This window comes from Hyla sarda, chromosome 2 (assembly GCF_029499605.1).
Source record: "Hyla sarda isolate aHylSar1 chromosome 2, aHylSar1.hap1, whole genome shotgun sequence".
NCBI lineage: Eukaryota > Metazoa > Chordata > Amphibia > Anura > Hylidae > Hyla > Hyla sarda.
Window position 1 is genome coordinate 473,112,706 of NC_079190.1, and position 72,089 is coordinate 473,184,794.

The window sequence follows — 72,089 nt, forward strand, 5'->3', positions numbered from 1 at the left end:
CACCCCCCCACCGTGATGCTGGGCGGTATACCGGTATGGATTTTTGCCCATACCGCTATACCGGTCGGACCCCTCCCCCACCCTCCGAGTCAATAAAAAAATTAAACTTACCCGTAATGGGGGTGGTCCGGGCCATCCATCCTTCCTTCCTGTAGTGTCCGGGGGCGTTCCGGGTGAAGAGTGAACCAGCCCGGGCTGTCCTTCTTCTCCGGCGGTCATCTTCTCCACTCCGGGCATGCTCCGGCCTAGTACACTGCATAGACGCAGCTACGCCGTGACGTCAGGTTCGTCGCTGCACACGGGCGTCACTGCGCAGCGGCGTCTATGCAGCGTACTAGGCCGGAGCCTGCCCGGAGTGGAGAAGATGACCGCCGGAGAAGAAGGACAGCCCGGACCGGTTCACTCTTCACCCGGAACGCCCCCGGACACTACAGGAAGGAAGGATGGATGGCCCGGACCACCCTGACAGGTAGGGGGAGAGAAGCGGGTTGTGGTGGCGGCCTATGGCAGCGGCCCCGCAAAAGCCACTGCAGATCATTGATTTAAAGCGCCCGCTTTAAATCAATGATCTGCAGCGGTGTCGCAGGGGGTTAAATAGCCAATAACTTATACCGGAATATCGGTATAAGTTATCGGCTATCGGCCCTAACCTGCACCGATTATCGGTATCGGCCCTTAAAAAACAATATCGGTCGATCCCTAGATAATACACACAGTGATGTCACAGTACAGGGATAATACATACAGTGATGTCACAGTACAGGGATAATATACACAGTGATGTCACAGTACAGGGATAATACACAGTGATGTCACAGTACAGGGATAATACAAACAGTGATGTCACAGTACAGGGATAATACACAGTGATGTCACAGTACAGGGATAATACACAGTGATGTCACAGTACAGGGATAATACATGCAGTGATGTCACAGTACAGGGATAATACACAGTGATGTCACAGTACAGGGATAATACATACAGTGATGTCACAGTACAGGGATAATACATACAGTGATGTCACAGTACAGGGATAATATACACAGTGATGTCACAGTACAGGGATAATATACACAGTGATGTCACAGTACAGGGATAATACATACAGTGATGTCACAGTACAGGGATAATACACACAGTGATGTCACAGTACAGGGATAATACACACAGTGATGTCACAGTACAGGGATAATACACACAGTGATGTCACAGTACAGGGATAATACACACAGTGATGTCACAGTACAGGGATAATACACACAGTGATGTCACAGTACAGGGATAATACACAGTGATGTCACAGGACCGGGGATAATTGTTACGCCGAGCGCTCCGGGTCCCCGCTCCTCCCCGGAGCGCTCGCTTCACTCTCCCCGCGGCAGCGCTCCGGTCACGTCCTCTGACCCGGGGCGCTGCGATTCCGCTGCCAGCCGGGGTGCGATTCGCGATGCGGGTAGCGCCCGCTCGCGATGCGCACCCCGGCTCCCCTACCTGACTCGCTCTCCGTCTGTTCTGTCCCGGCGCGCGCGGCCCCGCTCCCTAGGGCGCGCGCGCGCCGGGTCTCTGCGATTTAAAGGGCCACTGCGCCGCTGATTGGCGCAGTGGTTCCAATTAGTGTTTACACCTGTGCACTTCCCTATATCACCTCACTTCCCCTTCACTCCCTCGCCGGATCTTGTTGCCTTAGTGCCAGTGAAAGCGTTCCTTGTGTGTTCCTTGCCTGTGTTTCCAGACCTTCTGCCGTTGCCCCTGACTACGATCCTTGCTGCCTGCCCCGACCTTCTGCTACGTCCGACCTTGCTTTTGCCTACTCCCTTGTACCGCGCCTATCTTCAGCAGCCAGAGAGGTGAGCCGTTGCTAGTGGATACGACCTGGTCACTACCGCCGCAGCAAGACCATCCCGCTTTGCGGCGGGCTCTGGTGAAAACCAGTAGTGGCTTAGAACCGGTCCACTAGCACGGTCCACGCCAATCCCTCTCTGGCACAGAGGATCCACTACCTGCCAGCCGGCATCGTGACAGTAGATCCGGCCATGGATCCCGCTGAAGTTCCTCTGCCAGTTGTCGCTGACCTCACCACGGTGGTCGCCCAGCAGTCACAACAGATAGCGCAACAAGGCCAACAGCTGTCTCAACTGACCGTTATGCTACAACAGTTACTACCACAGCTTCAGCAGTCATCTCCTCCGCCAGCTCCTGCACCTCCTCCGCAGCGAGTGGCCGCTCCTGGGATACGCTTATCCTTGCCGGATAAATTTGATGGGGACTCTAAGTTTTGCCGTGGCTTTCTTTCCCAATGTTCCCTGCATCTGGAGATGATGTCGGACCTGTTTCCCACTGAAAGGTCTAAGGTGGCTTTCGTAGTCAGCCTTCTGTCCGGAAAAGCCCTGTCATGGGCCACACCGCTCTGGGACCGCAATGACCCCGTCACTGCCTCTGTACACTCCTTCTTCTCGGAAATCCGAAGTGTCTTTGAGGAACCTGCCCGAGCCTCTTCTGCTGAGACTGCCCTGTTGAACCTGGTCCAGGGTAATTCTTCCGTTGGCGAGTATGCCGTACAATTCCGTACTCTTGCTTCAGAATTGTCCTGGAATAATGAGGCCCTCTGCGCGACCTTCAAAAAAGGCCTATCCAGCAACATTAAAGATGTTCTGGCCGCACGAGAAATTCCTGCTAATCTACATGAACTTATTCACCTAGCCACTCGCATTGACATGCGTTTTTCCGAAAGGCGTCAGGAACTCCGCCAAGATATGGACTCTGTTCGCACGAGGCGTTTCTTCTCCTCGGCTCCTCTCTCCTCTGGTCCCCTGCAATCTGTTCCTGTGCCTCCCGCCGTGGAGGCTATGCAGGTCGACCGGTCTCGCCTGACACCTCAAGAGAGGACACGACGCCGTATGGAGAACCTCTGCCTGTACTGTGCTAGTACCGAACACTTCCTGAGAGATTGTCCTATCCGTCCTCCCCGCCTGGAAAGACGTACGCTGACTCCGCACAAGGGTGAGACAGTCCTTGATGTCTACTCTGCTTCTCCACGTCTTACTGTGCCTGTGCGGATGTCTGCCTCTGCCTTCTCCTTCTCTACAGTGGCCTTCCTGGACTCTGGATCTGCAGGAAATTTTATTTTGGCCTCTCTCGTCAACAGGTTCAACATCCCGGTGACCAGTCTCGCCAGACCCCTCTACATCAATTGTGTAAATAATGAAAGATTGGACTGTACCATACGTTTCCGCACGGAGCCCCTTCTTATGAGCATCGGATCTCATCATGAGAGGATTGAACTTTTGGTCCTCCCCAATTGCACCTCGGAAATTCTCCTTGGACTTCCCTGGCTTCAACTTCATTCCCCTACCCTGGATTGGTCCACTGGGGAGATCAAGAGTTGGGGGTCCTCTTGTTCCAAGAACTGTCTAAAACCGGTTCCCAGTAACCCTTGCCGTAACTCTGTGGTTCCTCCAGTAACCGGTCTCCCTAAGGCCTATATGGACTTCGCGGATGTTTTCTGCAAAAAACAAGCTGAGACTCTACCTCCTCACAGGCCTTATGATTGCCCTATCGACCTCCTCCCGGGCACTACTCCACCCCGGGGCAGAATTTATCCTCTCTCTGCCCCAGAGACTCTTGCCATGTCCGAATACGTCCAGGAGAATCTAAAAAAGGGCTTTATCCGTAAATCCTCCTCTCCTGCCGGAGCCGGATTTTTCTTTGTGTCCAAAAAGGATGGCTCCCTACGTCCTTGCATTGACTACCGCGGTCTTAATAAAATCACGGTTAAGAACCGCTACCCCTTACCCCTCATCTCTGAACTCTTTGATCGCCTCCAAGGTGCCCACATCTTCACTAAATTGGACTTAAGAGGCGCCTATAACCTCATCCGCATCAGAGAGGGGGACGAGTGGAAAACGGCATTTAACACCAGAGATGGACACTTTGAGTATCTGGTCATGCCCTTTGGACTGTGCAACGCCCCTGCCGTCTTCCAAGACTTTGTCAATGAAATTTTTCGTGATCTGTTATACTCCTGTCTTGTTGTATATCTGGACGATATCCTAATTTTTTCTGCCAATCTAGAAGAACACCGCCAGCATGTCCGTATGGTTCTTCAGAGACTTCGTGACAACCAACTCTATGCCAAAATTGAGAAATGTCTGTTTGAATGCCAATCTCTTCCTTTTCTAGGATATTTGGTCTCTGGCCAGGGACTACAGATGGATCCAGACAAACTCTCTGCCGTCTTAGATTGGCCACGCCCCTCCGGACTCCGTGCTATCCAACGCTTTTTGGGGTTCGCCAATTATTACAGGCAATTTATTCCACATTTTTCTACCATTGTGGCTCCTATCGTGGCTTTAACCAAAAAAAATGCTGATCCCAAGTCCTGGCCTCCTCAAGCAGAAGACGCCTTTAAACGACTCAAGTCTGCCTTTTCTTCGGCTCCCGTCCTCTCCAGACCTGACCCTTCCAAACCCTTCCTATTGGAGGTTGATGCCTCCTCAGTGGGAGCTGGAGCTGTTCTTCTACAAAAAAATTCTTCTGGGCATGCTGTCACTTGTGGTTTTTTCTCTAGGACCTTCTCTCCAGCGGAGAGGAACTACTCCATCGGGGATCGAGAGCTTTTAGCCATTAAATTAGCACTTGAGGAATGGAGGCATCTGCTGGAGGGATCAAGTTCTCCTGTTATTATCTACACCGACCACAAGAACCTCTCCTACCTCCAGTCTGCCCAACGGCTGAATCCTCGCCAGGCCCGGTGGTCTCTGTTCTTTGCCCGATTTAATTTTGAGATTCACTTTCGTCCTGCCGATAAGAACATTAGGGCCGATGCTCTCTCTCGTTCCTCGGATGCCTCAGAAGTTGAACTCTCTCCGCAACACATCATTCCACCTGACTGCCTGATCTCCACTTCTCCTGCCTCCATCAGGCAGACTCCTCCAGGAAAGACCTTTGTTTCTCCTCGCCAATGCCTCGGAATCCTCAAATGGGGTCACTCCTCCCATCTCGCAGGTCATGCGGGTATCAAGAAATCTGTGCAACTCATCTCCCGCTTCTATTGGTGGCCGACTCTGGAGACGGATGTTGTGGACTTTGTGCGAGCCTGCACTATCTGTGCCCGGGATAAGACTCCTCGCCAGAAGCCCGCTGGTTTTCTTCATCCTCTGCCTGTCCCAGAACAGCCTTGGTCTCTGATTGGTATGGATTTTATTACTGATTTACCCCCTTCCCGTGGCAACACTGTTATTTGGGTGGTCGTTGATCGATTCTCCAAAATGGCACATTTCATCCCTCTTCCTGGTCTTCCTTCTGCGCCTCAGTTGGCTAAACAATTTTTTGTACACATTTTTCGTCTTCACGGATTGCCTACGCAGATTGTCTCGGATAGAGGCGTCCAATTCGTGTCTAAATTCTGGAGGGCTCTCTGTAAACAACTCAAGATTAAATTAAATTTTTCTTCTGCATATCATCCCCAGTCCAATGGACAAGTAGAAAGGATTAACCAGATCTTGGGTGATTATTTGCGACATTTTGTTTCCTCCCGCCAGGATGACTGGGCAGATCTCCTCCCATGGGCCGAATTCTCGTATAACTTCAGGGTCTCTGAGTCTTCCTCCAAATCCCCATTTTTCGTGGTGTACGGCCGTCACCCTCTTCCCCCCCTCCCTACTCCCTTGCCCTCTGGTCTGCCCGCTGTGGATGAAATTTCTCGTGACCTTTCCATCATATGGAGAGAGACCCAAAATTCTCTCTTACAGGCTTCATCACGCATGAAGAAGTTCGCGGATAAGAAAAGAAGAGCTCCCCCCGTTTTTTCCCCTGGAGACAAGGTATGGCTCTCCGCTAAATATGTCCGCTTCCGTGTCCCTAGCTACAAGTTGGGACCACGCTATCTTGGTCCTTTCAAAATTTTGTGTCAAATTAATCCTGTCTCTTATAAACTTCTTCTTCCTCCCTCTCTTCGTATCCCTAATGCCTTTCACGTCTCTCTTCTCAAACCACTCATCCTCAACCGTTTTTCTCCCAAATCTGTTCCTCCCACTCCTGTTTCCGGCTCCTCGGACATCTTCTCGGTCAAAGAAATTTTAGCTGCCAAAAAGGTCAGAGGGAAAAATTTTTTTTTAGTGGACTGGGAGGGTTGTGGTCCTGAAGAGAGATCCTGGGAACCTGAGGACAACATCCTAGACAAAAGTCTGCTCCTCAGGTTCTCAGGCTCTAAGAAGAGGGGGAGACCCAAGGGGGGGGGTACTGTTACGCCGAGCGCTCCGGGTCCCCGCTCCTCCCCGGAGCGCTCGCTTCACTCTCCCCGCGGCAGCGCTCCGGTCACGTCCTCTGACCCGGGGCGCTGCGATTCCGCTGCCAGCCGGGGTGCGATTCGCGATGCGGGTAGCGCCCGCTCGCGATGCGCACCCCGGCTCCCCTACCTGACTCGCTCTCCGTCTGTTCTGTCCCGGCGCGCGCGGCCCCGCTCCCTAGGGCGCGCGCGCGCCGGGTCTCTGCGATTTAAAGGGCCACTGCGCCGCTGATTGGCGCAGTGGTTCCAATTAGTGTTTACACCTGTGCACTTCCCTATATCACCTCACTTCCCCTTCACTCCCTCGCCGGATCTTGTTGCCTTAGTGCCAGTGAAAGCGTTCCTTGTGTGTTCCTTGCCTGTGTTTCCAGACCTTCTGCCGTTGCCCCTGACTACGATCCTTGCTGCCTGCCCCGACCTTCTGCTACGTCCGACCTTGCTTTTGCCTACTCCCTTGTACCGCGCCTATCTTCAGCAGCCAGAGAGGTGAGCCGTTGCTAGTGGATACGACCTGGTCACTACCGCCGCAGCAAGACCATCCCGCTTTGTGGCGGGCTCTGGTGAAAACCAGTAGTGGCTTAGAACCGGTCCACTAGCACGGTCCACGCCAATCCCTCTCTGGCACAGAGGATCCACTACCTGCCAGCCGGCATCGTGACAATAATATACACAGTGATGTCACAGTACAGGGATAATATACACAGTGATGTCACAGTACAGGGATAATACACAGTGATATCACAGTACAGGGATAATACATACAGTGATGTCACAGTACAGGGATAATACACACAGTGATGTCACAGTACAGGGATAATACACAGTGATGTCACAGTACAGGGATAATATACACAGTGATGTCACAGCACATGGATAATACACAGTGATGTCACAGTACAGGGATAATACACACTGTGATGTCACAGTACAGGGATAATACACACAGTGATGTCACAGTACAGGGATAATACACAGTGATGTCACAGTACAGGGATAATACACACAGTGATGTCACAGCACATGGATAATACACAGTGATGTCACAGTACAGGGATAATACACAGTGATGTCACAGTACAGGGATAATACACACTGTGATGTCACAGTACAGGGATAATACACACAGTGATGTCACAGTACAGGGATGATATACACAGTGATGTCACAGTACAGGGATAATACACACTGTGATGTGTACAGCTGGTATCTACCACTATAAGGCCAGTGTATGTGGGAGTATTGGTATTTGTAAAATGAATTTTATACAGTGTCAATTGGTGTTAGTCGGTCATTAGTCAGTCACAATGGTAGTCGTGGTCATGGTGTGGCAGTATCATTTGTTTCTTGCTAGTAACGCTCACAACTAACAGTAAGCACCTTTTGTCTGGAGGTGCTGACCATTTTTATTTTTTTGTACTGGTATTATCAGTAATATTGGTGTCAGTAACAGTATGACCATAATATGTATGATGACAATATTTCCTCCCTGTATGCTGGTATTATTGGTAATATTGGTCTCAGTATACAGGATTTGGTCAGTTACAGCATGATGGTAATATGTATGGTGATAATATTCCTCCTTGTATACTGATATTATTTGTAATATTAGTCTCAGTATACAGGTCATTGTTCGCACTAGCGTCTAGCTCACCGGTGCGTCATGAAGCCGCTTTGCCTGCACACCCTGGAATTAAGGGTACGTTCCCACACGGCGTATTTGCTGCTGCGTATTTTATTTTCCCTGTTGAAGTCAATGGGTAGGAAAATACGCAGCACCAAATACGCAGCAAATACGCAGCAAAATACACCACGTGGGAATGCACCCTTAAGCATGAAGTCTTGCAAAAGATTGGTGAGCTGCCTGTAATTTTTCTACATCATTGTGATTGGATGAACTGTCTTTACCTATATTACATGAGCACCACCATATTACAAGCCTGTGCTGTCTGATACTTTAGAGTCCGGATTATAGGACCAACGTATTTTTTGTGAACCACACAATACAGGTAGTGCCAGCACGCTTCTATCTACACATATATTACTTATGTTAATGTTTGACAGGGAACTGGCCAAAAAATAAGTGACATGTCACTTCTTCTCCACGTAGACACCTGCTGAAGCTGCCTTTAAAGTCAATGAGATCTTCATGGTCCCCCGATGCTGCCCTTGGCTTGGATATAATTTGCACGTGCAATGTATAAATGTGGTGTTGTTATAATTGCCCCCCCTACTTTTGTCCTGGCCCCCAGTGTGCCCCCCCCAAAATTTGAAAGCTGGAGACGCCACTGCCTGTGGTGTCCCGGTACCGCATCCTATACGGTACCTGTTTTTAGGTCCCCATAGCCAGAGTCCCTAGGACTCTGTGGACCTTCAGTCTTTATTCTTATGCACCTATCGTTACTGGGAAGGGCGGCGATAGGCCGGAGAGTCATCTCAACATACAAGCCCTCAGCCTGGCGTCACCAACTATAGGGTTAACATTAACCCCTGATATACCAAAGCAAATCTCTGACTGTACTACCCCTACCCCTGAGACTTACCACACACGCAACTATAACTTCCAGCATGACAAGTCAGCAGTTTGCTGTTCGTGCATGCTGGGAGTTGTAGTTTTGCAACATCTGGAGGGCCTCAGTTTAGAGATCATTGCACAGTGATCTCCAAAGTGTGGCCCTCCAGATGTTGCAAAACTACAAATCCCAGCATGCCCTGACAGCCAACAGCTGTCTGGGCATGCTGGGAGTTGTAGTTTAGCAACATAAGGAGGCTCACAGTTTACAGAAATCACTGCATGGTGACAATCAGATGTCCAAGACAGCTGATGTCCCCTAGACAGGAGCACTAGGATGGGTATGGGGGGGTTATAGGGGTCTGTTTGATGTTTTATTTCACACAGAGCTCACACAGCTCCAATCTCCTCACAGATCTCCCTACACTGAGGAGATCGGAGCTGTGAAAGGCAGTTTTTTTCAACTGCCTCTGCTGTGATTGGTCAATCTGGATTGATTGACCAATCACAACAATCAGGGGGCCAGGCCAGCCATGGGGAGACCCGCGGACGATGTCTGTGATGATCAGCTGTCTATGAAAGCTGAAGTCACTTCAATGTCACAGCATGTTTCCATGTTTACATGCTGTGACAGTTTAGCTTCAGGACGAGCCGGCTCATCTAACGCGGCAAGTACTCGCTGATTAGGACGATCAATTAATACTGATCGGTAATATCGACAATCTACTTCTCTGGTCTGACAACGTCACAAAATGTGGGCTCAAAATTGAGCAAAAAAGCCCCCAGAGTACGGATATTCATGGTGCGGCATAGTATGTTTTTAATACTTTTTTTTATTTCTGAGGACGGTGGATGGGACCAGAGCATTTTTTGCACATCTGACCACTGTCACTTTAAGCATTACTAACTCTGGAATGCTTTTACTTATGAAGTTGATTCCGAGATAGTTTTTTCGTGACATATTCTACTTTATCATAGTGGTAAGTTTTCGTCAATACTTGCATCATTTCTTGGTAAAAAATTCCAGAATTTGAAAATGTTGCTTTTTTTTTAACCTTGAAGCTCTCTGCTTGTGAGGAAAATAGACATACCAAATAAATTATATGTTGATTCACATATACAATCTCTTCATGTTTGCATCATAAAGTTGACATGTTTTTTTTTTTTACTTTTGGAAGACATCAGTGGGCTTCAAAGTTCAGCAGCAATTTTCAAATTTTTCTCAAAATTTTCAAAATCTGAATTTTTCAGGGACCAGTTCAGATTTGAAGTGGATTTGAGGGGTCTTCATATTAGAAATACCCCATAAATTACCCCATTATAAAAATTGCACCCATCAAAGTGTACAAAATTATATTCAGAATGTTTGTTAACCCTTTAGGTGTTTCACAGGAATAGCTGTAAGTTTAAGGAGAAAATTGAAGACCCAGTATTTACACCCCACTGGCGTTTGACAGATCTTTGGAACAGTAGGCTGTGCAAATGAAAAATTACAATTTTCATTTTCAAGGACCACTGTTCCAAAAATCTGTCAGACACCTGTGGGGCGTAAATGCTCACTGTACCCCTTATTACATTATGTGAGGGGTGTAATTTCCAAAATAGGGTCACATGTGGGGGCTTTGTAAACACACGTGGCCTTCAATTCCGGACAAAATTTATCTTTAAAAAGCCCAATGGTGCTCCTTCTCTTCTGAGCATTGTAGTTCACCCGCAGAGCACTTTACATCCACATATGGGGTATGTTCTTACTCAGAAGAAATGGGGTTACAAATTTTGGGGGGCTTTTTCATATTTTCCCTTGTGAAAATGAAAAATTTAGGTTAACACCAGCATATTATGTTTAGTTTTTTTTTTCTCATTTTCCCATCCAAATTTAATGAAAAATTTTCAAACACCTGTGGGGTGTTAAGGCTCACTGTACCCCTTGTTACGTTCCGTGAGGGGTGTAGTTTCCAAAATGAGCCGCTGTAAAATCAGCCACCCCTGTGCAAATCACCAAATTAGACCTCAAATGTACATAGTGCGCTCTCACTCCTGAGCCCTGCTGTGCGTCCGCAGAAAATTTTACGGCCACATATGGGGTATTTCCGTGCTCAGGAGAAATTGCGTTACAAATTTTGGGGGTCTTTTTTTCCTTTTACTGCTTGTGAAAATAAAAAGTAGGGGGCAACACCAGCAGGTTCGTGTAAACATTTTTTTTTTTTTTTTTACACTAACAGGCTAGTGTAACCCCCAACTTTTCCTATTCATAAGGGGTAAAAGGAGAAAAAGACCCCCACGCCAGTGATTCCAAACAGGGTGCCTCCAGCTGTTGCTAAACTCCCAACATGCCTGGACACTCAGTGGCTGTCCGGAAATGCTGGGAGTTGTTGTTTTGCAGCAGCTGGAGGCTCTGTTTTGGAAACACGGCCATACGATAAGTTTCTCATTTTTATTGGGGGGAGGGGGACAGTGTAAGGGGTGTATATGTAGTGTTTTACCCTTTATTATGTAGTGTAGTGTTTTTGGGGTACATTCGCACTGGCGGAGGTTTTCGTTGAGTTTCCCACTAGGAGTTTGGGCTGTGGCGAAAAATTTGCCGCAGCTCAAACTTGAAGCAGAAAATTCACTGTAAACTCGCCCATGTGAATGTACCCTGTACAATCACATGGGGAGGCAAACCTCCAGCTGTTTCAAAACTACAACTCCCAGCATGCACTGACAGACCATGCATGCTGGGAGATGTACTTTAGCAATAGCTGGAGGCACACTGGTTGGAAAATCTTCAGTTAGGTTCTGTGACCTGACTCAGTACTTTCCAAACAGTGTGCCTCCAGCTTTTGCAAAACTACGATTCCCAGCATGTACTGATCACCAAAGGGCATGCTGGGATTTGTAGTTTTGCAACAGCTGGAGGGTCACAGTTTAAGAGATCGCTGTACAGTGATCTCCAAACTGAGGCCCTCCAGATGTTGCAAAACTAGATATCCCAGCATGCCCAGACAGCAAACTGCTGTGTAGGCATGCTAGGAGTTGTAGTTTTGCAACATCTGGAGGGCTCCAGTTTAGAGACCACTGTATAGTGGTCTCAGACTGTAGACCTCCAGATGTTGCCAGGCAACTCACCAGCTTCCGTAGGATCCAAGGAGCCGCATCGTCGTTCTCCTCTTCTGCCGCCGATCACCCCCATCGATTGCCGCCTGCTACCGCCGCCCATGAGTAATTAAACTTCGGCGGCGGTCCCTGTCAGTTTCCCCATTCTGCCCAGCCTACTGTGGGTGGGCAGAACAGGGAAACCAAAAGTTAACCCCCCGCCCCCGATTTGCTATTGGTTGTCGCTTCTTGATGACCAATAGTAGGGATAGGAGGGGTGGCACCCCTGCCACCTCACTCCTATCCCTTCAGGGGGATCGTGGGTGTCTCGGACAACCGATATCCCCCTTATATTCCGGGTCACCATAGACCCGTATGACCCAGAATTGGCGACATGTTGCATGGGATGCCTGCTGAATGATTTCAGCAGGCATCCCGGTTCAGTCCCCAACCGGTGCGCGGCGGGGACTTGAATTCCCATGGGCGTATGTATACGCCCTGGGTACTTAACGATCAAAAACCCAGGGTGTATCCATACGCCCTGGGTCCTTAAAGAGTTAAGGGGTTAATAATAATAATAATAGTAATTAAAATAATGATATTGTTTCTACCATATCCACTTATCCAGAGATATTCTGCTAGAGTTATATTGTCATCCTCCATTCCTGGGAATCCACCTCTCCCCTTCTACAGATCTCTGATTCCTTAATCATCCAATAGGGGGGCTTGTTTTCCCACTTATGTGCAAAATCCATGTGGACAATATCTTCTGTCTCCATTACAAGCTGTATGTCCAATATGGGAAATGTGCCTTGAATTATGCAGCTCCTCGCTCACTTGTTAATGTATCAAGTGACCCAGAGCCCACCACGTGGAGGTGGCTGCATTTCGGGCTCCTCCCCACCCCCACCCCCAACCATATGCAGACCTTGTGTGACCCAATCAGCCGTCTTGTTAAATTGGTTCACATTGATCGTCAATGGCCTTTGCTGTAATACTTCTTAGCTTTGTATGTAGGAAGTAAAATGGCATCTTGAATGTGGTCATCATGCCGGTTACTGTCCGCTTGGCCATGGCCCATGCTCCAACCCAAACATTGGATACATAATTGGACCACTTCAGTTTGCTTTTAGCATATTGCCAAGTCCGCTGCAGCCAAGACACTTTGGGCTCCGAGGCATCTTCAGAGGTTGTTGGTAAATCCATCTGGTTATCCTCCATGGTGACTGTCACATGATCGCTGTGCCTGGATTCATGTGGGTCTGAATTGTCACCTAAAGCCATGTCAATAGCCACATCTGCTCGCTGACCACGGTGCTTAATCTTCTTCCCAGGTATTTTATGGATCTCATAATATGGTGGAGTGACCTTATAATGATATAGGTTAGTATACCGCCAAAGGAAACTCGTCACGTAATGTATGAGACACACGACAGGCACCGAGAGAACTGGGATATCTGCAAAATAGCAAAAGCATACAATATATTAGACCTATATTCATTTATTTATTTATGTATATATATATATATATATATATATATATATATATATATATATATATAGATATGTGTGTGTTCACACAAAATCATTTATCTCACAGGAGTAAACCTTTACCCAATTGCTGTAAGAGACTTAAAAGGGTACTCTGCCCCTAGACATCTTATCCCCTATGTAAAGGATAGGGGATAAGATGTCTGATCGCCGGGGTCCCGCAGCTGGGACCCCAGTGATCTCTGTGCAGCACCTAGCCTTTGTTCAGAACACTGGGTGACAGGGTCGTAACGTCACAGCCACGCCCCTCGTGACATCATGCCACACCCCCTCCCATAGACTTACATTGAGGGGGCGTGGCTGTGATGTCATGACCCCCACCACCCGCTCCAAGCATTCAGAACTCTACTATATTAACTTTACACTAATACATTCATGTTAAATCCATTTATAAACTGAAATTTTGGAAGTTTTCATTATTCCTACCTCTTAGCTTCATGGTCACCGTCCTTACAGGATCCTTTTGCCTAAATAGACAAAATTCTCTTCAATTTGCAAAATAAGCGCAGGTCTAGTAGGAGAACGTGTTCACCCGCCGAACCGAGGAAATAAGTGTTAGGGATTGGATTCTACCCTGGAGAAAGTCTCTTTGATGTGTGATGTCACAGCAGATGACATCACGTGTATGTGTATCCATTGTAATGGCTGTACTGTACTTTACTTACACTATGTACAGTTATACTGGGGGTTTACAAAGGATTTGAAGATTACAGTTTTAACCCCTTCAGGGTCACAGCCCTTTTTGGTCTTGAGGACAAAGGACATTTTCATTTTTACATTTTCATTTTTTCCTCCTCCCCTTCTAAGAGCCATAAATCTTTTAATTTTCCACCCAAAGACCAATATGAGTTGTTGTTTATTTTGCGACCAACTGTACTTTGTAATGTACGGTAACATAAAATGTACGGTACTATAAAAAAATGTATATATATTATTTACGGCTGGAAATTGAAAAGAAAACCACAATTTGGCAACTTTTGAGGGTTTTCGTTTTTATTCACTGACATGTTCTTTTTATACTGGGGGTCAATGCTTGGGTAAACGCTTTACTCTTTTTGTACTGCTTCAAAAAAATATCTAACTTTTTGAACAATATAAGTATGTTTTAAACTGTATGAGGGCTAATTGTTTGCTGTATACGGAAAAATAAAAAAAAAGTTATAGAGGTCAGAAGAGGACAATTTTAAACGTACTAATTTTGGTGTAAAAGTAATAATTTTTTTTTAACAGAAGTAAAACAAAATCAAACCTTAATAAGCTGTGTATCAATTTAATCGTATGGATCTACAGAATATATATAAGGTGTAATTTTTACCGAAAAGTGCACTGTGTAGAATCTGAACCCCCTAAAAAAAAAAAATCAGAATGGAGTTTTTTTTTTTCCCCCTAGTTTTGCCGTAGATTTTGTGGTGAAATGATTGTTGTCATTACAAAGTACAATAGGTGGCACAAAAAAACAGCCCTTATAGGACTGTGTATGTAGAAAATTGAAAGTGTTATGATTTTAAGAAGGTGAGGAGGTAAAAACTAAGTGCAAAAATGAAAAAACCTGTCCTGAAGGGGTTAAAAATATATAAATACCGTATATCCCGGCGTATAAGACGACTTTTTAACCCCAAATTTTCTTCTGAAAAGCCGGGGGTCGTCTTATACGCCGGGTATTGAGGTCCGGGATAGGAAAACTTCTGATTATCTGCCCGGGCCGGCTCCTGTGTGTAGCTGCAGGCGGGGGCCGGCCAGAGCAAGTAAAAACTAATACTGTATACTAAAAACCAGGGTGCCTCCAGCTGTTGTGAAACTACAACTCCCAGCACGGCAAAGTTGGGGGTCGTCTTATACGCCAAGTCATCTTATACGCCGGCATGGTCACTGCACCTGCACTCACATTTAAAGAAGATCTGTAGTGCTTATAACTTATCCCCCATCCTAAGGATAGGATATAAGTTATAGATCACGGGGGGGTACGAGCGATCGGGCCCCCCGCCATCTTCTGTACGGGGCCACAGTTATGTACAGGAAAGGGGGCGTTCCGTCCCCGCTTGACGCGGCAGCGGGCACGCCCCTCCATGTATTTCTATGGGAGTCATGGAAGGGCGTGCCGGCTGCCGCGTCATGCGGGAACAGAATGCCCCCTTTCCTGTTCATTGCCACGGCCCCATACAGGAGATCGCGGGGGGCCCCAGTGCTCGGACCCCCCCGCGATTTATAACTCATCCCCTATCCTTAGGTTGGGGTATAAGTTATAAGCACTAAAGATCTCCTTTAACCTGTTGGGGACGGAGGGCATACCTATACGCCCTCCGCCCACCACCTTTCTATAATGCGGGGCCACGCCGTGGCCCAGCGTCATAGCGGGTCGGGCCAGGCCCCTAACAACAGCCGGGAGCCGAGGCTAATAGCGAGCAGCACTGATCGTGGTTTCGCGCGCTATTAACCCTTTAGATGCAGCGTTCAACTTGATCACTGTCCGAACGCCGAATGATTGCTCAGTGCCTGAGATCCAGGTATGAGCAGTCAAGCGGCAGAATCATTGATCAATGGTTTCCTATGAGAAACCATTGATCAATGTAAAAGATCAGTGTGTGCAGTGTTATAGGTCCCTATGGGAGCTATAACATTGGGAAAAAAAAGTGAAAAATGCTTGAATCACCCCCCTTTTTCCTTAAAAAAAAAATCCAAAAACTGTGTAAATAAACATATATGGTATCGCCGCATGCAGAAATGTCGGAATTATAAAAATATATAGTTAATTAAACCGCACAGTCAATGGTATACGTGCAAAAAATAAGCCATCATATGGATTTTGTGGGGTTGTGATCTTTAAAAGGTAAGGAGGAAAAAACGAAAGTGCAAGAACGGGAAAACCCTCCGTACCCAAGGGGTTAATCCCTGGACATGTTTTATTCATATGGTTATGCTTGTATGGGCACTTAATCTGTGATTTGTTGTTTTCATCGGTACCACATTTGTGTATATGTGATTTTTGATGACTTTTTATTCCTTTTTTTTTTTCCCCGGGATGTGATCACAATTCAGCATTGGACTTTGTTATTTTTATGTTTTATGTCGTTCACCGTATGGAGTCATTAACGTTATATTTTAGTCATTCAGACTATTCTACCAAATATGTTGATTTATTTTATTTAAAAAAAAAATTTTTTTTTGTTAAATGGGAAAAGAGGGGGAATTCATTTTTTTATTGGAGGAGGCACTTATTCCCTTTATTAAACTGTAACAGTTAATAGCTATATTTTGATTTTTAACCCCTTAAGGATGCAGCTCATTTTCACCTTAACAACACGGCCCTTTTTTGCAAATCTGACCACTGTCACTTTATATATGAATAACTCTGGAATGATTTTACTTTTCATTCTGATTCTGAGATTGTTTTTTCGTGACATATTCTACTTTAACATAGTGGTAATTTTTGTCGTTACTTGCATCTTTTCTTGGTGAAAAATCCCAAAATTTTGAAAATTTAGCATTTTTCTGCCTGTAAGAAAAATGGACATTCCAAATTATATATTGATTCAGAAATACAATGGGGGACATTTATCAAGGGATTTAGAGCTCTTTTTTTGCTTACAAAAGTCGCAGAAAAAGTCGCATTAGCACTTAAGCAATTTTTTGTGCGACTTTTGGCTGTAAGCAAAAAGCTACAAAAAAGCGTACGAAAGTAAATTTTATTTTTTACTTTTCAGTGGTCAGGGATTTATCAAGTGCGAAAGTCGCATAAAAAGTCGCAAGCCCTCAAAAACTGCATAAATATAAGCCAGCTCGGAGCTGGCACACAAAACGGCTTTTGAGAGCAAATTTTATATTTCCCGCTGGCAGCCGTGATCACAGCTCCAGCGGGAAATATATTGCAACTGTACAAAGGAGCCCGGGCTGGCATCACTCTGCAGCCGCCCAGCTCTGTCTGATTCTAACCCCGCTACCCTAACATAATGACATCCCCCCCTTGTTTCCCACCCGCCTGCGCTGCACATCTCCCATCTGTCTGCTACCTGTTGCAAGACTACAACTCCCAGCATGTCCATACAGTGAGGGCATGCTGGGAGTTGTAGTATTGTAGCGGGCGGACAATGTGCGGCGCGGGCGGGTGGAAGACAAGGGGGGTGGGGGTTATATAAAGCAGTGTCCCCATCCCCATCATTGTATTAGGGTAGCGGGGATAGAATCGGAGGAACCCGGGCGGCTGAAGACTGATTCCAGCCTGGGCTCCTTTTAACAAACCTCGGCGCAGCAGAGTTTCTATTTCCCTTAATGTAATTTCATATTTCCCGCTGGGTCCCGTAATTGGCCAGGACCGAGCAGCCAATCACGGGAAATTTGATATTACATTAGGGACTAAAAGCTCCGTGGCTCCGCTAGATGTTAAAAGGAGACGGGCTGGCATCAGTCTGCACCCTCCCGGGCTCCTAAGATATCCTGCGGCGCCGTGGTAAGGTGCCCGGGCTAACCTCACTTCAGCCGCCCGGGCTCCGTCAACTTTTATTTCCGCAGCGCCTGGTAAGGAGCCCGGGCTGACATAACTCAGCTGCCCCCCACGGGACTCCCACAGCCGTCAGGGAGATGTGTAGGTGCCGTCCCTGTCATCCCTCAGCACTGCGGTACACACCGAGAGATGGCAGGGACGGCTTCTGCACATCTCCCTGCCTGGCTGAGGGAGTCCCGGGCGGCTGCAGTGTTATGTCAGCCCGGGCTCCTTACTACAGCGCCGCAGAGTTTGGTGTAATTTCAAATTTCCCGCTGGGTCCCGTGTCACGTGACGACAGGAAATATGAAATTACAGTGATTCTCTGATCACTGCAGCCAAGGAGCGGAGCGCATTACCACCCTCTTCCCTGGCTGGCACGACTACAACTCCCAGCATGTCCTTACAGGAAGGGCATGCTGGGAGAGTTGTGTGCGTGGGGGGGGTGACAAGCTTGTCACCTGCCCCCCTGCCGCACAACTTCAACTCCCAGCATACCCTTACAGTAAGAGCATGCTGGGAGTTGTAGGGGGGGGGGGTGACAATCTCCCACACCACATGACTACAACTCCCAACATGCCCTTACTGTAAGGACATGCTGGGAGTTGTAGTTGTGTGGCAGGTGACAGGCTTTTCACCTGCCCCCCTAAAACTCCCAGCATGCCCTTACAGTAAGGATATGCTGGGAGTTTTATTCATGTGGTGCGGGGGATGGCTACCCCCGCCCCCCCCCCCCCCCCCACACACACACACTACAACTCCCAGCATATCCTTACTGTAAGGGCATGCTGGGAGTTGTAGGGGGGCGGGTGACAAGCCTGTCACCTGCCCTCTGCCGCACAAATACAACTCCCAGCATGTCCTTATAATAATGATATGCTGGGAGTTGTAGTGTGTGCGTGGGGGGGGGGGGTAACAATCTCCTGCACCACATGACTACAACTCCCAGCATATCCTTACTGTAAGGGCATGCTGTGAGTTGTAGTCATGTGGTGCGGGAGATTGTCACCCCCCCTACAACTCCCAGCATGCTCTTACTGTAAGGGCATGCTGGGAGTTGTAGTCAGGCGCGGACGGGTGACAATAAATGTATTAACCTATTTTTCTGTTTTTTCTCCTCATTTCAGATCCATGTATCCTGTGGACTACTTCGGATTTGGTGGACTGCTTCAATGACCAGCGTCTTTTTTAACCCCTTCCCGCAGAATGTCATATATATACGCGGGTTGTGCAGTGCGTTCGGGCATCCCGGCGTTTATAAATGACATTCAGTTAACCCGGTGATGCGCAGCATCGCACGGGTTAACTGGCAGAAGTCCCGCTGTTTCCAGCAGGGGACAACTTCTGCTTCACCCCCAGGACCATCCATTGATGGTCCTGGTCAGCGATCACTGTGATTGGTCCCTGTGGACCAATCACAGTGATCTGGGGTGAAAGTTCAGATCCCCCGCACTGCCCGCCCCTGGAAGTCGGGCAGAACGGGGGACGATGGCTGCGGGGGCTCGCAGGGACCTGCGGCATAGGGGGGGAACATCAGGGGACCGGCGGCCTTACCTGGCGGGACCGAGGAGCAGCGGCAGGACCGGCCACATGGACGAGCAGCGACGGGACCGGCAGGTAAGTATATGGTCCTCAGAAGCAGCAGTGAAGATCTTCACTGCTGCTTCTAGGAGTCTGAAAACTATAACTCCCAGCACGCCTAGACAGCCTTTGGCTGTCTGGGGATGCTGGGAGTTGTAGTTTTGCAACATCTGGAGGGCCCCAGTTTGGAGACCATTGTATAATGGTCTCCAATCTGTGCTCTTCCAGCTGTTGCAAAACTACAACTCCCAGTATGCACTGACTGTCCAGGCATGCTGGAAGTTTTAGTTCAGCAACATCTGGCCCTTCAGATGTTGCCGAACTACAACTCCCAGCATTCCCTTCAGCTGTCTGGGCATGCTGGGAGTTGTAGTTTTGCAACAACTGGAGACACACTGGTTGGGAAACAATGTTTCTAACTCAGTGTTTCCTAACCTGTGTGCCTCCAGCTGTTGCAAAACTATAACTCCCAGCATGCACTAACAGACCATGCATGCTGGGAGTTGTAGTTTTGCAACATCTGGAGGGCCCCAGTTTGGAGACCATTGTATAATGGTCTCCAATCTGTGCTCTTCCAGCTGTTGCAAAACTACAACTCCCAGTATGCACTGACTGTCCAGGCATGCTGGGAGTTTTAGTTCAGCAAAATCTGGCCCTTCAGATGTTGCCGAACTACAACTCCCAGCATGCCCTTCAGCTGTCTGGGCATGCTGGGAGTTGTAGTTTTGCAACAACTGGAGACACACTGGTTGGGAAACATTGTCTGTTTCTAACTCAGTGTTTCCTATCCTGTGTGCCTCCAGCTGTTGCAAAACTATAACTCCCAGCATGCATGCTGGGAGTTGGGGTTTTGCAACAGCTGGTGACCCCCCCCCCCCTGTGAATGTACAGGGTACATTCACATGGGCGAGGCTTTTACAGTGGGTTTATCGCATCTTGAGATGCAGCAAATTTTGCGTCGGGAAACTCGCTGTAATCCCCCGCCCATGTGACTGTACCCTAAAAACACTACACTACACTAACACAAAATAAAATAAAAAGTTAAAAACACTACATATACACATACCCCTACACAGCCCCCCTCCCCCAATAAGAACGTCCGGTACGCCACTGTTTCCAAAGCAGAGCCTCCAGCTGTTGAAAAACAACAACTCCCAGTATTGCCGGACAGCCGTTGACTGTCCACGCATGCTGGGAGTTTTGCAACAGCTGGAGGCACCCTGTTTGGGAATCACTGGCGTAGAATACCCCTATGTCCACCCCTATGCAAATCCCTAATTTAGGCCTCAAATGCGCACGACGCTCTCACTTTGGAGCCCTGTCGTATTTCAAGGCAACAGTTTAGGGCGACATATGGGGTATCGCCGTACACGGGAGAAATTGGGTTACAAGGTTTGGGGGGCTTTTTCTTCTTTAACCCTTCATGAAAAGGAAATGTTGGGGTCTACACCACAATGTTAGTGTAAAAAAATTTCATTTTTTACACTAACATGCTGATGTTGCCCTATACTTTACATTTTCAGAAGAGGTAAAAGGGAAAAAAGCCCCCCAAAATTTGTAATGCAATTTCTCCCGACTACAGAGATACCCCATATGTGAGCGCAAAGTGCTCTGGGGGCGCACAACAAGGCCCAGAAGGGAGAGCGCACCATGTACATTTGAGGTGATTTGCACAGGGGTGGCTGATTGTTACAGCGGTTTTGACAAACGCAAAAAAAAAAAAAACCCACATGTGACCCCATTTCGGAAACGACACCCCTCACGGAATGTAATGAGGGGTGCAGTGAGAATTTACCCCCCACAGGTGTCTGACGGATCTTTGGAACAGTGGTCCGTGAAAATGAAAACTTGTACAGCTCACTGTTCCAAAGATCTGTCAGACACCAGTGGGGGGCAAATGCTCACTGTACCCCTTGTTACGTTCCTCAAGGGGTTTTGTTTCCAAAATGGTATGCCATGTGGTTTTTTTTTGCTGTTCTGGCACCAGAGGGGCTTCCTAAATGCGATATGCCCCCCGAGCAAAATTTGCTCTCAAAAAGCCAAATATGACTCCTTCTCTTCTGAGCATTGTAGTTCGCCCATAGTGCACTTCAGGTCAACTTATGGGGTACCTCCATACTCAGAAGAGAAGGGGTTACAAATATTGGGGGGTATTTCCTGCTATTAACCCTTGCAAAAATGTGAAATTTGGGGGGAAACACACATTTTAGTGGAAAATGTTTTTATTTTTTTTTACATATGCAAAAGTCGTGAAACACCTGTGGGGTAATAAGGCTCACTTTATTCCTTATTACATTCCTCAAGGGGTCTAGTTTCCAAAATGGTATGCCATGTGGTTTTTTTTTGCTGTTCTGGCACCATAGGGGCTTCCTAAATGCGATATGCCCCCCGAGCAAAATTTGCTCTCAAAAAGCCAAATATGACTCCTTCTCTTCTGAGCATTGTAGTTCGCCCATAGTGCACTTCAGGTCAACTTATGGGATACCTCCATACTCAGAAGAGAAGGGGTTACAAATATTGGGGGGTATTTCCTGCTATTAACCCTTGGAAAAATGTGAAATTTGGGGGGAAACACACATTTTAGTGAAAAAAAATAATTTTTTTTTTACATATGCAAAAGTCGTGAAACACCTGTGGGGTATTAAGGCTCACTTTATTCCTTGTTATGTTCCTCAAGGGGTCTAGTTTCCAAAATGGTATGCCATGTGAGGGTTTTTTGCTGTTCTGGCACCATAGGGGCTTCCTAAATGCAACATGCCCCCCAAAAACCATTTCAGAAAAACGTACTCTCCAAAATTCCCTTATCGCTCTTTCCCTTCTGAGCCCTCTACTGTGCCCGCCGAACACTTTACATAGACATTTGAGGTATGTGCTTACTCAAGAGAAATCGGGCTACAAATATAAGTATACATTTTCTCCTTTTACCCCTTGTAAAAATTCAAAAATTGGGTCTACAAGAACATGCGAGTGTAAAAAATGAAGATTGTGAATTTTCTCCTTCACTTTGCTTCTATTCCTGTGAAACACCTAAAGGGTTAAAATGATGACTGAATGTCATTTTGAATACTTTGGGGGGTGCAGTTTTTATAATGGGGTCTTTTGTGGGGTATTTCTAATATGAAGACCCTTCAAATCCACTTCAAACCTGAACTGGTCCCTGAAAAATAGTGAGTTTGAAAATTTTGTGAAAAATTGGAAAATTGCTGCTGAACTTTGAAGCCCTCTGGTGTCTTCCAAAAGTAAAAACTTGTCACTTTTATGATGCAGACATAAAGTAGACATATTGTATATGTGAATAAAAAAAAATTATTTGTAAAAAAAAGCAGAGAGCTTCAAAGTTAGAAAAATGCAAAATTTTCAAATTTTTCATCAAATTTTAGGATTTTTCACAAGGAAAGGATGCAAGTTACCACAAAAATTTACCACCATGTTAAAGTAGAATATGTCACGAAAAAACAATCTCGGAATCAGAATGATAACTAAAAGCATTCCAGAGTTATTAATGTTTAAAGTGACAGTGGTCAGATGTGCAAAAAACGGTCTGGTCCTTAAGGCCAAACTGTTTAATGTTAATGAGAGTGTTTTTTGGAATACATTTTTTTTTAAACGTGTTTTTTTTTAATTACTTGAAAGGCTTAGTAGTGGAAGCTGCCTAATAGACGGAATCCATTACTAAGCCTATGCTTAGTGTTAGCCCCCAACACAGCTAGCGCTAACCTCCAATTATTACCCCGGTACCCACCGCCACAGGGGTGCCGGGAAGAGCCGGTACCAATAGGCCCGGAGGATCAAATATGGCGCTCCTGGGCCTAGGTGGTAACGGGCTGGCGTTAATTAGGCTGGGGAGGGCCAGTAACAATGGTCCTCGCCCACCCTGGTAACATCAGGCTGTTGCTGCTTGGTTGGTATTTGGCTGAAAATAAAAATAGGGGGAACCCTATAGTTACATAGTTACATAGTTAGTACGGTCGAAAAAAGACATATGTCCATCAAGTTCAACCAGGGAATTAAGGGGTAGGGGTGTGGCGCGATATTGGGGAAGGGATGAGATTTTATATTTCTTCATAAGTATTAATGTTATTTTGTTCCAGGAATGTATCTAATCCTGTTTTAAAGCTGTTAATTGTTCCAGCTGTGACCAGTTCCTGAGGTAGACCGTTCCATAAATTCACAGTCCTCACGGTAAAGAAGGCGTGTCGCCCCTTTAGACTAAACCTTTTCTTCTCCAGACGGAGGGAGTGCCCCCTCGTCCTTTGGGGGGGTTTAACCTGGAACAGTTTTTCTCCATATTTTTTGTATGGGCCATTAATATACTTATATATGTTTATCATATCCCCCCTTAAACGTCTCTTCTCAAGACTAAACAATTGTAACTCCATTAATCGCTCCTCATAGCTAAGATGTTCCATGCCCCATATTAGTTTAGTCGCGCGTCTCTGCACCCTTTCCAACTCCGCAGTGTCCCTTTTATGGACAGGTGCCCAAAACTGAACAGCATATTCCAGGTGAGGCCGTACCAATGCTTTATAAAGGGGGAGTATTATGTCCCTGTCCCTTGAGTCCATGCCTCTTTTTATACATGACAATATCCTGCCGGCTTTGGAAGCAGCAGCCTGACATTGCATGCTATTCTGTAGTCTGTGATCTACAAGTACACCCAGATCCTTCTCTACCAGTGACTCTGACAGTTTAATCCCCCCTAAGACATACGACGCATGCAGGTTATTAGTACCCAGATGCATAACTTTACATTTATCCACATTGAACCTCATTTGCCAAGTGGATGCCCAGACACTTAGTCTATCCAAGTCATCTTGTAACTTATGCACATCCTCTATAGACTGTACTGTGCTACAAAGCTTGGTGTCATCTGCAAAGATAGAAACAGAGCTGTTAATACCATCCTCTATATCATTGATAAATAAATTAAACAACAGCGGGCCCAGTACTGAACCTTGGGGTACACCACTAATAACCGGGGACCAATCAGAGTACGAATCATTGACCACCACTCTCTGGGTACGATCCATGAGCCAGTGTTCAATCCAGTTACAAACTAAAATTTCCAAACCCAAAGACCTTAACTTACCTGTCAGACGTCTATGAGGGACAGTATCAAATGCTTTAGCAAAATCCAGAAACACTATATCCACAGCCATTCCTCTGTCAAGGCTTCTACTCACCTCTTCATAAAAGCAAATTAGATTGGTTTGACAACTTCTATCCTTAGTAAACCCATGCTGGCTATCACTTATAATACAATTATCCCCTATGTATTCCTGTATGTAATCCCTTATAAGTCCTTCAAACAATTTACCCACAATGCACGTTAAACTTACCGGTCTATAGTTTCCTGGGGAAGACCTAGAGCCCTTTTTGAAGATTGGCACCACATTCGTCTTGCGCCAGTCCCTTGGCACAATACCAGACACCAGAGAATCTCTAAATATCATGAACAGGGGTACAGATATTACTGAACTTACCTCTCTAAGAACTCTTGGGTGTAGTCCATCCGGTCCTGGGGATTTGCTTACATTTATATCACTTAACTTACCTTGTACCATCTCTACACTAAGCCAGTTCAGTACATTACATGTTGTGTTACCAGCACTGACCTGGCCAATGTCAGCTCCTTCTTCCATAGTGTATACAGAACTAAAGAACCCATTCAGTAGCTCCGCCTTCTCTTGATCGCCTGTGACAACCTCCCCATTATCATTATTAAGGGGTCCTACATGCTCTGTCCTTGGTTTTTTTGCATTTATATATCTAAAAAAATATTTAGGATTAGTTTTGCTTTCTTTGGCCACCTGTCTCTCATTTTGAATTTTTGCTGTTTTTATTACATATGCGTTTTTTTTTTTTTTTTATAATTATTCATGCAAAACAAAGATAAGGTTCCCCCTATTTTTATCCAAATACCAACCAAGCAGCAACAGCCTGATGTTACCAGGGTGGGCAAAGACCATTGTTACTGGCCCTCCCAAGCCTAAATAACACCAGCCTGTTACCGCCTAGGCTCAGGAGCGCCATATTTGAGGCTTTGGGCCTGGTGGTACCGGCTCCTCCCAGCACCCCTGTGGTGGTGGGTACCGGGGAAATAATTGGGGTTTAGCACTAGCTGTTTTGGGGGCTAATGCTAAGCCTCAGCTTAATAATGGACTCTGTCTATAATACTGCTTCCACTACTAAGCATGCCAAGTAAATAAAAAAAAACATCACATTTAAAAAAAATGTATTCCAAAAAAACACTCCCCCAAAAGTCCTCATTAACCATTTTATTAACATTAAACCAAAAAAATGCTAATCACTGCACTCCCCTGAATCTAAAGTAATCCACAAGATACACGGATCTGAAATGAGAAGACAAAAAATGAGTTAGTACATTTAGAGGAAAAAAACAAAGTGGTAAAAAGGGAAAAAAAAACATACATACCGTATATACTCGAGTATAAGCCGAGTTTTTCAGCACGATTTTTCGTGCTGAAAACACCCCCCTCGGCTTATACTCGAGTGACCTATCCGCCCTCAGTGGTCTTCAACCTGCGGACCTCCAGATGTTTCAAAACTACAACTCCCAGTAAGCCAGGGCAGCCATCGGCTGTCCGGGCGTGCTGGGAGTTGTAGTTTTGAAACCTCTGGAGGTCCGCAGGTTGAAGACCACTGCGGCCTTTGACATCATCCAGCCCCCCCTCTCACCCCCTTTAGTTCTGTACTCACCTCCGCTCGGCGGGACGGTGCTCTACTGGTCCGGTGCTGCAGGACTGTGCGGTGGGAGGTCGTCCGGTGGGATAGTGGTTCCGGGCTGCCATCTTCACCGTGGGGGCCTCTTCTCCGCTCTTCGGGCCCGGAATAGTCACATTGCCTTGAGGACAACGCAGGGGGACGTTCATTACCAACGTCCGTCTGCGTTGTCGTCAAGGCAACGCCTCTATTTCGGGCCCGAAGCGCGGAGAAGAGGCCCCCCCGGTGAAGATGGCAGCCCGGAATTACTATCCCACCGGACGACCTCCCCACCGGACAGTACTGCAGCACCGGACCAGCGGAGCACCGTCCCGCCGAGCGGATGTGAGTACAGAACTAAAGGGGGTGAGAGGGGGGGCTAGATGATATTGAAGGCCGCAGTGGTCTTCAACCTGCGGACCTCCAGAGGTTTCAAAACTACAACTCCCAGCAAGCCCGGACAGCCGATGGCTGCCCGGGCTTGCTGGGAGTTGTAGTTTTGAAACCTCTGGAGGTCCGCAGAAGACCACTGTATCAGACATTGACAAGCGGTGATGATGAAGGTGGGGGGGGGGGCTGATGACAAGGGGATGATGACAAGGGGATGATAAAGGGGGGGTGTGTGGGATGATGACAAGGGGATGATGAAGGGGGGGTGTGGGATTATGACAAGGGGATGATGAAGGGAGTGGGGATGATGACAAGGGGATGATGACAAGGGGATGATGAAGGGGGGGTGTGGGATTATGACACGGGGATGATGAAGGGGTGGGGATGATGACAAGGGGATGATGAAGGGGGGGTGGGATTATGACAAGGGGATGATGAAGGGAGTGGGGATGACGACAAGGGGATGATGAAGGGGGTGTGGGATTATGAAAAGGGGATGATGACAAGGGGATGATGAAGGGGGTGGAGATGATGACAAGGGGATGATGACAAGGGGATCGGCTGTCCGGGCTTGCTGGGAGTTGTAGTTTTGAAACCTCTGGAGGTCCGCAGGTTGAAGACCACTGCGGCCTTCGACATCATCCAGCCCCCCCTCTCACCCCCTTTAGTTCTGTACTCACCTCCGCTCGGCGGGACGGTGCTCCGCTGGTCCGGTGCTGCAGGACTTCCCCACCGGACAGTTCTGCAGCACCGGACCAGCGGAGCACCGTCCCGCCGAGCGGATGTGAGTACAGAACTAAAGGGGGTGAGAGGGGGGGCTAGATGATATTAAAGGCCGCAGTGGTCTTCAACCTGCGGACCTCCAGAGGTTTCAAAACTACAACTCCCAGCAAGCCCGGACAGCCGATGGCTGCCCGGGCTTGCTGGGAGTTGTAGTTTTGAAACCTCTGGAGGTCCGCAGAAGACCACTGTATCAGACATTGACAAGCGGTGATGATGAAGGTGGGGGGGGGGGGCTGATGACAAGGGGATGATGAAGGGGGGGTGTGGGATGATGACAAGGGGATGATGAAGGGGGGGATTATGACAAGGGGATGATCAATTGGGGGTGTGGGATTATGACAAGGGGATGATGAAGGGGGTGGGGATGATGACAAGGGGATGATGACAAGGGGATGATGAAGGGAGTGGGGATGACGACAAGGGGATGAGGACAAGGGGATGATGAAGGGGGGGTGTGGGATTATGACAAGGGGATGATGAAGGGGGGTGGGGATTATGAAAAGGGGATGATGACAAGGGGATGATGAAGGGGGTGGGGATGATGACAAGGGGATGATGAAGGGGGGTGTGTGGGATGATGACAAGGGGATGATGAAGGGGGGGTGTGGGATGATGACAAGGAGATGATGAAGGGGGGGTGATGACAGGCGGTGATGATGAAGGGGGGGATGATGACAGGCGGTGATGATGAAGGGGGAATGATGACAGGCGGTGATGATGAAGGGGGGATGATGACAGGCGGTGATGATGAAGGGGGGATGATGACAGGGTGATGATGAAGGGGGGATGATGACAGGCGGTGATGATGAAGGGGGGATGATGACAGGGTGATGATGAAGGGGGTGTTAATGACGGGGGTCTGGATGATGACAGGGGGGATGATGTATTTCCCACCCTAGGCTTATACTTGAGTCAATAACTTTTCCTGGGATTTTGGGGTGAAATTAGGGGCCTCGGCTTATATTCTGGTCGGCTTATACTCGAGTATATAGGGTGTATGTATATATATATATATATATAAACGTAGAAAAAGCGCAGCACTCCTCAATGACGTGAAAAAAAGTGGTGATTTATTGGCTCACATAGCAGCAACGTTTCTGTCCTACCATAGGACCATTTTCAAGCTTAGTGACACAACTCAAGTAGGGGGTATATATACCCAAACATATGTGTACAATCAACATCATGATCAATATAAACAATTAACAAAATAAAGTGCATAAGTGCAAAAAATGCATCGCATTACAAGTAGTATAAACAGTATCAAAAAGTGTACATTCATATTGTATAAAGTGCATTACATAAAAATGTGCAATAAATTAAAAACATGCTTGAAAATCTCATAATACATATAATTATCTATTAATAACTACAGCTGATGACAATATTAAATAATGTATACTATGATAGTAAGTGGAGATACCTGTGAGATGCTCCTGAGCATAGCAGTATGGCGCCCGCAGCATGGGATGCCGTGTTCGGCGTCTCCTATTGCGAGCAGCCGAGTTCCGGTCAGGTGAACGTGTCACATGACTAACAGCGATCACGTGATGCTGTAGTCATGGAGCCCACAGACGCCTGGACTTACGCCCGTGAGAAGCGTATAAATCAGATGGAGAATGGTCTAGTGTGTGAACAGCACCCAAGGGATGGTACACAATAAATCCCAAAGTATAGAATAATGAGATTTTGCACAGATTAAGAGAATGAAATAAAATGTAGATAAACAAAAATACAAATAAAATGTAAATAAATGATAAACGAAAATGTATATAAAATAAAAAAATATAAAAAATAAAAATAAAATTGAAAAAATATATAAAAAATAAAAAATGAAGTAAAAAATAATGAAAAAATATTAAATACAAATAAAATAAAGTAAAATAGTAAATAAATCAAAAAATATTGGTACACAAAACCAGTGTAATTCTTTATTATTAATGTTCTCTCCCTTGGACTGGGGAAGGAGGATAACGGCCATCTACTAGAGACCCTCCCTGGTTTGTAGGGCAACCCCGGATGTGTCCAGAAGCCGGGTCACCACCCGAGGATGCCAAAGGTTCATCCAATGACCATGAGGTTCTGTTAGGAATCCCCAGTTCACTAGAGTTCCCACTACAGCCAATTTTGGGAGTGTGCTAAAATAGCACCATAGACTCATGCATATATAATAATATTTTAGGCCAACCTCCAGATGTTAAAATAATGAAAATAAAATATACAAATAAATAAATCATAATTCTAAAGTATAAAAATAATGAAAATTAAATAAAATAGAAAAAGAATAATTGAAATCAAAAGAACTTGTAGTTAGTACATTTGGGTTCATTGAGTATCCACTCTGGGTCTCTTCTCTCACTATTGACCATGTCGCCATCTGTATGTACATCAATATACTTATAAAAGCATGAGAATATTAAATAAAAATTATATGAGCAGTCGCACAGGTGTCTTCCACTTTGAGGTTCTGGAAACTGAAAAAATAATAAGAAAAAAAGAAAAAAAGGAAAAAAAAGAAAAAATTAGTACAAATCAATGGTAATAATATTTAACAATAATCATATCCATATTCATAATAATGCAGATCTAAATTGTGTCAAAGAAGTCCCAGCTGAAGTTGTATAATTTTATCAACAGATGTAATAGTTGAAAATTGTCAAGAGGTATGTATAAAGTATAGGAGATATGCTCACCATTCTTATTATATTATATTGAAGTCAACATTGAGACCAATAGGACGAAGTGTGTTCAACTGATGAATCCACCAGAATTCCCTCTGTTTTAACCTTGCCAACCTATCGCCACCCCTGTTAGGCTTGGGAACAGATTCTAGTGCCATAAATTTTAAATCTTTATCAGTGTGCCCTACTTCAGTGTAGTGCTTTGAAACAGGAAGATCCATCCTGTGCTTACGGATGCTGTATCTATGGTTGTTGATGCGCACCTTGAGACTGCACGTGGTTTGACCCACATAAAGCAGTCCACATGGGCACACCAACACATAGACCACCCAACCGGAGTCGCACGTCAGGAACTGTCTCAACCGGTATTTTTTCTGTGTTGTGGGGTGGGTAAACTCATTGCCCTTCAACATTGAGGGACAGTTGATACACGTGAGGCAAGGAAAGGATCCTTTTCTTTGGGATCCTAGGAAAGTTTGATGACTAACTTTCTGTGGAGGAACCTCTGTTTTTACTAGTTTGTCTCTTAGGTTATATGATCGTCTATACGACATCAGAGGGTTCACTCTGAACTCACTGATGTTTTTAAAGCTATCTCGCATAATAGGCCAGTGTTTATTCAGAATATTGGAGATATGGTTACTATGTGCAGAATAGGTAGAAATAAAAGGAATCCTAGTATGTTTAGCTCTGGTCTTGGGTTTCAAAATAGATTCTCTATCTAGCGCTAGTACCTCCTCTTTATGTGCATTAATTATATCACTAGGATAACCCCTTTGTTGGAAGTTTCTAGACATAACATTTAGTGTTTCCATTAACTTGGAACTGTCATCCACGATCCTCCTTGCTCTCAGCATCTGGCTGTAGGGCAAGGAGTTAACCATTTTACGCGGATGGCAACTCCGAAAATGGAGCAGAGTATTTTTATCTGTAGGTTTGGAATATAGTGTAGTATTTAAATGTTGTCCCGTTTTGCAAACCATCACATCAAGAAAGCTCACTTCTTGTTTGGAATAAGTCATAGTAAATTTGATTTTGTCCTCCATATTGTTTAAGAACTCATGAAAAGTATGAAGTTCTTCCTCGGAACCACTCCACAGGAGGAAGACGTCGTCAATGTAGCGCCACCACCCCAGACAATGTCTGAAGTGGCGGCACACATAGACGACGTCTTCCTCCAATGAACCAACATATAAATTTGCATACATTGGCGCAACATTCGTCCCCATAGCGGTCCCAACTAACTGTAGATAATATTTGTCATCAAAAATAAAATAATTGTTGGTCAAAATTAATTTTAATAAATCTAACATAAAATGTTGGGCCGCTATGGGGAAGTCTGTTGTCGCCAATTTCTTTTGAACTGCAGCAATCCCTTTATTGTGATCAATGGATGTATAGAGACTGGAAATGTCAAATGAGACCAGGATTGTATCTGCAGGTATATTGATATTGTGTATTTTACTTAAAAAATCATTAGTGTCACGTATATACGACTGGGCCCTAAAGACCAATGGTCGTAGAACTTTGTCCAAGAAAATTGAAGCATGACTCAGTACCGCCTCCCTACCCGAAACGATCGGGCGGCCAGGTGGATTAGATAGTGATTTGTGAACCTTTGGTAGGATATACAGTGATGGCGTTTTGGGATATTGTATTAAAAGAAATTCCTTGAGTGGCCCATCAATAATACCTGCTGCCAACGATTCACAAACAAGACTAGAGAAACGTTTCTGTATATCAGGACATGGATCCCTATCCAACAATTGATATGTATCAGCGTCCATGAGTTGTCTGTACACCTCCTTCCTATAATCAGCTGTGTCCATGACCACGATCCCACCACCCTTGTCCGCAGGCTTGATGGTGAGATCGTGGTCATGGACAAGCTGATCAAGGGCAATCCTCTCAGCCCTAGTTAAATTAGGATGCTCCCTGCCGGAGGGCCTCTCTTTCAACATTTCAATATCTTGTCGTACCAAAGACATAAAGGTCTCTAAGGGATGAGACATCAAGACAGGATTGAATGTGCTCTTATTCCTAAGGTCAAACTTATTAAGCTGTAACATACAAGTATTGGTCTGAGACCCAGTCGAATTATCGGCATGGGTGTCAAACCAAATCTTTAACTTAAGATTTCTAAAAAAATACTGTAAATCACATTCAATTTTATACCAATCCGTGTTGGTCATAGGGCAAAAAGATAGTCCTTTAGAGAGCAATTGTACCTGAGTCTCTGTCAGAGTGTGAGATGAAATGTTGATAACCGTATCTGTTATTTCTTCTTCTGTTGTGGACGGGGATTGTTGTTCCTGCCTGTTCTCTGTGTTCTGGTTCTTCCTTGGCCTGTGGCGTTTTCGCCCCCCTCTCCTTGTGGATTTCCTGGAGATGGGTTCGAAACAGAGTCCTCCCCTAAAAAATCATTAGTGGGGAAAACATGAAAATCAGAATCCTTCTGAGCCGTTTTTTTCTTCCCTGGTTTAGGGGTGGCATATTGTTGATTAGGCACATAAAGATTTTGTTGATGCCACGTGTATACACGTCCTTTAGCATAATCTCCTGCATCCCTATGCCATTTCTTTTTCTTGACCTCCATAACATAATTTTTGTACTTATCAGAGAAGCCTTTAAATCGTTCAAAATACAGTGTACAATCGTCCGTTGACAATATTTCTAACAAGTTCTTTTCCAACTCAATCACCTTGGCCCGAGCCATCTCCAATTCTTTTTGTAAAAAATCTAGATTAAGCAAAATGATGTCAAGAGCATATCTATCTGAGATAGCTTCAAATTTCCTCTTGAATTCCATATTATCGGTTTGCACAGCTGGTCTGAGTCTAGAGCGCATTCCTCTAGGAATCCTTTTATTTCTATAATATTCTCCTAACGTAATCAAATGCAATTCAAGCGTAATACATCTTCTAGACTCGTATTCAAAATTACGTTTAATGTCCGTAATAGCAGGTGTAGCAAGAAACGTGGCGTCTCCTTTCACTCCATTCAAAATCCTCTCAACTTCAACCTCAGCATAGGACGACAAATGAGCCATATCCAAATCAATAGGTGTTTCCATAGTACACAAAAACAATAGTGTGCCAGCAAAAAAAATCAATAGATATCAATGAAGAAAATCTGCAGCACTACTTATCCAATACAGCAGCGGGTGCCAGCGCCCCAGACCCGATCAAAGTCCATACAATATAAACGTAGAAAAAGCGCAGCACTCCTCAATGACGTGAAAAAAAGTGGTGATTTATTGGCTCACATAGCAGCAACGTTTCTGTCCTACCATAGGACCATTTTCAAGCTTAGTGACACAACTCAAGTAGGGGGTATATATACCCAAACATATGTGTACAATCAACATCATGATCAATATAAACAATTAACAAAATAAAGTGCATAAGTGCAAAAAATGCATCGCATTACAAGTAGTATAAACAGTATCAAAAAGTGTACATTCATATTGTATAAAGTGCATTACATAAAAATGTGCAATAAATTAAAAACATGCTTGAAAATCTCATAATACATATAATTATCTATTAATAACTACAGCTGATGACAATATTAAATAATGTATACTATGATAGTAAGTGGAGATACCTGTGAGATGCTCCTGAGCATAGCAGTATGGCGCCCGCAGCATGGGACGCCGTGTTCGGCGTCTCCTATTGCGAGCAGCCGAGTTCCGGTCAGGTGAACGTGTCATATATAAAAATTCAAAGCTGCAAAATTGTGTTCTGTAGTCATTTATTAGTTTTTGCTTATGTGTGCAAAAAAAAAAAAAAAAAAATGGTATTCAAAAGTGATTTATTGGTTTTTGCTTATGTAAGCCAAATTTATCAACCCCCTGTGGTAGTTTAATAATGTGTCACACAAAAGCAAAACCAAAAGCAAGAAAAAAATGCCAACAGAACTCGATTACCAAAGCAACAATGATAAATGTCCCCGAATATGTCTACTTTATGTTTGCATCGTAAAGTTTTCATGTTTTTATTTTTTTAAGACATTAGAGGGCTTCAAAGTATAGCAGCATTTTTTCAAACTTTTCACGAAAAATAAAAAATCTGAATTTTTCAGGGACCAGTTAAGTCTGAAGTGGATTTGAGGGGCCTTTCTGTGAGAAATATACCACAAATGACCCCATTGTAGAAACTGCACCCCTCAAAGTATTCAAATGCCATTAAGAAAGTTTGTTAACCCTTTAGGTGTTTTACAGGAACAGCAGCAAAGTGGAGGAGAAAAATTAAGATTTCCATTTTTTATACTAACATGTTCATGTGGCCCAATTTTTTTTTACATTTTTGTAAGGGTTCTTAGGAGAAAAAGTCCCACAAAATTTGTAGCCCAACTTCTCTGAAGTATGGAAATACCTCATATATTGACGCAAAGTGCTCTGTGGGCTCACAACATGGCTCAAAAGGGAAAGAGCAACTGTGGGATTTTAGAGGGTGAATATTGCTGAAATGGTTTTTGGGGGGCATGTTGCATTTAGCAAGCCCCCATGGTGTCAGAACAGCAAAAAAAAAAAACACATGGTACACTATTTGGGAAACGACACCCCTCCAGGAACGTAACAAGGGGTACAGCGAACCTTAACACCTCACAGGTGTTTGACAGGTTTGCATTTAAGTTGGACGTGAAAGTGAAAAATTAGATTTTTATACCCCTTGTTATGTTCCATGAGGGATGCAGTTTCCAAAATGGGGTCACATGTGGGTATTTTTTTTGTGTGTTTATGTCAGAACCGTTGCAACTTTCAGCCACCTCTGTGCAAATCACCAATTTAGGCCTCAAATGTACATAGTGCGCTCTCACTCCTGAGCCTTGTTGTGCATCCGCAGAGCATTGTACGCCCACATATGGGGTATTTCCGTACAAATTTTGGGGGTCTTTTTGAAAATAAAAAGTATGGGACAACACCAGCATGTTAGTGTAAAAAAACATACTGGTGTAGACCCCAACTTTTCCATTTCATAAGGGTTAAAATTAGAAAAAGCAACCAAAATTTGTAACACAATTTCTCCCGAGTACGGAAATACCCCATATGTGTCCCTAAACCGTTTCCTTGAAATATGACAGGGCTCCAAAGTGAGAGAGCACCATGCGCATTTAAGGACTAAATTAGAGATTTGCATAGGGGAGGACCCAGATGCAAGCATTACAATTGACTCTGCTACCATAAATACCCTACAGCAGTGTTTCCCAAACAGGGTACCTCCAGCTGTGGCAAAACTCCCAGCATGCCTGGACAGTCAATGGCTGTCCGGCAATGCTGGAAGTTGTTGTTTTGCAACAGCCGGAGGCTCCTTTTTGCAAACAGTGCCGTACCAGACGTTTTAAATTTTTATGGGGGAGGGTGTACACTGTGTAAGGGTATATGTATATGTAGTGTATTACTCTTTATTTTGTGGTAGCGTAGTGTAGGGTTTTTAGGGTATATTCCCACGGGCGGGGGTTCATAGTGAGTTTCCCGCTGGGAGTTTGAGCTGCGGTGGAAAAATTTTCTGCAGCTCAAATTTGTAGTGGGAAACTTACTGTAAACCCCAGCTTGTGTGAATATACCCTGTACGTTCACATCATTGGGGGGGGGGGGGGTCAAACCTCCAGCTGTTGCAAAACTTCAACTCTCAGCATGGACTCACAGACCGTGCATGCTGGGAGTTGTAGTTTTGCCCACAGCTGGAGGCCCACTGGTGAGGAAAACCGTGTTAGGGAACAGACAAACTCAGTGCTTCCCCACCAGGGTGCCTCCAGCTGTTACAAAACGAACACTCCCAGCATAAACGGTCTGTCAGTGCATGCTGGGAGTTGTAGTTTTGCAACAGCTGGAGGCACACTGGTGGGGAAACACTGAGTTAGGTTCTGTTACCTTACTGTGTTTCGTCACCAGTGTGCTTCTTGCTGTGGCAAAACTACAACTCCCAGCATGCACTGATGGCCAAAGGGCATGCTGGGAGTTGTAGTTATGCAACAGCTTGAGGCACGTGTGGTGTCCCGGTACCGCATCCTATACGGTACCTGTTTATAGGTCCCCATAGCCAGAGTCCCTAGGACGTCGGGGTCCTTTTGTATAGTCCGGGCTTGCTGGGAGTTGTAATTTTGAAACCTCTGGAGGTCCGAAGGGTTGAAGACCACTGCGGCCTTCAACATCATCCAGCCCCCCCTCTCACCCCCTTTAGTTCTGTACTCACCTCCGCTCGGCGGGACAGTACCTCCGCTGGTCCGGTGCTGCAGGACTGTCCGGTGTGGAGGTCGTCCGGTGGGATAGTGGTTCCGGGCTGCCATCTTTTCTTGCTTTTGGTTTTGCTTTGTGTGACACATTATTAAACTACTACAGGGGGTTGATAAATTTGGCTTACATAAGCAAAAACCAATAAATCACTTTTGAATACCATTTTTTTTTGCACACATAAGCAAAAACCAATAAATGACTAAAGAACACAATTTTGCAGCTTTTGAAAAAAATGTGATATATATACACACACCGTATATACTCGAGTATAAGCCGACCCGAATATAGGCAGAGGCCCCTAATTTCACCCCAAAATCCCAGAAATACATCATCACCGCCTGTCATCATCCCCCCTTCATCATCACCCGCCTGTCATCATCCCCCCTTCATCATCACCGCCTGTCATCATCCCCCCTTCATCATCACCGCCTGTCATCATTCCCCCTTCATCATCACTGCCTGTCATCATCCCCCCCCTTCATCATCACCGCCTGTCATCACCCCCCCTTCATCATCCCCTTGTCATCATCCCACAACCCCCCTTCATCACCCCCTTGTCATCATCCCCTTTTCATCATCCCCACCCCCCTTCATCATCCCCTTGTAATCATCCCACACACCCCCCCTTCATCATCCCCTTATCATCATCCCCTTGTCATCACCCCCACCCCCCTTCATCATCCCCTTGTCATCATCCCCTTTTCATCATCCCCACCCCCTTCATCATCCCCTTGTCATAATCCCCCCCCTTCATCATCCCCTTGTCATCATCCCACACCCCCCCCTTCATCATCCCCTTGTCATTATCCCCTTGTCATCAGTCCCTCCCCCCCCCCCACCTTCATCATCACCGCTTGTCAATGTCTGATACAGTGGTCTTCTGCGGACCTCCAGAGGTTTCAAAACTACAACTCCCAGCAAGCCCGGGCAGCCATCGGCTGTCCGGGCTTGCTGGGAGTTGTAGTTTTGAAACCTCTGGAGGTCCGCAGGTTGAAGACCACTGCGGCCTTCGACATCATCCAGCCCCCCCCTCTCACCCCTTTTGGAGGTCCCTGTGACATAATGCACTCATTTCCTTTGTGACGCTGAGGGACAGATGGCTGGACCAATCAAAACGGCCCCGCCCCTGCCCATATAAGGGCGCGGTGGCCATTAATCTCTCTTGGTTTCTGGCTGTTGACGAGAAAGGATCTGCGCTGCTGTCATCAGTGTGTCTAGGCCTTAGCCTTGCGGCGACGGCTGTTCTATTCCAAATTGCGAGTGTATCAATCACTAAACACTCTGCAAGACCACCGGACCTTATCTATCCCCTAAATCCGGACGGATCTTCGCAATATACCCTGAATTCAGAGACTATTATCTAAAGTCAAGGTCCGCAACATCTGTCAGTCATTTAAGTATAGAGAGACTGTTTAATTGAGACTGTTACTACTCTGTGGATGTACCGCAAGCCTTTAAGTAAAGTTTATGCAAGTTCAAATTCAACTATCTTGTGGACCTTCAGTCTTTATTCTTATGCACCTATCGTTACTGGGAAGGGCGGCGATAGGCCGGAGAGTCATCTCAACATACTAGCCCTCAGCCTGGCGTCACGAACTATAGGGTTAACATTAACCCCTGATATACCAAAGAAAATCTCTGACTGTACTACCCCTACCCCTGAGACTTACCACACACGCAACTCTAACTTCCAGCATGGCAAGTCAGCAGTTTGCTGTTCGTGCATGCTGGGAGTTGTAGTTTTGCAACATCTGGAGGGCCACAGTTTAGAGATCACTGCACAGTGATCTCCAAACTGTGGCCCTCCAGATGTTGCAAAACTACAAATCCCAGCATGCCCTGACAGCCAACAGCTGTCTGGGCATGCTGGGAGTTGTAGTTTAGCAACATAAGGAGGCTTACAGTTTACAGAAATCACTGCATGGTGACAATCAGATGTCCAAGACAGCTGATGTCCCCTAGACAGGAGCACTAGGATGGGTATGGGGGGGTTATAGGGGTCTGTTTGATGTTTTATTTCACACAGAGCTCACACAGCTCCAATCTCCTCACAGATCTCCCTACACTGAGGAGATCGGAGCTGTGAAAGGCAGTTTTTTTCAACTGCCTCTGCTGTGATTGGTCAATCTGGATTGATTGACCAATCACAACAATCAGGGGGCCAGGCTAGCCATGGGGAGACCCGCGGACGATGTCTGTGATGATCAGCTGTCTATGAAAGCTGAAGTCACTTCAATGTCACAGCATGTTTCCATGTTTACATGCTGTGACAGTTTAGCTTCAGGACGAGCCGGCTCATCTAACGCGGCAAGTACTCGCTGATTAGGACGATCAATTAATACTGATCGGTAATATCGACAATCTACTTCTCTGGTCTGACAACGTCACAAAATGTGGGCTCAAAATTGAGCAAAAAAGCCCCCAGAGTACGGATATTCATGGTGCGGCATAGTATGTTTTTAATACTTTTTTTATTTCTGAGGACGGTGGATGGGTTTTTGCGGGATAGTTGGAGTGCAGCTATTTAGTGCCAGGCAGGCTAGTTAGGGTGTCACCAGATGCGGTACCCCCCCTGTCACTCTCTAGCAATGCTACTGGTAATAAAGGGTAGATAAAGAACTTCAGCTATTTACATAAGGGAAAACTTTTCTGCTTTAACCCCTTAAGGATCGAGGTCATTTTGGCCTTAAGGACCAGAGCATTTTTTGCACATCTGACCACTGTCACTTTAAGCATTACTAACTCTGGAATGCTTTTACTTATGAAGTTGATTCCGAGATAGTTTTTTCGTGACATATTCTACTTTATCATAGTGGTAAGTTTTCGTCAATACTTGCATCATTTCTTGGTAAAAAATTCCAAAATTTTAAAATTTTGCTTTTTTTTTTTTAACCTTGAAGCTCTCTGCTTGTGAGGAAAATAGACAAACCAAATAAATTATATGTTGATTCACATATACAATCTCTTCATGTTTGCATCATAAAGTTGACATGTTTTTTTTTTTTACTTTTGGAAGACATCAGTGGGCTTCAAAGTTCAGCAGCAATTTTCAAATTTTTCTCAAAATTTTCAAAATCTGAATTTTTCAGGGACCAGTTCAGATTTGAAGTGGATTTGAGGGGTCTTCATATTAGAAATACCCCATAAATTACCCCATTATAAAAACTGCACCCATCAAAGTATACAAAATTATATTCAGAATGTTTGTTAACCCTTTAGGTGTTTAACAGGAATAGCAGTTTAAGGAGTAAATTGAAGACCCAGTATTTACACCCCACTGGCGTTTGACAGCTCTTTGGAACTGTAAGCTGTGCAAATGAAAAATTACATTTTTCATTTTCAAGGACCACTGTTCCAAAAATCTGTCAGACACCTGTGGGGCGTAAATGCTCACTGTACCCCTTATTACATTACTTGAGGGGTGTAGTTTCCAAAATGGGGTCACATGTGGGAGGGGTCCATTGTTCTGGCTCTATGGGGGCTTTGTAAACACACGTGGCCTTCAATTCCGGACAAAATTTATCTTCAAAAGCCCAATGGTGCTCCTTCTCTTCTGAGCATTGTAGTTCACCCGCAGAGCACTTTACATCCACATATGGGGTATGTTCTTACTCAGAAGAAATGGGGTTACAAATTTTGGGGGGCTTTTTCATATTTTCCCTTGTGAAAATGAAAAATTTAGGTTAACACCAGCATATTATGTTTAGTTTTTTTTTTCTCATTTTCCCATCCAAATTTAATGAAAAATTTTCAAACACCTGTGGGGTGTTAAGGCTCACTGTACCCCTTGTTACGTTCCGTGAGGGGTGTAGTTTCCAAAATGAGCCGCTGTAAAATCAGCCACCCCTGTGCAAATCACCAAATTAGACCTCAAATGTACATAGTGCGCTCTCACTCCTGAGCCCTGCTGTGCGTCCGCAGAGAATTTTACGCCCACATATGGGGTATTTCCGTGCTCAGGAGAAATTGCGTTACAAATTTTGGGGGTCTTTTTTTCCTTTACTTGCTTGTGAAAATAAAAAGTAGGGGGCAACGCCAGCATGCTAGTGTAAACATTTTTATTTTTTTACATTAACAGGCTGGTGTAACCCCCAACTTTTCCTGTTCATAAGGGGTAAAAGGAGAAAAATCCCCCCAAAATTTGTAGTGCAATTTCTCCAGAGTACGGAAATACCCCTTATGTGGCCCTAAACTGTTTCCTTGAAATACGACTGGGCCCCGAAATGAGACAGCGCCTTGCGCATTTGAGGACTACATTAGGGATTGCATAGGAGTGGACATAGTGGTATTCTACGCCAGTGATTCCAAACAGGGTGCCTCCAGCTGTTGCTAAACTCCCAGCATGCCTGGACAGTGAGCGGCTGTCCGGAAATGCTGGGAGTTGTTGTTTTGCAGCAGCTGGAGGATCTGTTTTGGAAACACGGCCATACGATACGTTTCTCATTTTTATTGGGGGGGGGGGGGGGAGACAGTGTAAGGGGGTGTATATGTAGTGTTTTACCCTTTATTATGTAGTGTAGTGTTTTTAGGGTACATTCGCACTGGCGGAGGTTTACGTTGAGTTGCCCACTAGGAGTTTGGGCTGTGGCGAAAAATTTGCCGCAGCTCAAACTTGAAGCAGAAAACTCACTGTAAACTCGCCCATGTGAATGTACCCTGTACATTCACATGGGGAGTTAAACCTCCAGCTGTTTCAAAACTACAACTCCCAGCATGCACTGACAGACCATGCATGCTGGTAGATGTACTTTAGCAATAGCTGGAGGCACACTGGTTGGAAAACCTTCAGTTAGGTTCTGTGACCTGACTCAGTACTTTCCAAACAGTGTGCCTCCAGCTTTTGCAAGACTACAATTCCCAGCATGTACTGATCGCAGAAGGGCATGCTGGGAGACGTAGTTATGCAACAGCTGGAGGTACGCAACTACAACTCCCAGCTTGCCGAGACAGCTGTTTGCTGTTTGGGCATGCTGGGATTTGTAGTTTTGCAACAGCTGGAGGGTCACAGTTTAAGAGATCGCTGTACAGTGATCTCCAAACTGTGGCCCTCCAGATGTTGCAAAACTACATATCCCAGCATGCCCAGACAGCAAACTGCTGTGTAGGCATGCTAGGAGTTGTAGTTTTGCAACTTCTGGAGGGCTCCAGTTTAGAGACCACTGTATAGTGGTCTCAGACTGTAGACCTCCAGATGTTGCCAGGCAACTCACCAGCTTCCGTAGGATCCAAGGAGCCGCATCGTCGTTCTCCTCTTCTGCCGCCGATCACCCCCATTGATCACCGCCTGCTACCGCCGCCCATGAGTATTTAAACTTCTGCGGCAGTCCCTGTCAGTTTCCCCATTCTGCCCTGCCTACTGTGGGTGGGCAGAACAGGGAAACCGAAAGTTAACCCCCCCCGCCCCCAATTTGCTATTGGTCGTCGCTTCTTGATGACCAATAGTAGGGATAGGAGGGGTGGCACCCCTGCCACCTCACTCCTATCCCTTCAGGGGGATCGTGGGTGTCTCGGACAACCGATATCCCCCTTATATTCCGGGTCACCATAGACCCGTATGACCCGGAATTGGCGACATGTTGCACGGGATGCCTGCTGAATGATTTCAGGAGGCATCCCAGTCCAGTCCCCAACCGGTGCGCGGCGGGGACCTGAATTCCCACGGGCGTATGTATACGCCCTGGGTACTTAACAATAAAAAAACCAGGGTGTATCCATACGCCCTGGGTCCTTAAGGAGTTAAGGGGTTAATAATAATAATAGTAATAAAAATTATGATACTGTTTCTACCATATCCACTTATCCAGAGATATTATGCTAAAGTTATATTGTCATCCTCCATTCCTGGGAATCCACCTCTCCCCTTATACAGATCTCTGATTCCTTAATCATCCAATAGGGGGGCTTGTTTTCCCACTTATGTGCAAAATTTGTTTCCATGTGGACAATATCTTCTGTCTCTATTACAAGCTGTATGTCCAATATGGGAAATGTGCCTTGAATTATGCAGCTCCTCGCTCACTTGTTAATGTATCAAGTGACCCAGAGCCCACCACGTGGAGGTGGCTGCATTTCGGGCTCCTCCCCACCCCCACCCCCAACCATATGCAGACCTTGTGTGACCCAATCAGCATCTTGTTAAACTGGTTCACATTGATCGTCAATGGCCTTTGCTGTAATACTTCTTAGCTTTGTATGTAGGAAGTAAAATGGCATCTTGAATGTGGTCATCATGCCGGTTAGTGTGCGGTTGGCCATGGCCCATGCTCCAACCCAAACATTGGATACATAATTGGACCACTTCAGTTTGCTTTTAGCATATTGCCAAGTCCGCTGCAGCCAAGACACTTTGGGCTCCGAGGCATCTTCAGAGGTTGTTGGTAAATCCATCTGGTTATCCGCCATGGTGACTGTCACATGATCGCTGTGCCTGGATTCATGTGGGTCTGAATTGTCACCTAAAGCCATGTCAATAGCCACATCTGCTCGCTGACCACGGTGCTTAATCTTCTTCCCAGGTATTTTATGGATCTCATAATATGGTGGAGTGACCTTATAATGATATAGGTTAGTATACCGCCAAAGGAAACTCGTCACGTAATGTATGAGACACACGACAGGCACAGAGAGAACTGGGATATCTGCAAAATAGCGACAGGATACAATATATTAGACCTATATTCATTCATGTATTTATGTATATATATATATATATATATATATATATAGATATATATATATATATATATATATATATATATATAGATATATATATATATATATATATATATATATGTCTGTGTGTGTGTGTTCACACAAAATCATTTATCTCACAGGAGTAAACCTTTACCCAATTGCTGTAAGAGACTTAAAGGGTACTCTGCCCCTAGACATCTTATCCCCTATGTAAAGGATAGGGGATAAGATGTCTGATCGCCGGGGTCCCGCAGCTGGGACCCCAGCGATCTCTGTGCAGCACCTAGCCTTTATTCAGAACACTGGGTGACAGGGTCGTAACGTCACAGCCACGCCCCTCGTGACATCACACCACACCCCCTCCCATAGACTTACATTGAGGGGGCGTGGCCGTGATGTCACGACCCCCACCGCCCGCTCCAAGCATTCAGAACTCTACTATATTAACTTTACACTAATACATTCATGTAAAATCCATTTTTAAACAGACATTTTGGAAGTTTTCATTATTCCTACCTCTTAGCTTCATGGTCGCCGTCCCTACAGGATCCTTTTGCCTAAATAGACAAAATTCTCTTCAATTTGCAAAATAAGCGCAGGTCTAGTAGGAGAACGTGTTCACCCGCCGAACCGAGGAAATAAGTGTTAGGGATTGGATTCTACCCTGGAGAAAGTCTCTTTGATGTGTGATGTCACAGCAGATGACATCACGTGTATGTGTATCCATTGTAATGGCTGTACTGTACTTTACTTACACTATGTACAGTTATACTGGGGGTTTACAAAGGATTTGAAGATTACAGTTTTAACCCCTTTAGAAGTCACAGCCCATTTTGGTCTTGAGGACAAAGGACAGTTTCATTTTTATGTTTAAAATTTTTCCTCCTCCCCTTCTAAGAGCCATAAATCTTAAAATGTTCAACCTAAAGACCCATATGAGGGTTTGTTTCTTTTGCGACCAACTGTACTTTGTAATGAAACCTTTAATTTTAACATAAAATATATGGTACTATAAAAATGTATATATATTATTTGCGGCAGGAAATTGAGAAGTAAACGGCAATTTTGCAACTTTTGATAGTTTTTATTTTTACACAGTGAAGTGTATGATAACACCGACATGTTCTTTTTATACTGTGGGTCAATGTTTGGGTACACGCTTTACTCTTTTTGTACTGTTTAAAAAAAAAAATCAAACTTTTTGAACATTGTAAGTACGTTTTAAATTGTACGAGGGCTAATTTTTTTCCGTATACATCCCTGCATACGGAAAAAGTCATAGAGGTCAGAAGAGGACAATTTTAAAGGTACTAATTTTGGTGCAAAAAGTTATAACTTTTAATGTTAAACAAAATCAAACCTTAATGAGCTGGATATCAATTTAATTGTATGGATCTAAAGAACAAGGTGTCATTTTTACCGAAAAGTGCACTGTGTAGAATCGGAAGTCCCTAAAAAAAAATTCAAAATGGTGTTTGTTTTTTTTTCAATTTTGCCCCACTAATATTTTTTTTCTCGTTTTGCTGTAGATTTTGTGGTGAAATGATTGATGTCATTACAAAGTACAATAAGTGGCGCAAAAAAACAGCCCTTATAGGAGTCTGTGTTATGATTTTAAGAAGGTGAGGAGGAAAAAACTTAAGCGCAAAAATGAAAACCTGTTGTCCTGAATTTTTCATGTTCACTGCACCTGCACTCACATTTAACCCATGGACATGTTTTATTCATATGGTTATGCTTGTACTGGCACTTAATCTGTGATTTGTTGTTTTTATCGGTACCACATTTGCGTACATGTGATTTTTGATGACTTTTTTTTATTTTATTTTTTTCTGGGATGTGATCACAATTCAGCATTGGACTTTTTTTATTTTTACGTTTTATGCCGTTCACCATATGGAATCATTAACACTATATTTTAATAATTCTGACTTTTCTGGACATTGTTATGCCAAATATGTTGATTAATTTTTTTTTTTTTTTACAAATTTTTATTTGTAAAATGGGAAGAGGGGGAATTAATTTTTTTATTGGAGGAGATACTTATTCCCATTATTAAATTATAACAGTTAATAGCTATCTTTTGATTTTTAATACTGATCAGTAATATCGACAATCTACTTCTCTGGTCTCAAGATCTCTGGAGATGGCGCACTACAATGCTCAGAAGAGGAGGAGCGCCATTGAGCTTTTGGAGAGAGAATTTGTTTGGAATGGGAGTCAGGGACCATGTGCGTTTACAAAGGCCCCCGTGGTGCCAGAACAGTGGACCCCCCACATGTGAACCGATTTTGGAAACTACACCCCTCACAGAATTTAATAAGGGGTGCAGTGAACATTTACACCCCACTGGCGTTTGACAGGTCTTTGGAACAGTGGGCTGTGCAAATGAAAAAATGCATTTTTCATTTTCAAGGGCCACTGTTCCAAAATTCTGTCAGACACCTGTGGGGTGTAAATGCTCACTGTACCCCCTTATTACATTACATGAGGGGTGTAGTGTCCAAAATGGGACTACATGTGGGGGGGGGGGGTCCATTGTACTGGTACTATGGGGGCTTTGTAAACACACGTGGCCTTCAATTCCGGACAAAATTTATCTTCAAAAGCCCTATGGCACTCCTTCTCTTCTCAGCATTGTAGTGCACCCGCAGAGCACTTCACATCCACATATGGGGTATGTTCTTAATCTGAAGAACAAATTTTGGGGGGCTTTTTTTCCTATTTTCCCTTATGAAAATGAAAAATTTAGGGTAATGCCAGCATTTTAGTGATTTTTTTTTTTTTTTTTTCATTTTCCCATCCAACTTTAATGAAAATTATTTAGTGTTAAGGCTCACTATACCCCTTATGTTCTGTGCGGGTTGTAGTTTCCAAAATGGGGTCACATGTGGGTATTTATTTTTTTGCGTTTATGTCAAAACCACTGTAAAATCAGCCACCCCTGTGCAAATCACCAATTTAGGCCTCAAATGGTCATGGTGGGCTCTCACTCCTGAGCATTGTTGTGCGTCTGAGAGCATTTTACACCCACATATGTTGTATTTCCGTGCTTTTCCTTTTACCGCTTGTGAAAATAAAAAGTATGGGGAAACATCAGCATGTTAGTGTAAAAATTTTAATTTTTTTACACTAACAGGCTGGTGTAGCCCCCAACTTTTCCTTTTCATAAGGGGTAAAAGGAGAAAAAGCCCCCCAAAATTTGTAGTGCAATTTCTCCCGAGAACGGAAATACCCCATATGTGTCCCTAAACTGTTTCCTTGAAATACGACTGGGCCATGTGCATTTGAGGACTAAATTATTGATTGCATAGGGGTATTCTTCGCCAGTGATTCCCAAACAGGGTGCCTCCAGCTGTTGCTAAACTCCCAGCATGCCTGGACAGTCTTTGGCTGTCTGGAAATGCTGGGAGTCGTTGCTTTGCAACAGGTGGAGGCTCCGTTTTGGAAACACTGCCATACGATACATTTTTCTTTATTGAAGCGGAAAACTCACTGTAAACTCGCCCGTGTGAATGTACCCTGTACAGACCGTGCCTGCTGGGAGTTGAACTTTTGCAACAGCTGGAGGCACACTGGTTGGAAAACCTTCAGTTAGGTTCTGTTACCTAACTCAGTATTTTCCAACCATTGTGCCTCCAGCTGTTGCAAAACTACAACTCCCAGCATGTACTGATCGCCAAAGGGCATGCTGGGAGATGTACAGGGTGGGCCATTTATATGGATACACCTTAATAAAATGGGAATGGTTGGTGATATTAACTTCCTGTTTGTGGCACATTAGTATATGTGAGGGGGGAAACTTTTCAAGATGGGTGGTGACCATGGCGGCCATTTTGAAGTTGGCCATTTTGAATCCAACTTTTGTTTTTTCAATAGAAAGAGGGTCATGTGACACATCAAACTTTTTGCGAATTTCAAAAGAAAAACAATGATTTGCTTGGTTTTAATGTTCATGAGTTATTTAGAAGTTTCTGACCACTTCTAAAATGTGTTCAATGTGCTGCCCATTGTGTTGGATTGTCAATGCAACCCTCTTCTCCCACTCGTCACACACTGATAGCAAAACCGCAGGAGAAATAGTAGCACAGGCTTCCAGTATCCGTAGTTTCAGGTGCTGCAGAATGGGCAAAACAAATATTGGAACAGGACCCTCAGTTTACGCAGAAGATTTGTTCAGTGATGAGGCAAACTTTTATGTGAATGGTGAAGTTAAAGGGGTACTCCACCCCTAGACATCTTATCCCCTATCCAAAGGATAGGGGATAAGATGCCTGATAGCCTCACGCCCCTTCCCATAGACTTGCATTGAGGGGACGGGGCGTGACGTCACATGAGGGAGGAGTCATAACATCACAAACTTCTGTTCCCATGGTCGGGACTCAGACCCTCCAGCGCTTCCCGAGCAGAAAAAAAGGTGGGTGCCGCATGCTATATTGCGGGGGTCCCCAGCGGCGGGACCCCCGCGATCAGACATCTCGCTATAAGATGTCTAGGGGTGGAGTACCCCTTTAACAATCAAAACCACCGCTATTGGTCTGACACTAACCCACATTGCATAGATCCCTGCAAGACTGTTGGAACACAAAAATTGATGGTATGGTGTAGTATATGGGGTACAAAGATAGTGGGGCCATTCTTCATCAATGGAAACCTCAAGGCCACTGGATATGCGAAATTGCTACATGATGATGTGTTTCCCTCTTTATGCACTGAAGCTGGCACGTTCCCTGAGTTTTTTCTAGCAAGATGGTGCACCACCACATTATGGGTGTCAGGTCCGAGCATTCCTAGATGAAAAGTTTCCTGGAAAGTGGATTGGTCGTCGTGGGCCAGTTGAATGGCCCCCAAGGTCTCCCGATCTGACCCCCTTAGACTTTTATCTTTGGGGTCATCTTAAGGCAATTGTCTATTCTGTGAAGATACGAGATGTGCAGCACCTGAAACTACGGATACTGGAAGCCTGTGCTAGCATTTCTCCTGCGGTGTATATAGTAGTATATAGCAGTGTATACGGATACTGGAAGCCTGTGCTAGCATTTCTCCTGCGGTGTTGCTATCAGTGTGTGAAGAGTGGGAGAAGAGGGTTACATTGACAATCCAACACAATGGGCAGCACATTGAACACTATGTAAGTGGTCAGAAATTTGTAAATAACTCATGAAAGAATAAAGTTACGTTAAAACCAAGCACATCATTGTTTTTCTTGTGAAATTCCCAATAAGTTTGATGTGTCATATAACCCTCTTCTTATTGAAAAAACTAAAGTTGGATTCAAAATGGCCAACTTCAAAACGACCGCCATGGTCACCACCCATCTTGAAAAGTTTCCCCCCTCACATATACTAATGTGCCACAAACAGGAAGTTAATATCACCAACCATTCCCATTTTATTAAGGTGTATCCATATAAATGGCCCACCCTACAGTTATGCAACAGTTGGAGGTACGCAACTACAACTCCCAGCATGCCAAGACAGCTGTTTGCTGTTTGGGCACGCTGGGATTTGCAGTTTTGCAACATCTGGAGGGCTACAGTTTAGAGACCACTGCACAGTGATCTCCAAATTGTGGCCCTCCAGATATTGCTAGGCAACTCACCAGCTTCCGTAGGATCCAGGGAGCCGTACCGCCATCCTCTTCTGCCGCCGATCGCCGCCCGCTGCTGCCACCGATGGGTAAGTGGACTTCGGTGACGGTCCCTGACGGTTTCCCCGTTCTGACCCACCTATTGTGGGTGGGCAGAATGGGGAAACCGAAAGTTAAACCCCCCCCCTGTCCCCAAACTGCTAAAAATAAATAAATAAATGTTTTATGGTCACTGCACTTGCACTCACATTTAACCCCTGGACATGTTGTATTCATATAGTAATTGCTTGTATGGGCACTGGTAATCATGGAATATTATATGAGATGCTCCGCCAGAATTTTCCATGATTCAAAATTTGGTGACAAACTCAGCAATTTTGACGGAAAAAAAAGGGTTGCGAAAAAGAACTCTCACATATTTTAGTCTCTTAAGGACAGAGCCCTTTTTCACCTAAAAGGGGTACTCTGCCCCTAGACATCTTATCCCTTATCCAAAGGATAGTGGATAAGATGGAAGATTGCCGGGGTCCCGCTGCTGGGGACCCCCAGGATCTCTGCTGCGCCACACCTCTATTGTTACTGCACAGAGCGTGTTTGCTCTGCGCGTAATGACGGGTGATACAGGGGACGGAGCATCGTGATGTCACGGCTCCGCCCCCTCGTGACGTCACGACCCGCCCCCTCAATACAAGTCTATGGGAGGGGGCATGGCGGTTGCCACACCCCCTGCCACAGACTTGCATTAAGGGGGTGGGCCGTGATGTCACAAGGGGCGGAGCTGTGACGTCACGCTGCTCCGTCCCTTGTATCACCCGTCATTACGCAGAGAGTGAACTCGCTCTGTGCAGTAATAATAGTGCGGTGCCGCAGCGGCGATCCCGGGGGTCCCCAGCAGAGGGACCCCGGCGATCGGACATCTTATACCCTATCCTTTGGATAGGGGATAAGATGTGTAGGGGCGGAGTACCCATTTAAGGATTCAGCCCTTTTTTGCAATTCTGACCACTGTCACTTTATACATTAATAACTCTAAGATGCTTTTACTGATTATTCTGATTCCGAGATTGTTTATTCGCGACATATTCAACTTTAACACAGTGGTAAATTTTCATCGTTACTTGCATCCATTCTTGGTGAAAAATCCCCAAATTTCATGAAAATTTTGCATTTTTCTAACTTTGAAACTCTGCTTTTAAGGAAAATGGATATTGCTAATAAATGATATATTGATTCCCATATACAATATGTCTACTTTATATTTGCATCATGAAGTTGATATGTTTTTGCTTTTGGAAGACATCAGAGGGCTTCAAAGTTCAGCAGCAATTTTCCAATTTTCCACAAAATTTTTTCAGGGACCAGTTCAGTTTTGAAGTGCGTTTGAGGGGTCTTCTTATTAGATATACCCCATATATGACCCCATTATAAAAACTGCACCCCCCAAAGTATTCAAACTGACATTCAGAAAGTGTGTTAACCCTTTAGGTGTTTCACAAGAATAGCAGCAACGTTAAGGAGAAAATTCAAAATCTTCATTTTTTACACTCGTATGTTCTTGCAGAACCATAGAAACATAGAATGTGTCGGCAGATAAGAACCATTTGGCCCATCTAGTCTGCCCAATAATCTGAATACTATGAATAGTCCCTGGCCCTATCTTATATGAAGGATAGCCTTATGCTTATCCCATGCATGTTTAAACTCCTTCACTGTATTTGCAGCGACCACTTCTGCAGGAAGGCTATTCCATGTATCCACTACTCTTTCAGTAAAGTAATACTTCCTGATATTACTGCAAAGACCTTTGCCCCTCTAATTTAAAACTATGTCCTCTTGTGGTAGTTTTTCTTCTTTAAAATATGCTCTCCTCCTTTACCTTGTTGATTCCCTTTATGTATTTAAAAGTCTCTATCATATCCCCTCTGTCTCTTCTTTCTTCCAAACTATACATGTTAAGGTCCTTTAACCCCTTAAGGACCGGGGTTTTTTCCATTTTTGCATTTTCGTTTTTTGCTCCTTGCCTTTAAAAAATCATAACTCTTTCAATTTTGCACCTAAAAATCCATATGATGGCTTATTTTTTGCGCCACCAATTCTACTTTGTAATGACATCAGTCATTTTGCCCAAAAATCTACGGTGAAACGGAAAAAAAAATCATTGTGCGACAAAATTGAAAAAAAAACGCAGTTTTGTAACTTTTGGGGGCTTCCGTTTCTACGTAGTACATTTTTCGGTAAAAATGACACCTTATCTTTATTTTGTAGGTCCATACGATTAAAATGATACCCTACTTATATAGGTTTGATTTTGTCGGACTTCTGGAAAAAATCATAACTACATGAAGGAAAATTAATACGTTTAAAATTGTCATCTTCTGACCCCTATAACTTTTTTATTTTTCTGTGTATGGGTAGTATGAGGGCTAATTTTTTACGCCCTGATCTGAAGTTTTTAACGATACCATTTTTTGCATTGATAGGACTTATTGATCGCTTTTTATTCATTTTTAAATGATATAAAAAGTGACCAAAAATGCACTATTTTGGACTTTGGAATTTTTTTGCGCACACGCCATTGACCGAGTGGTTTAATTAATGATATATTTTTATAATTCGGACATTTCCGCACGCAGTGATACCATATATGTTTATTTTTATTTACACTGTGTTTTTTTTTTTTTTTATTGGAAAAGGGGGGTGATTCAAACTTTTAATAGGGGAGGAGTTAAATGATCTTTATTCACTTTTTTTTTTGCAGTGTTATAGGTCCCATAGGGACCTATAACACTGCACAAACTGATCTTCATCATTGATCACTGGTTTCTCATAAGAAACCAGTGATCAACGATTCTGCCGCATGACTGCTCAGGCCTGGATCTCAGGCACTGAGCAGTCATTCGGCGATCGGACAGCGAGGAGGCAGGTAGGGGCCCTCCCGCTGTCCTGTCAGCTGTTCGGGATGCCGCGATGCAGCTCTGAGCGCGCGGCTAAAGGGTTAATAGCGCGCGGCGCCGCGATCGGCGCTGCGCGCTATTAGAGGCGGGTCCTGGCTTCACTATGACGCTGGGCCCGCCGTGATATGACGCGGGGTTACTGTGTAACCCCGCGTTATATCAGGAGAGCAGGACCAAGGGCGTACCTGTACGCCCTTGGTCCTTAAGGGGTTAACCTTTCCTTGTAAGTTTTATTCTGCAATCCATGTACTAGTTTAGTAGCTCTTCTCTGAACTCTCTCTAGAGTATCTATATCCTTCTGGAGATACGGCCTCCAGTACTGCGCACAATATTCCAATTGAGGTCTCACCAGTGTTCTGTACAGCGGCATGAGCACTTCTCTCTTTCTACTGCTTATACCTCTCCCTATACAGCCAAACATTCTGCTAGCGTTTCCTGCTGCTCTTTTACATTGTCTACCTACCTTTAAGTCTTCTGAAATAATTACCCCTAAATCAATTTCCTCAGATACTCAGGTCAGGGCAATGTCAAATAATCTATATTCTGCCTGAGGGTTTTTACGCCCCAGGTGCATTATCTTGCACTTATCCACATTTAATTTCAGTTGCCAGAGTTCTGACCATTCTTCTAGTTTGCCTTAATCCTTTTCCAATTGGCGGATCCCTCCAGGAACATCAACCCTGTTACATATCTTTGTGTCATCAGCAAAAAGACATACCTTACCATCGAGACCTTCTGTAATATCGCTAATGAAGATATTAAACAATATTGGTCCCAGTACAGATCCCTGAGGTCCCCACTGGTGACAAGACCTTGCTCTGAATATTCTCCATTGACTACAACCCTCTGTTGTCTGTTACTCAGCCACTGCCTAATCCACTCAACAATATTGGAGTCCAAGCTCTATGACTGTAGTTTATTGATAAGTCTTCTATGTGGGACAGTGTCAAAAACCTTACTAAAATTTAGATATGCAATGTCTACTGCCCCTCCGCCATCTATTAGTTTAGTCACCCAGTCAAAAAAATCTATAAGATTTGTTTGAAATGATCTCCCTGAAGTAAACCCATGTTGTTTTTCATCTTGCAATCCATAGGATTTTAGATGTTCCCCTATCCTATACTTTAGTAGGGTTTCCATTAATTTCCCCACTATTGATGTCAGACTTACTGGCCTATAGTTGCTTGATTCCTCCTTACTACCTTTCTTGTGAATGGGCACAACATTTGCTAATTTCCAATCTTCCGGGACGGCTCCTGTTACCATTGATTGGTTAAATAAATCTGCTAACGGTTTTGCTAGCTCACCACTAAATTCTTTTAATAATTTTGGGTGTATCCCATCAGGCCCCTGTGATTTATTTGTCTTCACTTAAGGCAGTCGGCTAGCCCCTTATTCTATTCTACATGCCTTCCTTCCTTTGTTTTTAATTTAGTTATTCCTTGTTTTGATTTCCTTTTTTCATTTATATATCTGAAGAATGTCTTATCCCCTTTTTTCACAGACTGAGCTAGTTTTTCTTCTGCCTGTGCTTTAGAAGTCCTTATAACTTGCTTGGTCTCTTTCTGCCTAGTCTTGTAGAATTCCCTATCTTCATTGATCTGGGTTGTTTTATAATTACTAAATGCTAGTTTTTAGTTTTTTATGATTTTGGCCACTTCTGCTGAGTACCACAGTGGTCTCTTCCTTTTTCTGCTTTTACTGACAAGTCTTGTGCAATTTTCTGTTGCCTTCAATAAAGCGTCTTTTAAGTAGTCCCATTTCTCCTGAACTCCATGTAATTTGTTCCAGTCTGATAGGGACTCATTTATGACTAATCTCATTTTTGAAAAGTCTGTTTTTCTAAAATCTAAAACTTTTGTTTTTGTGTGGTGTGACTCCTTCACTGTTCTTATATTAAACCACACTGACTGGTGATCACTAGATCCAGAGCTTTCGCCAACAATAACATCATATACCAAATCCCCATTTGTGAAAACCAAATCCAAAATGGCCTCCTTCCGCGTTGGCTCCTCAACCACTTGTAGAGATAATCCCAGTAGGGAATTTAGAATATTTGTACTCCTGACAGAACTAGCTATTTTGGTTTTCCAGTTTATATCCGGAAGATTGAAGTCTCCCATAATGATAACTTCTCCTTTCATTGTCATTTTAGATATTTTTTCAACTAGTAGATCATCTACTTCTTTAACTTGGCCAGGTGGTCTGTATATCACACCTACACGAGTTACTGCACGGTTACCAAACTGCAACGTAACCCAAACTGACTCTGTGGTTTCCTCACTAACTTGTATTAGGTTAGATTTTATGCTATCTTTCACATACAGGGCCACTCCTCCTCCTTTCTTGCCTTCTCTGTCTCTTCTGTATGAAGAGTACCCTGGTATGGATATGTCCCAGTTATTCCTTTCATTAAACCATGTCTCAGTAACGGCATTGGTTGTGTAGTGTTTTTATGGTACATTCACATGGGCGGAGATTTACAGTAAGTTTGAGCTGCAATGGAAAATTTGGAAAAACTCCCAGCATGCACTGACAGACCATACATGCTGGGAGTTGTAGTTATGCAACAGCTGGAGGCACATTGGTTGCGAAACACTGAGAGTTTGTTACTTTACTCAGTGTTTCGCAACCATTGTGCCTTCAGCTGTTGCAAAACTAGAACACCCAGCATGTACAGTCTCTCAGTGCATGCTGGGAGTTGTAGGCACACTGGTTGCAAAACACTGAGGTAGGTAACAAACTCTGTTTCACAACCAATGTGTCTCCAGCTGTTGCAAAACTGCAACAATCAGCATGCATTGACAGCCGAAGGGCATGCTGAGAGTTGTAGTTTTGCAACAGCTGGAGGCACACTGCTACAACTCCCAGCATACCCTTTGGTAGTCTGTGCATGTTGGGAGTTGTAGTTATGAAAAACTAGATGCACACTTTTTCATAGAAAAAATGTGCCTCCAGCTGTTGCATTACCACAACTCCCAGCATGCACAGACTACCAAAGGGCATGCTGGGAGTTGTAGTTGCTAAGCAACATCAGGAGGTGAACAGGCCTCACCTCCTGCTGTATCCTGCCGCCGGGCCCGATCCTGCTGCTGCTTCGACCGATCAATCACGTGATCGTGAGGTGTCACCCATGCCACCTCACTCCTGCTGAGTAAGGGGGAATGGGGCTGTCTCGGACAGCCCCATTCACCCTTTTTTTCCGGGTCACCGGGTCACCAGAGACCCAGTTGACACGGAATAACCACAAATCGCACATCTGAATGGACCTCTGGACCCCCCCTGGGCAATATGCCAGGATGCCTGCTGAACGATATCAGCAGGCATCCCGGTCCATGCCCAGCGAGTGGCAGGGGCTGGAAGAACGCAGGGCATACCTATATGCCCTGAGTCCTTAAGGACTCAGAAATGGGGGCGTATGGATACGCCCTGCGTCCTTAAGGGGTAAATATTTTAAAAGCAGCACAAGAGAGCTTTAAAAATGTGAGGCGAAAAAAAATGGTGTGATTAATATCGCTGGAACAGAAATTACAGTAATTTTTTGATATCTCACCCAATGTGAACTGAACTCAACCCACTTGTAAGTCTGAGTTTACCTGCTACCACATTGAGATCTGGTGACTGGGGTGTTGCAATATGTAACAGGATCTGGTTGTATAAACCCTGGGGGCAAGATGTTGTAAACCCCTTAGTGTTCGTGACGCCAGGATGTGGTTATTCCGGTATGGTAACCGCCGTCAACCAACCCAGAAACGGTTTGTAATAAAGGAATGTCCACAGCAAGGATTCTGAATAAACTGGAACTTTTACTTGAAATGTTTAGGGAACAGTCTTTACAATTATGCAGTTCCTTCAGAGGCCACCGGGACACAGGATACCTTGCAGGCTTGCTGGGACTTGTAGTTTTGAGGATATTTATGCAGGCCACTGTGCTACTAATATATTCCTTAGCTGAGGAGTAGTCACTGGATTTGTAGAGAGAATTGTAACTCACGTTTTAGAAGTGGCTGTGTTTCTTTAGGCTTTGGCCTAGATGAGAGGAATTTGCAGTATACAGGACTTTGTGCTTCCTTTTAAGTCCAAGAGATAAGAGAGAAAGAATAGAGACTTCAGCACCTTATATACTAGGGGGCTGGACTAAAGCCCATTGGTTGCTAATGCCTGGGGTTCCTGTGCCCATGGAACTCTGGGTATATCACATGACAGTAGATCACATGACCAAGGAAGGTCCTATACATTTTATACAAACTGTACAACTTTATACATATGAATAATAGATACACATAATTAATATACACTGCATTTATATGAGACAACAAGGGGGGAGCCCTGCAGGAGAGCCCTATGGACCTAAGAGACTCTTCCTGAGGGGACAGGTCCTGTACCGGGACACCTCAAACCCCCTTGTTTAATGAAAGTCGCCCTCAACGTCTGTCCCCTTAGGGAGAGGAGCGAAATGGCCATTGGGCCGGATGTAGTCCTGAAGCATTTAACTATAACGTCCAATTTCAGTACACATTAAAATGTCCATACATGCTCTGTAACTTGGGAACAGGATGACATTGGTTAACTTTAGTACTTGCTGGATATAATTAACCATTTAATGGTTGAGACAAGGTTCCTTAAAGGGGTACTCCGCTGCCCTGTGTCGGAAGCTCCGCTCCCCAGCGTCCGGAAGTTTATTGTTCCTGCCGCTGTGTGCGGGCTTCCGTGTTCAGGGCTGCCCCTCGTGACGTCACGCCCGCCCCCTTCATGATGTCATGCCCGCCCCCTCAATGAAAGTCTATGGGAAGGGGGCGTGATGGCCATCGTGCCCCCCTTCGCATAGTCTTTCGCTGAGGGGGAGGGCGTGACATCACGAAGGGGGCCGGCGTGACGTCACGAGGGGCAGCCCTGAACATGGAAGCCCGCACACAGCGTCCGGAACAATAAACTTCCGGACGCTGGGAAGCGGAGCATCCGACACAGGGCAGCGGAGTACCCCTTTAAGAACACAGCCATGAATATGGTAACAATACTTTTACATTTTACAACAATACCTTTATTTTTTTTTATTATTTTTTTTTTTATAGAGACATACCTACATATTATTATGCATCTCTAATGACTATGCACATATTATTAGTACTATCACATTTGAATGACTGACAATCTTACTGACATTTGACTGCTATCTACAGTGGGGATCAAAAGTTTGGGCACCCCATGTAAAAATTTGTATTAAAGAAGCCAAGGAAAGATGGAAAAATCTCCAAAAGGCATCAAATTACAGATTTGACATTCTTTTAATACGTCAACAAAAGTTAGATTTTATTTCCATCATTTACACTTTCAAAATAGCAGAAAACAAAAAGATGGCGTCTGCAAAAGTTTGGGTACCCTGCAGAATTTATAGCATGCACTGCCCCCTTTGCACAGCTGAGACCTGCCAGTGTCATGGATTGTTCTCAATCATCATCTGGGAAGACCAGGTGATGTGAATCTCAAAGGTTTTAAATGCCCAGACTCATCTGACCTTGCCCCAACAATCAGCACCATGGGTTCTTCTAAGCAGTTGTCTAGAAATCTGAAACTGAAAATAGTTGATGCTCACAAAGCTGGAGACGGCTATAAGAAGATAGCAAAACGTTTTCAGATGTCAATATCCTCTGTTCGGAATGTAATTAAGAAATGGCAGTCATCAGGAACAGTGGAAGTTAAAACAAGATCTGGAAGACCAAAAAAATATCAAACAAAACAGCTCGCAGGATTGTGAGAAAAACAATTCAAAACCCAGAAAGATCTGGCATACACTGGAGTTGTGGTACCCTATTCCACTATAAAAAAATACTTGTACAAATATGGTCTTCATGGAAGAGTCATCAGAAGAAAACCTCTTTTACATCCTCACCACAAAAATTAGCGTTTGACCGTTTTGGAAACAAGTTCTGTGGATCGATGAGGTTAAAATTGAACTTTTTGGCCGGAATGAGCAAAGGTACGTTTGGAGAAGAAGGGGAACAGAATTTAATGAAAAGCACCTCTGTCCAACTGTTAAGCATGGGTGGGAGGATCAAACCTTCATCATCACCGCTTGTCAATGTCTGATACAGTGGTCTTCTGCGGACCTCCAGAGGTTTCAAAACTACAACTCCCAGCAAGCCCGGGCAGCCATCGGCTGTCCGGGCTTGCTGGGAGTTGTAGTTTTGAAACCTCTGGAGGTCCGCAGGTTGAAGACCACTGCGGCCTTCGACATCATCCAGCCCCCCCTCTCACCCCCTTTAGTTCTGTACTCACCTCCGTTCGGCGGGACGGTGCTCCACTGGTCCGGTGCTGCAGGACTGTCCGGTGGGGAGGTCGTCCGGTGGGATAGTGGTTCCGGGCTGCCATCTTCACCGGGGGGCCTCTTCTCCGCGCTTCGAGCCCGAAATAGAGGTGTTGCCTTGACGACGACGCAGACGGACGTTGGTAATGAACATCCCCCTGCTTTGTCGTCAAGGCAACGTGACTATTCTGGGCCCGAAGCGCCCACCCCTAGTCCACCCCTAGTCACCTCTCACCCCTATAGTTATTACTCTAGTCATATGCTCCTTATTTGTGGAAGTTTAACTGTATAAAATGTACATAAATAGTTAATTACCTGTGAGAAGCGTAGCAGGACCTGCGGGTCACGTGATCAGGTAAACTCAATGGTATTTTTGCTTGAGGACCTTTGGAGGTCCCTGTGACATAATGAACTCATTTCCTTTGTGACGGTGAGGGACAGATGGCTGGACCAATCAAAACGGCCCCGCCCCTGCCCATATAAGGGCGCGGCGGCCATTAATCTCTCTTGGTTTCTGGCTGTTGACGAGAAAGGATCTGCGCTGCTGTCATCAGTGTGTCTAGGCCTTAGCCTTGCGGCGATGGCTGTTCTATTCCAAATTGCGAGTGTATCAATCACTAAACACTCTGCAAGACCACCGGACCTTATCTATCCCCTAAATCCGGACGGATCTTCGCAATATACCCTGAATTCAGAGACTATTATCTAAAGTCAAGGTCCGCAACATCTGTCAGTCATTTAAGTATAGAGAGACTGTTTAATTGAGACTGTTACTACTCTGTGGATGTACCGCAAGCCTTTAAGTAAAGTTTATGCAAGTTCAAATTCAACTATCTTGTGGACCTTCAGTCTTTATTCTTCTGCACCTATCGTTACTGGGAAGGGCGGCGATAGGCCGGAGAGTCATCTCAACATACTAGCCCTCAGCCTGGCGTCACGAACTATAGGGTTAACATTAACCCCTGATATACCAAAGCAAATCTCTGACTGTACTACCCCTACCCCTGAGACTTACCACACACGCAACTCTAACTTCCAGCATGGCAAGTCAGCAGTTTGCTGTTCGTGCATGCTGGGAGTTGTAGTTTTGCAACATCTGGAGGGCCACAGTTTAGAGATCATTGCACAGTGATCTCCAAACTGTGGCCCTCCAGATGTTGCAAAACTACAAATCCCAGCATGCCCTGACAGCCAACAGCTGTCTGGGCATGCTGGGAGTTGTAGTTTAGCAACATAAGGAGGCTTACAGTTTACAGAAATCACTGCATGGTGACAATCAGATGTCCAAGACAGCTGATGTCCCCTAGACAGGAGCACTAGGATGGGTATGGGGGGGGGTTATAGGGGTCTGTTTGATGTTTTATTTCACACAGAGCTCACACAGCTCCAATCTCCTCACAGATCTCCCTACACTGAGGAGATCGGAGCTGTGAAAGGCAGTTTTTTTCAACTGCCTCTGCTGTGATTGGTCAATCTGGATTGATTGACCAATCACAACAATCAGGGGGCCAGGCCAGCCATGGGGAGACCCGCGGACGATGTCTGTGATGATCAGCTGTCTATGAAAGCTGAAGTCACTTCAATGTCACAGCATGTTTCCATGTTTACATGCTGTGACAGTTTAGCTTCAGGACGAGCCGGCTCATCTAACGCGGCAAGTACTCGCTGATTAGGACGATCAATTAATACTGATCGGTAATATCGACAATCTACTTCTCTGGTCTGCCAACGTTACAAAATGTGGGCTCAAAATTGAGCAAAAAAGCCCCCAGAGTACGGATATTCATGGTGCGGCATAGTATGTTTTTAATACTTTTTTTATTTCTGAGGACGGTGGATGGGTTTTTGCGGGATAGTTGGAGTGCAGCTATTTAGTGCCAGGCAGGCTAGTTAGGGTGTCACCAGATGCGGTACCCCCCCCCCCCCCCCCCCCTTGTCACTCTCTAGCAATGCTACTGGTAATAAAGGGTAGATAAAGAACTTCTGCTATTTACATAAGGGAAAACTTTTCTGCTTTAACCCCTTAAGGATCGAGGTCATTTTGGCCTTAAGGACCAGAGCATTTTTTGCACATCTGACCACTGTCACTTTAAGCATTACTAACTCTGGGATGCTTTTACTTATGAAGTTGATTCCGAGATAGTTTTTTCGTGACATATTCTACTTTATCATAGTGGTAAGTTTTCGTCAATACTTGCATCATTTCTTGGTAAAAAATTCCCAAATTTTAAAATTTTGCTTTTTTTTTTTAACCTTGAAGCTCTCTGCTTGTGAGGAAAATAGACAAACCAAATAAATTATATGTTGATTCACATATACAATCTCTTCATGTTTGCATCATAAAGTTGACATGTTTTTTTTTTTACTTTTGGAAGACATCAGTGGGCTTCAAAGTTCAGCAGCAATTTTCAAATTTTTCTCAAAATTTTCAAAATCTGAATTTTTCAGGGACCAGTTCAGATTTGAAGTGGATTTGAGGGGTCTTCATATTAGAAATACCCCATAAATTACCCCATTATAAAAACTGCACCCATCAAAGTATACAAAATTATATTCAGAATGTTTGTTAACCCTTTAGGTGTTTAACAGGAATAGCAGTAAGTTTAAGGAGAAAATTGAAGACCCAGTATTTACACCCCACTGGCGTTTGACAGATCTTTGGAACTGTAAGCTGTGCAAATGAAAAATTACATTTTTCATTTTCAAGGACCACTGTTCCAAAAATCTGTCAGACACCTGTGGGGCGTAAATGCTCACTGTACCCCTTATTACATTACTTGAGGGGTGTAGTTTCCAAAATGGGGTCACATGTGGGAGGGGTCCATTGTTCTGGCTCTATGGGGGCTTTGTAAACACACGTGGCCTTCAATTCCGGACAAAATTTATCTTCAAAAGCCCAATGGTGCTCCTTCTCTTCTGAGCATTGTAGTTCACCCGCAGAGCACTTTACATCCACATATGGGGTATGTTCTTACTCAGAAGAAATGGGGTTACAAATTTTGGGGGGCTTTTTCATATTTTCCCTTGTGAAAATGAAAAATTTAGGTTAACACCAACATATTATGTTTAGTTTTTTTTTTTCTAATTTTCCCATCCAAATTTAATGAAAAATTTTCAAACACCTGTGGGGTGTTAAGGCTCACTGTACCCCTTGTTACGTTCCGTGAGGGGTGTAGTTTCCAAAATGAGCCGCTGTAAAATCAGCCACCCCTGTGCAAATCACCAAATTAGACCTCAAATGTACATAGTGCGCTCTCACTCCTGAGCCCTGCTGTGCATCCGCAGAGAATTTTACGCCCACATATGGGGTATTTCCGTGCTCAGGATTTCCTTGAAATACGACTGGGCCCCGAAATGAGACAGCGCCTTGCGCATTTGAGGACTACATTAGGGATTGCATAGGAGTGGACATAGTGGTATTCTACGCCACTGATTCCAAACAGGGTGCCTCCAGCTGTTGCTAAATTCCCAGCATGCCTGGACAGCCAGCGGCTGTCCGGAAATGCTGGGAGTTGTTGTTTTGCAGCAGCTGGAGGATCTGTTTTGGAAACACGGCCATACGATACGTTTCTCATTTTTATTGGGGGGGAGACAGTGTAAGGGGGTGTATATGTAGTGTTTTACCCTTTATTATGTAGTGTAGTGTTTTTAGGGTACATTCGCACTGGCGGAGGTTTACGTTGAGTTGCCCACTAGGAGTTTGGGCTGTGGCGAAAAATTTGCCGCAGCTCAAACTTGAAGCAGAAAACTCACTGTAAACTCTCCCATGTGAATGTACCCTGTACATTCACATGGGGAGTTAAACCTCCAGCTGTTTCAAAACTACAACTCCCAGCATGCACTGACAGACCATGCATGCTGGTAGATGTACTTTAGCAATAGCTGGAGGCACACTGGTTGGAAAACCTTCAGTTAGGTTCTGTGACCTGACTCAGTACTTTCCAAACAGTGTGCCTCCAGCTTTTGCAAGACTACAATTCCCAGCATGTACTGATCGCCGAAGGGCATGCTGGGAGACGTAGTTATGCAACAGCTGGAGGTACGCAACTACAACTCCCAGCTTGCCGAGACAGCTGTTTGGGCATGCTGGGATTTGTAGTTTTGCAACAGCTGGAGGTTCACAGTTTAAGAGATCGCTTTACTGTGATCTCCAAACTGTGGCCCTCCAGATGTTGCAAAACTACATATCCCAGCATGCCCAGACAGCAAACTGCTGTGTAGGCATGCTAGGAGTTGTAGTTTTGCAACTTCTGGAGGGCTCCAGTTTAGAGACTACTGTATAGTGGTCTCAGACTGTAGACCTCCAGATGTTGCCAGGCAACTCACCAGCTTCCGTAGGATCCAAGGAGCCGCATCGTCGTTCTCCTCTTCTGCCACCGATCACCCCCATCGATCACCGCCTGCTACCGCCGCCCATGAGTAATTAAACTTCGGCGGCGGTCCCTGTCAGTTTCCCCATTCTGCCCTGCCTACTGTGGGTGGGTAGAACAGGGAAACCGAAAGTTAACCCCCCCGCCCCCAATTTGCTATTGGTCGTCGCTTCTTGATGACCAATAGTAAGGATAGGAGGGGTGGCACCCCTGCCACCTCACTCCTATCCCTTCAGGGGGATTGTGGGTGTCACGAACAACCGATATCCCCCTTATATTCCGGGTCACCATAGACCCGTATGACCCGGAATTGGCGACATGTTGCACGGGATGCCTGCTGAATGATTTCAGGAGGCATCCCAGTCCAGTCCCCAACCGATGCGCGGCGGGGACCTGAATTCCCACGGGCGTATGTATACGCCCTGGGTACTTAACGATAAAAAAAACAGGCTGTATCCATACGCCTGGGTCCTTAAGGAGTTAAGGGGTTAATAATAATAATAATAATTATAGTAATAAAAATAATGATACTGTTTCTACCATATCCACTTATCCAGAGATATTATGCTAAAGTTATATTGTCATCCTCCATTCCTGGGAATCCACCTCTCCCCTTCTACAGATCTCTGATTCCTTAATCATCCAATAGGGGGGCTTGTTTTCCCACTTATGTGCAAAATTTGTTTCCATGTGGACAATATCTTCTGTCTCTATTACAAGCTGTATGTCCAATATGGGAAATGTGCCTTGAATTATGCAGCTCCTCGCTCACTTGTTAATGTATCAAGTGACCCAGAGCCCACCACGTGGAGGTGGCTGCATTTCGGGCTCCTCCCCACCCCCACCCCCAACCATATGCAGACCTTGTGTGACCCAATCAGCATCTTGTTAAACTGGTTCACATTGATCGTCAATGGCCTTTGCTGTAATACTTCTTAGCTTTGTATGTAGGAAGTAAAATGGCATCTTGAATGTGGTCATCATGCCGGTTAGTGTGCGGTTGGCCATGGCCCATGCTCCAACCCACACATTGGATACATAATTGGACCACTTCAGTTTGCTTTTAGCATATTGCCAAGTCCGCTGCAGCCAAGACACTTTGGGCTCCGAGGCATCTTCAGAGGTTGTTGGTAAATCCATCTGGTTATCCTCCATGGTGACTGTCACATGATCGCTGTGCCTGGATTCATGTGGGTCTGAATTGTCACCTAAAGCCATGTCAATAGCCACATCTGCTCGCTGACCACGGTGCTTAATCTTCTTCCCAGGTATTTTATGGATCTCATAATATGGTGGAGTGACCTTATAATGATATAGGTTAGTATACCGCCAAAGGAAACTCGTCACGTAATGTATGAGACACACGACAGGCACAGAGAGAACTGGGATATCTGCAAAATAGCGACAGGATACAATATATTAGACCTATATTCATTCATGTATTTATGTATATATATATATATATATATATATATATATATATGTGTGTGTGTGTGTTCACACAAAATCATTTTTCTCACAGGAGTAAACCTTTACCCAATTGCTGTAAGAAACTTAAAGGGGTACTCTGCCCCTAGACATCTTATCCCCTATGTAAAGGATAGGGGATAAGATGTCTGATCGCCGGGGTCCCGCAGCTGGGACCCCAGTGATCTCTGTGCAGCACCCAGCCTTTGTTCAGAACACTGGGTGACAGGGTCGTAACGTCACAGCCACGCCCCTCGTGACATCATGCCACACCCCCTCCCATAGACTTACATTGAGGGGGCGTGGCTGTGATGTCACGACCCCCACCGCCCGCTCCAAGCTTTCAGAACTCTACTATATTAACTTTACACTAATACATTCATGTTAAATCCATTTTTAAACTGAAATTTTGGAAGGTTTCATTATTCCTACCTCTTAGCTTCATGGTCACCGTCCCTACAGGATCCTTTTGCCTAAATAGACAAAATTCTCTTCAATTTGCAAAATAAGCGCAGGTCTAGTAGGAGAACGTGTTCACCCGCCGAACCGAGGAAATAAGTGTTAGGGATTGGATTCTACCCTGGAGAAAGTCTCTTTGATGTGTGATGTCACAGCAGATGACATCACGTGTATGTGTATCCATTGTAATGGCTGTACTGTACTTTACTTACACTATGTACAGTTATATACTGGGGGTTTACAAAGGATTTGACGATTACAGTTTTAACCCCTTCAGGGTCACAGCCCTTTTTGGTCTTGAGGACAAAGGACATTTTCATTTTTATGTTTAAAATTTTTCCTCCTCCCCTTCTAAGAGCCATAAATCTTTAAATTTTCAACCTAAAGACCCATATGAGGGTTTGTTTCTTTTGCGACCAACTGTACTTTGTAATGAAACCTTTAATTTTAACATAAAATATATGGTACTATAAAAATGTATATATATTATTTGCGGCAGGAAATTGAGAAGTAAACCGCAATTTTGCAACTTTTGAGAGTTTTTATTTTTACACAGTGAAGTGTATGATAACACCGACATGTTCTTTTTATACTGTGGGTCAATGTTTGGGTACACGCTTTACTCTTTTTGTACTGTTTAAAAAAAAAATCAAACTTTTTGAACAATGTAAGTACGTTTTAAATTGTATGAGTGCTAATTTTTTTCCGTATACATCCCTGCATAAGGAAAAAGTTATAGAGGTCAGAAGAGGACAATTTTAAACGTACTAATTTTGGTGCAAAAAGTTATAACTTTTAATGTTAAACAAAATCAAACCTTAATAAGCTGGATATCAATTTAATTGTATGGATCTAAAGAACAAGGTGTCATTTTTACCGAAAAGTGCACTGTGTAGAATCGGAAGTCCCTAAAAAAAAATTCAAAATGGTGTTTGTTTGTTTTTTCAATTTTGCCCCACTAATATTTTTTTTCTAGTTTTGCCGTAGATTTTGTGGTGAAATGATTGATGTCATTACAAAGTACAATATGTGACGCAAAAAAACAGCCCCATAGGAGTCTGTGTTATGATTTTAAGAAGGTGAGGAGGAAAAAACTTAAGCGCAAAAATGAAAACCTGTTGTCCTGAATTTTTCATGTTCACTGCACCTGCACTCACATTTAACCCCTGGACATGTTTTATTCATATGGTTATGCTTGTATTGGCACTTAATCTGTGATTTGCTGTTTTTGTCGGTACCACATTTGCGTACATGTGATTTTTGATGACTTTTTTTTATTTTATTTTTTTCTGGGATGTGATCACAATTCAGCATTGGACTTTTTTTATTTTTACGTTTTATGCCCTTCACCATATGGAATCATTAACACTATATTTTAATAATTCTGACTTTTCTGGACATTGTTATGCCAAATATGTTGATTTATTTTATTTTTTTTACAAATTTTTATTTGTAAAATGGGAAGAGGGGGAATTAATTTTTTTTATTGGAGGAGATACTTATTCCCATTATTAAATTATAACTGTTAATAGCTATCTTTTGATTTTGAATACTGATCAGTAATATCGACAATCTACTTCTCTGGTCTCAAGATCTCTGGACCGAGCGCACTTCAATGCTCAGAAGAGGAGGAGCGCCATTGAGCTTTTGGAGAGAGAATTTGTTTGGAATGGGAGTCAGGGACCATGTGCGTTTACAAAGGCCCCCGTGGTGCCAGAACAGTGGACCCCCCACATGTGAACCGATTTTGGAAACTACACCCCTCACAGAATTTAATAAGGGGTGCAGTGAACATTTACACCCCACTGGCGTTTGACAGGTCTTTGGAACAGTGGGCTGTGCAAATGAAAAAATGCATTTTTCATTTTCAAGGACCACTGTTCCAAAATTCTGTCAGACACCTGTGGGGTGTAAATGCTCACTGTACCCCCTTATTACATTACATGAGGGGTGTAGTGTCCAAAATGGGATTACATGTGGGGGGGTCCATTGTTCTGGTACTATGGGGGCTTTGTAAACACACGTGGCCTTCAATTCCGGACAAAATTTATCTTCAAAAGCCCTATGGCACTCCTTCTCTTCTCAGCATTGTAGTGCACCCGCAGAGCACTTCACATCCACATATGGGGTATGTTCTTAATCAGAAGAACAAATTTTGGGGGGCTTTTTTTCCTATTTTCACTTGTGAAAATGAAAAATTTAGGGTAATGCCAGCATTTTAGTGAATTTTTTTTTGTTTTTTTCATTTTCCCATCCAACTTTAATGAAAATTCTTTAGTGTTAAGGCTCACTATACCCCTTATGTTCTGTGCGGGTTGTAGTTTCCAAAATGGGGTCACATGTGGGTATTTATTTTTTTGCGTTTATGTCAAAACCACTGTAAAATCAGCCACCCCTGTGCAAATCACCAATTTAGGCCTCAAATGGGCTCTCACTCCTGAGCCTTGTTGTGCGTCTGAGAGCATTTTACACCCACATATGTTGTATTTACGTGCTTTTCCTTTTACCGCTTGTGAAAATAAAAAGTATGGGGAAACATCAGCATGTTAGTGTAAAAATTTTAATTTTTTTACACTAACAGGCTGGTGTAGCCCCCAACTTTTCCTTTTCATAAGGGGTAAACGGAGAAAAAGCCCCCCAAAATTTGTAGTGCAATTTCTCCCGAGAACGGAAATACCCCATATGTGTCCCTAAACTGTTTCCTTGAAATACGACAGGGCTCCAAAGTCAGAGAGCGCCATGTGCATTTGAGGACTAAATTATTGATTGCATAGGGGTGGACATAGGGGTATTCTACGCCAGTGATTCCCAAACAGGGTGCCTCCAGCTGTTGCTAAACTCCCAGCATGCCTGGACAGTCTTTGGCTGTCCGGAAATGCTGGGAGTCGTTGCTTTGCAACAGGTGGAGGCTCCGTTTTGGAAACACTGCCATACGATACATTTTTCATTTTTCTTTATTGAAGCGGAAAACTCACTGTAAACTCGCCCGTGTGAATGTACCCTGTACAGACCGTGCCTGCTGGGAGTTGAACTTTTGCAACAGCTGGAGGCACACTGGTTGGAAAACCTTCAGTTAGGTTCTGTTACCTAACTCAGTATTTTCCAACCATTGTGCCTCCAGCTGTTGCAAAACTACAAATCCCAGCATGTACTGATCGCCAAAGGGCATGCTGGGAGGGTGGGCCATTTATATGGATACACCTTAATAAAATGGGAATGGTTGGTGATATTAACTTCCTGTTTGCGGCGCATTAGTATATGTGAGGGGGGAAACTTTTCAAGATGGGTGGTGACCATGGCGGCCATTTTGAAGTTGGCCATTTTGAATCCAACTTTTGTTTTTTCAATAGAAAGAGGGTCATGTGACACATCAAACTTTTTGCGAATTTCAAAGGAAAAACAATGATTTGCTTGGTTTTAATGTTCATGAGTTATTTAGAAGTTTCTGACCACTTCTAAAATGTGTTCAATGTGCTGCCCATTGTGTTGGATTGTCAATGCAACCCTCTTCTCCCACTCGTCACACACTGATAGCAAAACCGCAGGAGAAATACTAGCACAGGCTTCCAGTATCCGTAGTTTCAGGTGCTGCAGAATGGGCAAAAGAAATATTGGAACAGGACCCTCAGTTTACGCAGAAGATTTGTTCAGTGATGAGGCAAACTTTTATGTGAATGGTGAAGTTAAAGGGGTACTCCACCCCTAGACATCTTATCCCCTATACAAACGATAGGGGATAAGATGCCTGATGGCCGTCACGCCCCTTCCCATAGACTTGCATTGAGGGCACGGGGCGTGACGTCACATGAGGGAGGAGTCATAACATCACAAACTTCTGTTCCCATGGTCGGGACTCAGACCCTCCAGCGCTTCCCGAGCAGAAAAAAGGTGGGTGCCGCATGCTATATTGCGGGGGTCCCCAGCGGCGGGACCCCCGCGATCAGACATCTCGCTATAAGATGTCTAGGGGTGGAGTACCCCTTTAACAATCAAAACCACCGCTATTGGTCTGACACTAACCCACATTGCATAGATCCCTCCAAGACTGTTGGAACACAAAAATTGATGGTATGGTGTGGTATATGGGGTACAAAGATAGTGGGGCCATTCTTCATCAATGGAAACCTCAAGGCCACTGGATATGCAAAATTGCTACATGATGATGTGTTTCCCTCTTTATGCACTGAAGCTGGCACGTTCCCTGAGTTTTTTCTAGCAAGATGGTGCACCACCACATTATGGGTGTCAGGTCCGAGCATTCCTAGATGAAAAGTTTCCTGGAAAGTGGATTAGTCATCGTGGGCCAGTTGAATGGCCCCCAAGGTCTCCCGATCTGACCCCCTTAGACTTTTATCTTTGGGGTCATCTTAAGGCAATTGTCTATTCTGTGAAGATACGAGATGTGCAGCACCTGAAACTACGGATACTGGAAGCCTGTGCTAGCATTTCTCCTGCGGTGTATATAGTAGTATATAGCAGTGTATACGGATACTGGAAGCCTGTGCTAGCATTTCTCCTGCGGTGTTGCTATCAGTGTGTGAAGAGTGGGAGAAGAGGGTTGCATTGACAATCCAACACAATGGGCAGCACATTGAACACTATGTAAGTGGTCAGAAATTTGTAAACAACTCATGAAAGAATAAAGTTACGTTACAACCAAGCACATCATTGTTTTTCTTGTGAAATTCCCAATAAATTTGATGTGTCATATAACCCTCTTCTTATTGAAAAAAACTAAAGTTGGATTCAAAATGGCCAACTTCAAAACGACCGCCATGGTCACCACCCATCTTGAAAAGTTTCCCCCCTCACATATACTAATGTGCCACAAACAGGAAGTTAATATCACCAACCATTCCCATTTTATTAAGGTGTATCCATATAAATGGCCCACCCTACAGTTATGCAACAGTTGGAGGTACGCAACTACAACTCCCAGCATGCCAAGACAGCTGTTTGCTGTTTGGGCACGCTGGGATTTGCAGTTTTGCAACATCTGGAGGGCTACAGTTTAGAGACCACTGCACAGTGATCTCCAAATTGTGGCCCTCCAGATATTGCTAGGCAACTCACCAGCTTCCGTAGGATCCAGGGAGCCGTACCGCCATCCTCTTCTGCCGCCGATCGCCGCCCGCTGCTGCCACCGATGGGTAAGTGGACTTCGGTGACGGTCCCTGACGGTTTCCCCGTTCTGACCCACCTATTGTGGGTGGGCAGGATGGGGAAACCGAAAGTTAACCCCCCCCCCCCCCCCTGTCCCCAAACTGCTAAAAATAAATAAATAAATGTTTTATGGTCACTGCACTTGCACTCACATTTAACCCCTGGACATGTTGTATTCCTATAGTAATTGCTTGTATGGGCACTGGTAATCATGGAATATTATATGAGATGCTCCGCCAGAATTTTCCATGATTCAAAATTTGGTGCCAAACTCAGCAATTTTGACGCAAAAAAAAAAGGGTTGCGAAAAAGAACTCTCACATATTTTAGTCCCTTAAGGACAGAGCCCTTTTTCACCTAAAAGGGAAACTCTGCCCCTAGACATCTTATCCCTTATCCAAAGGATAGTGGATAAGATGGAAGATTGCCGGGGTCCCACTGCTGGGGACCCCCAGGATCTCTGCTGCACCACACCTCTATTGTTACTGCACAGAGCGTGTTTGCTCTGCGCGTAATGACGGGTGATACAGGGGATGGAGCATCGTGATGTCACGGCTCCGCCCCCTCGTGACGTCACGACCCGCCCCCTCAATACAAGTCTATGGGCACCCCCTGCCACAGACTTGCATTAAGGGGGTGGGCCGTGATGTCACAAGGGGCGGAGCTGTGACGTCACGCTGCTCCGTCCCTTGTATCACCCGTCATTACGCAGAGAGTGAACTCGCTCTGTGCAGTAATAATAGTGCGGTGCCGCAGCGGCGATCCCGGGGGTCCCCAGCAGAGGGACCCCGGCGATCGGACATCTTATACCCTATCCTTTGGATAGGGGATAAGATGTGTAGGGGCAGAGTACCCATTTAAGGATTCAGCCCTTTTTTGCAATTCTGACCACTGTCACTTTATACATTAATAACTCTGGGATGCTTTTACTGATTATTCTGATTCCGAGATTGTTTATTCGCGACATATTCAACTTTAACACAGTGGTAAATTTTCATCGTTACTTGCATCCATTCTTGGTGAAAAATCCCCAAATTTCATGAAAATGTTGAAAATTTTGCATTTTTCTAACTTTGAAACTCTCTGCTTTTAAGGAAAATGGATATTGCTAATAAATGATATATTGATTCCCATATACAATATGTCTACTTTATATTTGCATCATGAAGTTGATATGTTTTTGCTTTTGGAAGACATCAGAGGGCTTCAAAGTTCAGCAGCAATTTTCCAATTTTCCACAAAATTTTTTCAGGCACCAGTTCAGTTTTGAAGTGCGTTTGAGGGGTCTTCTTATTAGATATACCCCATATATGACCCCATTATAAAAACTGCACCCCCCAAAGTATTCAAACTGACATTCAGAAAGTGTGTTAACCCTTTAGGTGTTTCACAAGAATAGCAGCAACGTTAAGGAGAAAATTCAAAATCTTCATTTTTTACACTCGCATGTTCTTGTAGAACCATAGAAACATAGAATGTGTCGGCAGATAAGAACCATTTGGCCCATCTAGTCTGCCCAATAATCTGAATACTATGAATAGTCCCTGGCCCTATCTTATATGAAGGATAGCCTTATGCTTATCCCATGCATGTTTAAACTCCTTCACTGTATTTGCAGCGACCACTTCTGCAGGAAGGCTATTTCATGTATCCACTACTCTCTCAGTAAAGTAATACTTCCTGATATTAATGCAAAGACCTTTGCCCCTCTAATTTAAAACTATGTCCTCTTGTGGTAGTTTTTCTTCTTTAAAATATGCTCTCCTCCTTTACCTTGTTGATTCCCTTTATGTATTTAAAAGTCTCTATCATATCCCCTCTGTCTCTTCTTTCTTCCAAACTATACATGTTAAGGTCCTTTAACCCCTTAAGGACCGGGGGTTTTTCCGTTTTTGCATTTTCGTTTTTTGCTCCTTGCCTTTAAAAAATCATAACTCTTTCAATTTTGCACCTAAAAATCCATATGATGGCTTATTTTTTGCGCCACCAATTCTACTTTGTAATGACATCAGTCATTTTGCCCAAAAATCTACGGTGAAACGAAAAAAAAAATCATTGTGCGACAAAATTGAAAAAAACAACACAGTTTTGTAACTTTTGGGGGCTTCCGTTTCTACGTAGTACATTTTTTATCTTTATTTTGTAGGTCCATACGATTAAAATGATACCCTACTTATATAGGTTTGATTTTGTCGGACTTCTGGAAAAAATCATAACTAAATGCAGGAAAATTAATACGTTTAAAATTGTCATCTTCTGACCCCTATAACTTTTTTATTTTTCCGTGTGGGGCAGTATGAGGGCTAATTTTTTGCGCCGTGATCTGAAGTTTTTAATGATACCATTTTTTTGCATTGATAGGACTTATTGATCGCTTTTTATTCATTTTTAAATGATATAACAAGTGACCAAAAATGCACTATTTTTTTCCGCGCACGCCATTGACCGAGCGGTTTAATTAATGATATATTTTTAGAATTCGGACATTTCCGCACGCAGTGATACCATATATGTTTATTTATTTTTTTTATTTACACTGTGTTTTTTTTTTTTATTGGAAAAGGGGGGTGATTCAAACTTTTAATAGGGGAGGAGTTAAATGATCTTTATTCACTTTTTTTTGCAGTGTTATAGGTCCCATAGGGACCTATAACACTGCACAAACTGATCATCATTGATCACTGGTTTCTCATAAGAAACCAGTGATCAACGATTCTGCCGCATGACTGCTCAGGCCTGGATCTCAGGCACTGAGCAGTCATTCGGCGATCGGACAGCGAGGAGGCAGGTGGG